This window comes from Tachypleus tridentatus, chromosome 13 (assembly GCF_004210375.1).
Source record: "Tachypleus tridentatus isolate NWPU-2018 chromosome 13, ASM421037v1, whole genome shotgun sequence".
Classification (NCBI taxonomy): domain Eukaryota; kingdom Metazoa; phylum Arthropoda; class Merostomata; order Xiphosura; family Limulidae; genus Tachypleus; species Tachypleus tridentatus.
Genome location: NC_134837.1, coordinates 36,767,830 through 36,839,918, shown reverse-complemented (window position 1 = coordinate 36,839,918; position 72,089 = coordinate 36,767,830). Strand labels below are relative to the sequence as shown.

Below are 72,089 nucleotides of genomic sequence, written 5' to 3'. Positions count from 1 at the left end.
TTAACTGTTCATGAGTAAATATTGTACATTGGTTCTGTTTAATATTCGCTTTAATGAAACAAGTTTAAAAAATAAGCTTTAATGAAAGTATCTAAATATGTTATTTGGAGTTCATTCAATTAAGAAACGTGATTATAGATTTGTGAAGTATATGCATTTAAGAGATTAAAAGCTTACTAGCTAGATAGACGTATAATGAATTTTCATATCTACAAACAATATTTGATACCTTATGATCTGTACAGGTACAAGTTGTGGAGATATATATGTATACGTATGACAATATACCTATGTTAATAAACGTATGTGCAAAGTCAGACACATTTACAGGACATTGTTCTGCAGTCGCAAGCTCAGATTTGTATATATATATATTCACTCATATGGAATATACTTATATTCATGAACATATGCGCGGTCCCACCACATTTATGAAACATTGACCTACAGTCACGATAATAGGAAATGGAATGGATATTGACTGAAAATATTTTGCATAAAAAGCAGTTTGGGGCATCTAAGGCCAAGTGAAGTGGTCTCTATAGGTCCCTTAGGGTTTTACCAAACAGAAAAAGAGGGAGAAGTGCCATTGATGGAAAAGTTTTATCAACTTTCTGGCTATTTCTTTAGAATATAAGATAGCATATATTTACCAAGATGACAGGTGACGTGGCATCATGTTGACCTGAGACCCAGAAACAAGGTGTATCTGGTGGACACTATTCTCCAACACGAACTCTTCTGTCAGCAAATGAGAAGGTGGATCCTTGTGCATGAAGTAGATGACTAGTTAGGTAGCAGAGAACTTCTCTGTGAAGATAACTCTGACAGGAGACAGAAGCAAGTTGGTGTTGATAGGCTGGCTTCAGTAACAGGAACCATTTTGCCAACGGTTGAAACAGTGGGAATTTGCAAGTGCTGAAAAGAAGGATGATAAGATATGGCGCGTGGAATTTCTCTGTTAAGAGATGTTATAACTGCTACGGGTAAATTTATTGAAATAGAAATAAGTTCAACATTTACTAAAACACAATAATAATAATAAATTTACGTAATTTTCTGCTACATTAATAGTATCTTGATGTCATCGCTAGTGAAGCTGGTGTAAGTTTCATCAAACATACATATTTACTCAAAATATTAATAATTAGCTAGAAGGTGAGTTAGCGTTGTAATGCAACTATAGGTAAAATAAATAATAGAAGGAATAATAAATGAACAATAAATAAAACCATAAGCATGAAAAAATAAAACATGCTATCTCGCAAGGTGAGAGTCAAGACTGGGAAGCTCTTGATGGATGACAGCTACTATCATGAGCTATATCAATGGTGGTTAATGAAATACGAAGAAGCCATTCTATGAAGAGAGTCACTTAGCTATTCCAAGATTCAAGAGTGAAGTACCATTGCTGCTGACCTCCACCAGCGTTTGTTGTATCACTGGTCATGCTGCTAGTGATCACGGAAGAGATGGATTAAATGAGGGCAGCACAAACAAACACTTGTCTTCTTTCTCAGATAGCGTGGGGTAAAACAATCATGATCTGTAGAGTTTGATGATTTAGTGACCCCAGTGTGAGGAACTGTCGGTTTCTATATCCTGTTTACTTAAATTCACCCTCATTATACCACCATGGAAAGATCTGCACCGAGATTACATTATATGTGTTGGGGATAAAGCAGAACATTATTTCAATGTTTAAAAAGGCCTGCCGAAGAGGATACGAATAATTTATTGGTGAGTTTGAAGCAATTAAATTCATGAAGTTGATGGTCTCCCGATGATACAATGCCTGATTCTAAGATTGGATAGTCTGTCTCTTTAGGCTGTAGATTATCTGATAGAGACACAGCTTGGAGATTGCAGCACAGCATAGCCAAGCTGTACCGGGTATTTGAATCTAGAAGGAAGTAGAATCAATAATCAATAAAGTTTTCGTTCTTCACTGTAATAATGGATGACCGGCTACCCACTGGAATAATAATAAGGGTGACAAGTAAAGTGGTGGCAATTGATGTTACCTCTAGTTATAGTGTTTCTCCTGTCATACTGAGTCTAAAAAGAATATTCTGCTACCAGTGTATTTAAAACTGATTTTTTGAGGATTGAAGCATCCATTTCATTTCGACACCAGAATAAATTACTGGCTGGATAAGTATGCTGATGTATTTGTTGGACTGGATATCTAACTGGGGAAAGTTATAATCAGTTACAATTAAATAGAAATATTTAAGTTTAGTAAAATACTTGCTACACAGGCTTCCCTAAACCACTGTTGACGAAGCCAATTCTGAAATAAAATAGTTATTAATGAATGGGATCATACAACCATCCAAGAGTGGTAACTTAAAAAAATGAAGAAGGTGATAATAGGTTTTGGGCTGATATATACCAGGCGAATGCCATAACGGGTATTGATGTCTTTCTGTTACCATGAGTAGATGAATTCCTAACTATGTTGAAAGTGTCTAATGGTTTAGCACTTCATACATGGCCCTTTGATGATCGTAAGTCAAACTGGATAACAAAATAGAACCAAAATTACTTGTAGCACAATGGACTATTTATTTGATTTGTAAGTCATGTCTTTTGTACTATGTAATGCTCTTGCCAGTTTTAAGAGACTAACAACTATTATGTTTGAAGGCTGTAATGCGGAAATTGTCTGGTATTTATGTATTATATCTTGTTATTTTGTCAAATATTCAAGTCTACTGTTTGTCCATGATTAACCAGAGGTAGGAATGACACGATTAAAGTTAAAATTTAGAAAGTGTGTGTTGTTGTGCACATAAGCTCAATTTCTTGGTTAAATCATGGATATAGAAAGTGTATTTATTGACTCAAGGTGATTTAAGATTGACTCCTAGCCTATGACATGGCAAAAGTTTGAAGTTCTTTGGGTACACATCATATTATTGATATTTTATGGTCAATTTATCTTGGATTATTTCACCAGTATTTTCTCTCACTAAATCTTATGTGCATTTCAAAAACATCAAACTGATCCTGTTCTTAAACCATGCTTTGGTGGATATACAGATAATGGTATATTGTCAGCATATTGTTATTTCTTGTTGAACACCAATGCCATTGATTGTGGAATCAGAGCAGAGATGAAGAAGTTTCAGGATGGGGCTGAACAGGACAGGGTGTATATAAGCTACACACTAATTCTGCAGAATTAAAAGAAAAGTGTGTGTAGTTATAGTCAGGAAAGAATACATACGAGCTACACACTCATGCTGAATTTTAAACTTGCAAATCAAGAGAAAAAGTCTATTGTTTTATAGTGTTGTCCGATTTGCTACATTTAAACTATAAATTACGGAATAAAGTTTCGTCATTTCAACATTGGTGTGTGTGTGTTGTAACAAAACCACATCGGTGTATCCGTTGTGTCCACTGTCGGAGATGGAACTGCTAATCTTAGAGTTGTAAATCCGTAGATTAGCGTTGACTCTCCATTACTTACAGTAAACTTATGAAATGATTATATTTACTTGAAACATTTGTTCTCTTAATCACTGTAGTCTTACATTTATTTATATTCTTAGTTATATACAGTTGTATGTACCTCTAACTAATATATGAATATTTGTACCTTGTATGTTAGAAACTATGACGTATATCTATGCAAGTATTTAATTGACGTAAATTGCCACTGTTATATGCTTTGTATTTACAGTAAACTGTTCTATTTTACAAAATGTTCTTCATTGTTGCATTTAACATAAGATTTACATCAAATTTAAATCACCCAACGAAATTTTTATAAAACGAACTTGAAAGCTTGCATTCAATAAATATGTTGGCAAGTAATTCCTGAAACGCAACTTATTTTGTATAATAATTTTGTGATAATCAAACAAAGCACACATGAACCTGTTAAGACAAAAGAAAATACATTTATTTGAAGAACTTAAAAACAAATATATATATACAATTGGGAAAAAAGACGTCACAAATATATTTAAAATAAACTTAAGGATTTCTTGGTATACATTTTTCAAACCTTTCACAATATGCATAAAGATTGGAAACTTTTAGTTTAATATATTGCAAGAATTATAACAAAATTCAAACTTAAGACTTTATATACGAGAAGACATCTTGAAGTTCTTCAATCGTTGTCCCTTCTGAATGTTGTTTCAATTCTTTTGATCCAGCTGTAATACCCCAGTTATCGGGTTTTGAAGAAGAAGGAGAATACTGGCGTCCAGAAGAAGGGTTAATCTTCTCCTAGTATGTACGACGAGGTCTGAAAACCAAAATGGGATAAATAGTAACCACAGTATTATTTCCTAATTAAGCATAAGAAAACCTTCCTTAAAAATCCACAGATTGTTAAATAGAACAAGTTTCTTTTGATGTTATCCATCTATACACTAAGGACATTACCTTGCTCTAACCCAATGTTTGGTATGCATCCTCAGCCCTTCACCCCACATGTCATGTTTCTCCGATGCTATGGGTTTCTTCCCCCCTTTCTTCTGGAATAGCACGGATGTGATACGGTTCAAAACCACAACATCCACCAGTGTAACGGACTCCAAGATTATAGGCTTCCCTAGCAAAACGGTGCATGCCCCATCTTGAACAAATCCTGGGTTCCAATGCTAAATATATAAGCCAACAGTAAATAACTGTTTATCTACTCTTTGTATTTCTTAACTATGTAAATTTAATTATGAAACCTTCTCACAGTCTTCCTTTTGGATAATAATTTACCATTTTAAAATCCATATTTTACGACAATAACTTTAGATACTGCATCACAATACTTTCTATAAACAAGAGCTTTGATTTGAAAATACGACGTAAAGTTGTAGATCATGAAGCTCCATGTCTTGGAATTAGGAATATCCGAATCATTGTCTATCAATGTGAATTTATGGCAAAAAAGTCTTAATAACTAAATCATGCAGCATTATTTTAACTAATGATATTACCGCAACCGTCTGCCATGTTGCAAGATATCCTATTAGAGTTTGTTTTAATACAATGTATTACATTTGAAGAAGCTACAAATTATATGCATTGCAGTCATTCTATAAAGAGAAATATAATAAGAAAAAAGTTTCAAAAGTTCCTGCTTTTAGTAAGTAAATAATTAAAATTGCACTTTAAAATATATGTTTCATTGTCATACTTTTGGTATTAATATTGCAAATTTTCATACTCTGAACACACTCAGTATATTTTAAGAATATAGAATTTCTCGAAGATATGTTTCGAGTTCAGGTACAATTAAATTACCAAAGGGAAACTCTGGAAGGTCAATAAAGCCCTGTTTACCTGCATCAGTAGTAAGAAATGCTATAGGCTGACACATAAGGTGGGCTCTGAGTCCTTCAACATCGAGAGCTTTCTTCATAAGTTTCATAGCTTCCAAGGATACAAATGGATCAAAGTGGCAATTCACTCCTATTGCATCAGCACCTTCGTGATAAAAACAAGAGATTCGAAGCACATTATAATTGTAGTAATACAAAAAACACACAAAACATTGTGGTGAAAAGTACAAGGACATGTTTGATAACTATCCAAAGATTAATCAAAGTACATTATTTAACAAAACCTATAATGCTTATGATTGTATAGAGCCAACTTAAGAAATGGGTTGAACATTATTTTACAAGACCAGACAAAAAAGAAAACAATTGACGAGTACCTGCTTTAACCATCTTTATTGCACACTCTCCACACGATGTATGATGAAGGTCACCTTCAGGACCAATACACATGTTTGCTGCCACAGGTAACTTTGTCTCCTTGCAGACTTCAATAGCCCACATTATCTCTTCAACATGTTCAAAATACTGTAAAAGAGACACTTGAGTAATTCTTTGCAAGAAAGAAGTTTTGAATTGAAACCAATCAAGGCCCTTCATTTGTGTAACTGAATTTGTTTAATCATATAGAACCAGTTTGTAAACACATTAAAATAGCAGTCGTGGAGGAAAATTTTCACATTCATCTGACCACAAAAGAACTACTCCAGAAACAAAACTAAAGATCTGGTAGCATTTACTTTTTGTACATATTTATCTAAACTTTAAAACAACACTTGTAACAATGTATTACTCATTTGGACACAGCATAGATAGGAAAAAGTTTGACATATTTATGCCTTAAATGAGATTTTATCAAAATGTTGTGTATGTATAGAACAATGTATCTAATATTATCCAATACGAAATATTAAGTTGGTTTTTTTATTTCGGTTACCTCATTCTCTGTATGCTTAGAAATTTGAAATGTTTCTGAATAACGCAACAGCTCAAGTTTTCTTATTAACGAAGTAATTCAGCACTAGAGAAATTCATAATTGGACTATATCTCACAGATAAGAAAATCGACTCCATTGTCAGTGAACACTTTGACCTGTTTTCGAAATTCTTCCTGCACCTTCTCTTTATTCCTGCCTGACAAATAGGTTGGAGTTTGAGAAAGACCACCAGCAACAAGGCAGTCCCACATCGCAAATTCTGGGGATGCAAAATTGTTACTCTCAAAAATAACCCTCGTATACATCTTCTATCTTATTCACTGCTAACAACTTTTGTCAGGACAAGATGTGATATACACAGGAAAACATTCCCTAGGAAAGGCAGAGGTGAGAAGATACTAAAAAGTCTTTAGTGAGTTTCGTTCCTTTTGGGCTACACCCCACATGAACCTATCCTTTAGAAACTTAAACCAGAAGAAGGAAGACAGAAAATCATTCACTGGAGAAATCAAGTACACTGTTTGTTCGCAAGTTCTTGCACCTTCTCACTCTGACATAATTAGAACTGCAAAGATGGCAATGTAAGTGAAAATTTTTTTCAAGCAACAAATGTAAAAATCATGACCACGCACTTACTGTGAATTTTGTTCCAGCTTCGTTTCCCGTGTTTTCTAGTTTATCATCACTGGCATAAAATGTGAAGGCTTGCATTACATCTGAACCAGCTCTTAAAAATTCTTTATGAAGTTGACGTACTACGAAAGAGGAAGAAAAAAATAAAAAAATATAAAAAAGGCATAAAAATCAGCATTTTAATGATAAGTATCCATGACGTTATAAACGTTCTCAAGATGCTCGTGGTTGAGAATAAGGCATCGTCGTTTCAATTTTTAATTTATAGAGTTTTAAAATATTAACGTTAAAATTCTGAAGTTAAAGTTATTGGTATTATTATGAATATCCCTAAATTTCCTTACCAGCTTCTGGATTCTCGACACATGCTTCCGGTGTCTAAGGTCCTGATTTCACAACCTCGTTTCTCCAAAGCAAACACAAATCCTCCATCACCTATGACCACTCCCTCTTCCAAACGTTGCAGTAATCCCTTCTTTATTAGTAAAAAAGAGGAGACTTGATTGAGTCGAAATTCATTAACTTTAATATAAAAGCTTTTTGTTGAAGTCAAATATATTAATTTCTGATCAAAGAAAGTTCCTTATTAATTACATGAGAATTATCAGTCATGTCAGTAATTTGATATTCCAATAATTTGGAAGATAAATCAAAAAGTTATATAATAGCTAATATTCACTGACTTACAAGTGTTGTCTATAAACAGTTTTGTTTGGCAATAGATAAGTTTCTAAACCACTGGAGAGATTTAAACAGTTTGGTAGGGATGGTAGTCTTGAGTGAAAGAGTATTTTGAGGCTAATTTTTCTAATATGTTAGTTTACTTTTTTTTAATTATCACAGTTGGTTTCAGCACAGATTAATTTCAAGTATTATTACCCACATGTTTTATTATGTTAATCCACAAATAATTCCGATTTTAAAATAAAATTTAAAATTAGATATAAGCAGCGGAGATAATTAGATAATTGGAACGGTAAAACAAAAAATTATAAATTCAGACTGTTTACCTATGTTAATATTCACTTGCGGAAACTTTGATCGAGGTTAAAACTTCACAAAACACGCCCCTGTATACCTATTTTCCCCTATAAGCGTACATCTCCTTATGATAAACAGTTATTTTGTCAAGTGTTATCTAACACTAACAGATCACATATTCCTGCTATTATTAACAAAAACTCGTGAATAAAGGAAGGAAACTGTATAATACGTTAACCACACTATTTCTCCAATAGTGCAGTTCTGTTTAAACTTAGATATTACAAGAATATAATAATTTACTCCAAACGATTTGCAATTTATAAATATTTTCTCTTTTTGAAACTTGGAAGCAGTACGTTTAACTATTCTTTCTCTTAGAATATGTTCGCGCACACTATACTGTTAGTGAAAATACATGCAATGTAGTATATATTAGCACTACAATAGAAACTGCAAACGAAGAACTGAATTCATTTATTACAGGCTGCTATTCTGACAGTTATAACTTATAATTGTGAAATACACATAAAACAAATGAAGTGAACATATGAATACATGTCATTTTATAACAGTTCTTAGTTTCGACAGTAAATATCCTCAATTGTTAATACCTTTATTAAAGTTCAAAGCTCTGCGATCTACTAAACTCGTTGTTTCTCTCCAAATTAATTTTTATTGATTATAAATAAGTTCTCAATAAACATTGGTGGTAACTTACTTTGTTATCTTGAACAGGTCCCATTATATAAAATTTCGGCGTCTTTCTTTTCTTCCTGTTCGTCTATTGGTTATTAATATTTCACACTCCAACTTCCTCCAACTTTGACGAGAGCGACATGGTGATGCTAAACGTTATTTATAACAGAGGAGGCAGTGATTGTCATGTGATTAACTATTCCCATTTTCAAGCATAGGTAAGGAATAATATTAGATAACCGTTCTTAGATAGGTAAAAGAAGTTAAAATACCATAAATTTCATCATTGTTTTATTTAGGTTCCTGATATCAAATATAATTTATCTGTACAATCATCTCCCATAACAGATACTAATTTCGGAATTATTTTTACGTATACCTCTTTACCTTAACAAAATGGACTCAACCAAAGGCGAAGCATCAGCAACACGACTGTGCTTACTGTGGAGCTTCCAATGTAGGTGCTGATCGCAGTCAAGGGAACTTTCAAGTTAATCATAATAGAATGAGTTTTAAATCATGTTCACTGATATATTTTGAAAAAATCTATAAAAAAAATTAAAGATAATGTTTTATTTTTTTTTAATCGTGTTTTGAAGGACTGTTCCAGCTCATTATTATATCGGTATCTTACACGGCTACTTTCTTTCCACGGAACGTAACGATATTTTAGCAAAGGCGCTCAAATTGGGTATGTTTTCTTTATTTTAGTTGTAAGTTAGTTTGTTTTTTGTTTTTTTTTAATTTCGAGAAACGTTACTCGAGGACTATATGCGCTAACCGTCCGTAATTTTGCAGTGTAAGACTAGAGGGAAGGCAGCTTGTCGTTAGCACCCACCGCCAATTCTTAGGCTGCTCTTTTACCAACGAATAGTGAGATTTATTGTTACATTATAGCGCCCCCACGGCTGAAAGAGAGAGCATGTTTGGTTTGACGAGGATTCGAACCCGCGACCCTCGGATTACGAGTCGCACGCTTTACGCGCTAGGCCATGCCGGTTCCTGTAAGTTAGAGTAGAGCGCTTAATAAATTTGTGTAAGCTTCCTGGTGGAATAAAGGAAATGGAGTATTAATCTCAAGTTTATGAAATGTATTAAAACAGTAATAACACACATGCAAATATAAAATATGAAAATAATTGCTACATAAAATTTTATAATATTAATAGTCTAAACTTGTACGTGGAAAGAAGTCATATTAAGTGGAAGAAAATTATATTTTAAAGTTTAAAATTATGGGTAGAAAATAAATTAAACAAAGTAGAAAACGACATGTTCATGTACACCACAATATAAAGTTTTTTATAACAAGGAGGCTGTAGTAGATTTGAAAAAAAAACAACGTTGTTCGCATAAGGGAGTTTAAAAGTAGGTCAGCTTATGAAACTTAGGCCACGTACGAGCATCTGTGTTTTTAGTTAATCAAACTATAAACTTATAACAATTGTTATCAAACACGTTTGTTTTAGCTTCCTTTTTTGTTTATTAAAGTTTCTTCAGCTAATGATGTTAATAAGGCGAGTCTTTATTTATAACCGAGGGCCAGGTGGTTAAGGCACTAGACTCGTAATCTGAGGGTCGCGTGTTCGAAGCCCCGTTGCACCAAACATGCTTGCCCTTTCAGCCGTGAGGGCGTTATTATGTGCGGTCGATCCCACTATTCGTTGGTAAAAGAGTAGCCAAAGAGTTGGCGGTAGGTGGTGATGACTAGCTGCATTCCTTCTAGTCTTACAATGCTAAATTAGTGACGGTTAACATAGATAGCCCTAGTGTAGCTTTGCGCGAATTCGACACACAGCAACAATTATCTTTATTTATAGTCCTATGAAAGTTTCTCACTTTTCTCTTATATCGCTCTAAAATTCAATTAATTTATGTTATTTTATGTTATTAATTTATCTATAAGATGTGTATGTGAAATTACTATGAAAATCAACTATGTAACTTTGAGCTGTGAGGTTAAAATTTTCTTAAACAAAATGATAATCCATATTTTTTCTAAAGTAAAAGAATCTTACATGATCAACACACCTTTGTGATAAAGAAGTGCAGACGTGGCAAAACGTTTCTTTGTATTTGAGTGAGAATGTTTATATTATTCTGTTCGTAACTTATAGACTAATCTCATATGGTATTATGAAACTTTTGATGTGCGATTTAAGCGCAACCCTATGATAAGCGATCGAGTTGTGATAAGTTTCAGTAACTATTATTCCCCTTATCGCCAAGACAAAATTCACGCTCCACACTTTAGGTCAATGTTTAGATTATAAGAGCAACAGTTAAATCCTACTATTAGATCAGATAAGAGTAGCTCCAGAGTTGACAGTGGGTAAGTTTTACCAGTTGTCTTCTGAGAAGTCATAAGCTTGAATTGCGGAATTACATTACCAATGACATGATAGTTTACATACGGGTTATTTGATGTCAATTTTCGTGAGCGTTTAAAGATACTTTCTTCGGTATTATAGGGCCTGGCATGGCCTAGCGCGTTAAGGCGTGCGCTTCGTAATCTAAGGGTCGCGGGTTCGCGCCCGAGTCGCGCCAAACATGCTCGCCCTTTCAGCCGTGGGGGCGTTATAATATTACGGTCAATCCCACTTTTCTTTGGTAAAAGAGTAGCCCAAGATTTGGCGGTGGGTGGTGATGACTAGCTGCCTTCCCTCTTGTCTTACACTGCTAAATTAGGGACGGCTAGCGCAGATAGCCCTCGAGTAGCTTTGTGCGAAATTCCAAAAACAAACAAACAAACAATCGGCATTATAACTGAAAATATCACGAACAGCGAGGTTACCTACCATATTACACAATGCATTCTACGTTTTATGAGTAGAGACGTTTAATTAATCATATTGAGTTCCATGTTGATTTTAAGTTTATCTCTAACTATATAGATTGCTGTAATAGGAAGAAAATATTAATTTCAATACTACTTCATCTGAAAGTGTGCATCTCTGAACACACTAAAGAGTTGATAAGGAACAATCGTATGTTTTGCTGTCACAACTGATTGTGAAACAGCTTAAGAAGCAGAAATTTCAAATAGTTTAAATTGAAAATCGGCTTAGAAAATAAAATAATCTCACAAAAAAACATCACAAGACCTACAACCTGCCCAAAAAATCATGTAAAAACATATAACTGTTAACAGCATAGAAATGAATTGGGATCTATTAATAGTGTTTACAATATTAGTTCCACTCTAATTGTCTTTAATTTCTTTACTTTAATAAAACAAGTGTAATGTAATTAAACATTAACAAATAACTTCCAAACTTTTTTTTTGCAGTTAATTAAAGAAGCACGTGATCATAGACTTGTGAATCATATTCGTTTATGAGAATAAATTTTATTAGCAAGACATAATTAATTTTAATGTTTACATAATTGAGTGTGTATTGCGAACATTTCAGATCTGTGATCGCCCTCCAGTGGCATAACGGTGTGTGTGCGGACTAACATCGCAAGAAACAGTGTTTCGATGTCCATGTTGGGCAGGGCACAGAGAACCCATTGTGTAGTTCTGTGCATAATGATAAACCAACCAAAATATACGAGATTTTTGATCCCAGCCATGTGAGGGTGGTGGGTGATGAACTTTCGGTTAATCCAGTTGGAAATGGTTAGACTTATAAGGAGATCAGTGGTTATGCAATCTTCTATACTGGGAATCATGTTCGAACTAATGTAAGCTAAGGCTTACAGAATAATAAAAATATAAAATAATTTTCAAGGCATAACTGCGCGTAAGTAAGAAGAGAAGAGGTAATTAGTAATTTACTGTTTACAATATATCCATATTATATAATGTAATAGAAATTGTCAGTGTGACCACTGTAATTTTGTGTTAGAGGAAACTATTTTATAAGGTTAATTGGGCTGCATGCAACATTTGTGAAACTATAATAATTCAATTCCTGTTCGGCCGGAATTAAGTGATCTGACAAATCTTTAATAACTATGCAAATTACGCATTAAGAAATGTTATTGTAACATTATATTTATTTGGATGTTTGCCAACTGCAGTCACGAGACTTCGGTTACAAAGCAAGAGGCAGCGAGAGATTTGAATAAGTTAAAATCCAGTTCCAACCAGATAAACCCAAGGCCACAACAAGTTGAAAATTTTTGTAATGAAGGTTCTTGTCGAACAGGCTTAACGACAAACATAAGAACTGAGAGAAGAAAGTTTGAATATGACCTTTGTTTAGCCTGAGATTAATAACTTCAGAAATATAAAACTTAAAATGTGTAAAGGTAAATTTGATGTATTTCCAACATATCTTAAAAATGTCCATTTAATAAAGTGCTACTTACAATTCGTTATACACGTGTATATTTAAATTTAAAGATTTAACGACAAATTTTAACTTTTTTTTCGTAAAAGTGATTGAAATGTATGTTTTCTTACGGCAAAGCCACAACGGGCTATTTGGTGAGTCCATCGAAGGAAATCGAACACCTAACGTTAGTGTTGTAAATCCATAGATTTATCGCTGTGTCAACGTGGGACGTCATTGGTTTGGTTTGTTTTGAATTTCGAGCTGAGCTACACGAGGGCTATCTGCGCGGGACGTAATTGAAATACCACTGATTAAATATAAATAAATACACAAAATAGTTCAACCTCAACTTTCAATATCTATTGCTATATTAAAACTATATTTAATGTTGATATCATGTGTATTGCCCAACCTTTGCTGTTTGTGTAATATTTATACGCTATTTTATTCGTTATGAGTACATAATAACACTTATTGTGTAAATAATAGCTAATGTTTCAAAAAAAGAATCGAAACGTTTGACGTATCTGTAACATATTTGAAGACAGCTTGTTTTGCTAGTTAAATCTAAACACAGGAAGGTCTTAATTTTTATATCCACCTTTCGATGTTAACGATTCACGTGTGTTTCGATGAAGATACCTTACAGATATTTGTATAGTAGGTCATAATGATCAATCATATCTTCATATTAATTTCAGTAAAAGTTATTATTCTATCCATACTAACAATCGGACCAAACATCTCGAGTAGTTGAGTTAATGTACAATAATTTTTGAAATAATGCGTTCATCTGTGTACCACAGAACGGCTAGTATGAATATTATTGTACTCTGCTTTAATAGTAAAAGTGCTGATACCCATACCGGCTGTTCTGAAATACATTTTTATTTCAAGTGAGTCTCTCGTTATCAAAAATGCGTTAATTTACTCGTCACAAACGTAACGTTCTTCGTGGGTTTCCTGCATTATCAATTTGCATCATGGGTTTATACAATGTCCTTCTATTTTTTCTAAAGTTGTGCATTAAATATGGGACAAATTGTAACACATTGGGTCACAAAAGCTATTTTATGAAAAAAAAACCGTTGAAGGAAATTTTTCTTTGTTTTCTTGGAGAAAACTCGTATCATTTCAAGAAAGATTGTACATGAGAATAAACGCAAATGCAAACGTTCTTGGCCGGGGTTCAGTTTAGAGAGAGAGAAGGCTCAAGACTTTTCTCCCTAACGGGGGTGATCAGAAACGTTGTGGTTCCTCTTCGTACCCTCACGTGAAAGATTATTTAACTGTGCTTGGAATTTTGCTTGGTTTAATTTTCACTTTTTTAAGGTGTGATGAAGTGTGATGAGGCATTAGAAAATTAACGGGTGAGAAAGGGGGAGCAAAACAAAGGCGGCACCAGAGAAGTGAGCCAGGCCAGAGCCCGACAAGCAGATATCAATGTAAAACGACCCAATTCAGGGATGGGCAATAGCGTTGCCTTGGCTAGGATCTAAAGATCCAATGCCTTAGATTTAGATGTAGGGGGAAACGGGAACGCCACGAGAAAACCCACTTTTACAGAACAGGAACCGAAAGTTTTAACTGTCTTGTGGTGCCCGAATCTGAAAAAGAAATACATATAAATATAAACTCGAATTTACTTTATCTGTGCTTGTGTATATTGTTGAGTGATTTGTGATTGATGAAATATGTTGTATGATGAAATGTATTTTGTAGGTGCACTGGCTAATTTACATAGTGATGCGGTTAGCTGGTTTCTATGTTCTACTTTTAAATAATATTTGTGTGATATTTCTGTGAGCCTGTTTCTAAGACTTGGTACGTTACTGATTTTGTGTACATAATTTACCGGTGTGTATGATGGTAGTCTGTTTGCTGCTCTTAATATTCTATTTTGTTGTATTTGGACATTCCGTAGTGTGTTGTTAGACATATTATATGTGACTTGACATCCATATTCTATTAACGGACGAATCTAAGGCTTGTATATTTGGATGGTGGTCTCTGGTGAGCAGTTTGAAAGTTTGCTAGATATGGTCATTAAATGTGAAATGCGTTTTTTTTTTATGGATAAGTGTAAGTTGTTAACATGTTTTTTCCACGTTGATCTTGAGTCAAATGTGATGCCAAGGAACGTGATGTGTTTGCTCTTGAAGATAGGCGTATTGCCAAGTGTGATGTTTACTTTTTCCAGAGTTTTTCTGTGTCTTTTTAATTTCCTATGAAAAGGTGATTGCTTGCGTTTTTGTTGGATTTAAAACCACTCTCCACTTATTGCTCCAGCTCTAGACATTATTTAGTGTTTCTTGAATGAGATACATGGCTATTAGTGGGTTTCTAGAGATACTCCAGATAGCAATGTCGCTGCGTATTGTGAGTTGTAAGTGTACGTTAAATTGGGAAAACTTATATCACTGACAAAAATAATGTACAGGAGTGGCGAGAGGACGGATCCTTGAACATAAGAGTTCGTTGATTTACGCACTTTATAATTGTATTCCTGTGATAGGTTTATGGTGTTGAATGTTTGTTGTTTATTTTAGCTATTACGCTTAGATCTGTAATTTAGGATATTAGATAAGAGGTTTCTGTTGCGGATTATTTTGTTTAGTTTCTACGGATGATAGTTAATTACATGCTCCTAAAAGTAGTACATGTCTCAAAAAACAAAAGTTGATAAATAGGCAAATTATAGAAAATGGTCGAGATTTATATTTACATTTTTCTTCTGGAACTGGTAGTTAGCTAACTTTGATGAAATTAAAGCTTTATTTTAAAACAATCAATTTGTTTACACACTCCACAACAGTTACTCACAGATCCATAAAGAACAAGACTAATTAAACAGTGCTTTTATTGTCATCTTGTAGCATGTTTAAAAATCAACCGGTTTTACACATTTTATCTCTGAAAAATATACAGTATTAGAGAGAGAGAAAGAAAGTTTCAGGTTCATCAGTTTTTGTATTTCCGCTGCTGGGCATAACGTCGTGTTCAGCGCTCTAAAATGTTGAGTTAGGTTTCCGTAGTTGGTGCTTCGTTGTACCCAAAAAAAATGATAATAGCGCTGTGTACTTTGGGGCAGTGAGTGCGTTGTAAGAGCGACAGTAAGAACCAACAATTAAATTTTACAAGAATAGTGCAATAGTTGACGGCGGGTGGTGTTAACTAGATAGCTGTCTTATCTATACTCTATCATCTCGAAATTAGGATTGGCTATCCCAGCTAGACACTTGTATAGGATTGCTTGACTTCAATAAAGCGGTATCATTTATACTTCTAACATTGTTCGATCGCATGTTGAAGCGCATGAATATAATTACACGTATTCTAGTTGTAGAGCGCTAGGAACTGTTCTCACTGCTGAAATTTCAAGGTGGTTGTTTGTATGAAACGACGTTTACATGAACTGGTCAAGTGGCTATTTTTTGTAAATCTACATGAATGCAGCTTTTAATACACAATATATATAATTTATATCTTAAAAACTTTTAAGAAAGAACTGACAATGTACCGAAATCAGGATAATAAATTTATAAAAGAAGAAAATTAGTTATCTGTTATTTTATTATTCCAAACATTGTTTATTATATATACAAATTAGTTTAACCATTATTGATTAATAATAAAAGCAAAGCAGTATTTGTTTATCTCATAATTTTTGTGAAAAAGCTACACATGTGACTAACTGCGTGTAGCTGTCCTTGATTTCTAATTTTTAGAATATAGGGAAGGCGGCCAGCCAACTACACCCACAAACAACTTTTGGGCTACTCTGATGTGACTGAATAGCGGGATTTGATGGGACCGTGTGTTTTTTGGCAATGCAATGAGACATGAACCTTCAGGTTTTCAATCCGAGCGCGCTAAGCATTAGTTAATATTCAGTCTTTATTTAACAATAACTAATTCATATACTATATTGTGCTTCCATATGGAAGTCAAAGTAAGGTTTAGTGATTGATTCAAACCAGTTCATGTTGGCAAATAAATTTTAAATTAATGAGTTATGTAAAAAGTATTTAGATCCGTAAACACACTGATAAGAAAGAAAATTAGAATGTTTACTAGAATGAAAGTTACGAAGATAGTTTGATAACTAAATGGAATATACATTAAAAGCAGGACAGGCTGTTCCTCACATTGGTTAGTGTCGAAACAGGAAAGGAAGCTAAGTATTACTGAGTCATACCAATATATAACATCAATGTATGAATATGTTATGCTGTTATTAGTTGACGATCTAGTGCAATGACCGAGCTTACGTAAAGCTTTCACTTAACATGCATGTAACTATTTCTTCCAATTAGAACTCTTGTGCTTTACGAATTTTGCTCAACAATTTGTCATGCTAATATTTAAAAATGCATACAAGGCAATCATAGTATTCACATGCCGAGCTAATAATTTGGAAATAGATCCAAACCAATCATTGCACCCACTGAAATATAAAACTAGTAACAGTAAAAACTGATTGATGCTAAAAAAAAACAGACAGATTGCCATTTCTCAAACTTATTGATAATCAGTATAGAATTGTTGTGTAATATTTGGTATTTTTTATTTAATAACAGTATGATCTATATTATAGGAGTATCATTTCTGTGAATTTGTACAAGTTTGAGTTGTTTTATATATTATCGTTCTTGTTTGTCTTGTTCTTTATGATAGATGTGAAGATTAAATATTATATAATAAAACTAAATTTGTGGTGCTCGAACTGAACGATTTTACCAAGATTTCTCAGTCGTGTATAGAGTAAATAAATGAAGAATAAAAAATCGAATTATTTTCTGATGTTTAGTTCAGCGATATGTGAAAACATATAAAACTTTACTCGCACAGAAAATTCTGTCCAGACATTTTGTTAGGAATATCACATTTCGAGATGGACTTCTAATATATATTCAGAATGTTTAATCAGTACGAATGAAAGGTATTGCCTAGAAATGCAACACTGATGGCAACCATGAGGTAAGTAAAATCAGTTCATGGTTTCTTCTTATCAATATTCGTGTATACCACTCTAAATATTAAAGCTCCTACGTAAAAAAATTATCACTTTATTTATACTGTATATAACTATGCAGGTAAAAATGCGATCTCTTCTGGATAATAAAATTGTCATGATTTATTATATCGGTTTATTTTTCCATATATAACATATTACTGGAAAGCTATCATACATACCTTTGAGTCCTTATTGGAAATCTCCCATTATTAAGTAACCTGGGAGAAGTTGCGGCTGCACTGTTTAATAGTTATGATTAAGAAGATGGCACAAATGTTCACATCCAAAAGTTGCAATGGTCGGAGAAGATGCAATTTCACATGTTTATAATGTTTGCCTTACAAGAAAATGTACCCAATGACACAGCAGCATATCCGCGGATTTACAACGCTAGAAATCATATAGCCAATACTGTAAATTTGTGCTTAAATTCAAGCAATAAACCTCATAAATGAAATTAATATTCACATTATTACAGTGAAAGATATTTATAAACTCGTTTTATAATGCATTTCTTTTGTATTTAGGAGTGGATTGAACCACCAGCTATTTGATGCATTATTGTTGAGCCAGTACACAATACGTGTAAAATTACTAAATCGTTAAGAATGATACTGACCGGACTGATCCTTTAAAATATCAATCCGTTCCTGTCTGTATTTCTTATATTGCATAACAAAAACTAAAATCAATCTAAATTTTATGTATATGAACATCGTATAAAATGTCGAAATGAACAGCGTTGATATAATTGTAATTCTGATCAAATGAACGAAAAACAAAATATTTATTAAAGTTTTATTTGCACTAAACTAAAGCCCCCTGTGGCTCATCGGCATGTATGCGGAGTTAGAACGCAAAAAACTGGGTTTTAATACCCGTGTTGGGCCGAGCACAGTTAGCCCATTGTGTAGCTTTGTGATTAACTCGAAACAACAATAACACAAAGCAAAACTTGTAGTTAGTAGAAATAAGCAAATATTCACAATTTGAAGGTTGATTCTCAATATAGATGCATAAAAAAACTCACACGCAATACCAAATATACCTTTATATCTCAAATACAAAACATACATGTATTTTATAAACCTTTGAAATTTATGGTCAGCGGGTGACCATCTGTCGGCTGTCATTTCTTTACGAGAGCGTTTCTCAGTGGAGTTCCGGTTCCAACTTACAACGCTTAAAATTAATGGTTCGCATCCCCTTGGTAGACACAGCAGATAGCCCGATGTGGCTTTACTATAAAAAAAAACACACACTTCACGAAAGATGACATTCTGGATAGTGGCGTATTTAGGTAGGAGCAAGAGGGAGCTCAGCCCCATAGCCCATTGATAATTTTATTCTATGTAAAACTACATGGGATGTAGGGCCCTCACCAGTTATTATTCCCTCAGCCCACACAATTTTAAATCCAAACTTGTTCGACCTTTGAGCCGTGGGGGCATTATAATATAATGGTCAATCCCACTATTCAATGGCAAAAGAGTAGCCCAAGAGTTGGCGGTGGGTGGTGATGACTAGCTGCTTTCCCTCTAGTCTTACACTGCTAAATAAGGTACGGCTAGCATGGATAGCCCTCGAGTAGCTTTGTGCGAAAATCAAAAACAAACAAACTGTTACGTATTATTATTTTATTTCATACGAGTCTCCAATTTATTACGTTGTGTTCGTTACGTATGACTATCTCAAATAAAGTGGAATTAAATTGAAGCTTTGTAGTTAATTACATGTTAATATGTATTAAATTTATGTTATTTTCCAAAAAGAGTGATACATATAATTCTCGTTTTAGCACAAATATATTTTAATACACAAATTAAAAAATAATACAGTTTATAATAACGGTTATTAGTAATAGTTATTACAAATGATGGTTTACATACAAGAGTTTTACAATTGTAAATCTAAACCATAGATGTGGTAAGACTTTCGAATAATTCCTCTTTTCACCCTGCTCATGGTTTAAATAATACTTGGGGGAAGGTGGGGCAGGATGTTAAAAATAACTGTGAAAAAAATAATCAACAAACTCGTGCAGAGGGTGTGCAGAGTGGCAGGGGTACAGCTGAGGTTGTGTCACAGAAAGCGGAGGACGGAAAGTTATTCACTTCGTAAAAACGAAAAACATAGTGGGCCGGGATTTGTAAATCTTAATACCCAAGATTTGGATGTGAGAGGAAAACAGGATAACCCTTCAAAAACCCACTTTCACTAACCAGTCTCCGAGAAACCTATCTCGTTAGTGCCTGAGATGAAAGCAAAAAAGATAAATTAGACAACAAATGTGTCAATTCAGTTCATCAAAAATTCAGGTTCAATGAAGTATATGGGTACAGATGAGAGCACCACGGCATACAAAAACATGATAATCCATGATGTCTTTACAATTCAGCAATTTTAACTATTGGATCAAGTTGCACCTCGTATTCTAAGACTTTGATAGATATTTTGCATTTTCTATGTTTTACTATCAGTGTTGTGCAGTATCATAGTGTAGTTTCTGACCACGTGGTTTGCACATTTGATCTTCACAACAGGTCAACCGTAACGTGGTACTCTTTCCAATTTTTATAGACACATCAATCGCCATCACCTGTTACTATTTTACAACTTATGTTGTGCATGGATTTACTCTTAAGAAACTGTATACATTAATATCAGGTTCCGCAGCAGGAGACGATTGGTTCCAGTTTTAGTAGCATTTGTGCTCAGCTGTTGTTCCCCTTTTCTCATTCGTGACACACCTGGAACAATATTTATTACTTAAGAGAATATTAAGTTAGCTGTATAAAAAGTAACTTCTAATGGTTACATAAAATCATATTTGAGCTGTGAACATTTTGTCTCAAGGGTTATATTAATCAACTTTATTACCATGAACATTTGTGGAAAGTTATGTTACCTGACACATATATGTGAAAATAGAAACTTTTAGAATGTTTTAAGTAATTTTGAAGAGTTGAAAATCATCGAACTTAAAAGTATATAATTTATTATCATATTTAAAGTTTTATAGTAAAATGTAATAAAATATATATGTATTTAATATATAATGCTCAATAAATTTATCAGAAATAAAAATGTATTGAAAATCACAGGAATAAGGATGTTAAGTTATAATAATATTTGCTCGGCATGCCCGGGTGGGTAAGGCATTGGATACGTAATCTGAGGGTGAAGGGTTCAAATCCCTGTCACACCAAACATGCTTGTCCTTTTGGTTGATCTGGCATTATAATGTAACAGTGAATCCCACTATTCGTTGGTAAACTTCTCGGTGTGGATTTCTGTACGTAGTGAGGGGACATCCAAGAGAAGGTTCTCTGGGATCTAAACATCCACCCATGTGTTTGCCGTGGACAATAATCCATGAGTCAGTGATCATTTTCCTGAGAGACACTGGCCATAGTCGATTTCACCCGACCCGTGTGCCCCGGTGGAAGCTCGATCAGGCAAACTGGCCATCTTTCACTGCTCTAGCAAAACTTGATCCTGCCATCGCCTTTAAGCCATCAAGGAACGACTATGTGTGTGGCATTAGTAACTGACTGCATTATATAAGCAGCTGCTCATTGTATTCCTAAAACCTCGACAAGTTTTCCACTATATCCTCTTCCATAGTGAAATCCTGTGTGTCAAAGAGTAAGGAAGGCTCAAAAACGGGCCTGAAATACTTTCTATAGATATCCCACACTTTCGAACTGCATGATAGGTGGGTAAGACGTCAAAGCCAGAAGGATTCTTAGATTAAGTTTACAACCAACATATATTCTACCACCAGGTCATTTGGGACAAGATTGAAAAGGTCAATGAGCAGTATAAATGTTTTCGCTCTCGATCTCGCTTTCTGATAACCAGGAACAAGCTGATATCCAAAGTATCATCAATACTCTAGGTGAAAGCTTTTGCCAGGTATCTAGCACCTCTGCCTCTTCTTCCACCTTCTCAGTCGTCAAGACTCGAGCAGAGCATTCAACTCTTTCCTTTTGAGCTAATTGTCTCTATGACTATAATCATCCCTTTACACTAGTGGAACACAAACTGGCCCTTCATCAGTCTGGCAGTACATCAGTTGGACCTGATGATATACACTATGAGAAGCTGCGCCATCTATTTCCTTCTTCTCTTGCTATTCTGAGCCTGTGTGGGTTCGACATTTTCCCGTTCTTTTCTACAGGAACTTGGAGTCCCTCAGGGCTGTGTTCTGAGTGTCACACTTTTCAGTATAAAAATTAATGCCATCACTAATCAACTCCCATATCTCTCTCTTAAACCGTTCGCATGCACTTTTGCCGCCACCGGGGTATTCACCCCAATCCTGAACTCCGTATCGGTGAAGTTGTGCTGCCTGTGGTCACTGAGACAAAGTTCATGGGACTTATCTTTGACCATAAGCTGCCCTTTATACCATCATCAAGCAGCTAGTGGTCAAATATATAAGAACACTGAACATCCTCCGTGTCCTCTCTTCTACCCCTTATGAAGCGGATCGACGTTCTATGCTAAAGATATATCATGAAACTCGACTATGGATCACTGGTCTATGGCTCTTCCGGATCGTCGGCCTAAAAGATTCTAGACCCTATTCATCATCAAGGACTTCTGCTCTGCACTGGGGCCTTCCACACTTATACATAGAGTCTCGTGAACCTTCTTTGCACCTCTGTCGTTTGCAATTGTCTTTACTATATGCTTCAAAACTTTGTTCTTTACCAAAGCAACTCACCTGGGGTTGTGTTTTCCTTCCTCAGTGGGCCATGATTTTTCAGACTAGATGGTCTACTATTGATTTTTTGGCCTTCATATCCAGGTACAGTTAGATGAATTGGGTCTCTTCTTTGATAATACTGCTGTATCTACTGGTCACCCCATCTCTACATGGCTTCTTACAGTCTCCAATTGTGACCTATCTTTAAGTCGTCTGAGAAAAGTAGACACTCCTGATTAGAAATACTGTCTACTATTTTCCGAACACCTTTCAAACTGTCTTTCTATTCCTATTTATACAGATGGCTTAAAATCAGGTTACTGTGTGGGCTTTGCCATGGTTTGTTATGCTTCTGTGGTTTCATGTAGAATCACCTCTACAGCTTCTGTGTTCATTTTTTCATCCAGTTTTTTTTCTGGATACTCGGCCACATTGATATTCGCGGGAACGAGCTCGCCGACACCAGCTAAGTCTATCTGTTCTGGCACTATCACCACTGTGCCTGTCCCATACATGGACTATGGTCCTTTAGTTAAGGCTCTGCTACATTCCAGCTGGCAGTCGACTTGGAGTGAGCAACGCGAAAACAAGCTTTTCGAAATAAAACCCTATATTGGACTTTGACCATCTTTCTTGTGTAAGGATCAGAAAGAAGAAGTTGTTCCAACTAGACTACGCGTTGGTCACAAAGGACATTAATCTTTTTAATGCCATTTAAGTACTTTTAATTTATACATTACACTTTTATTGTGGCTCTTTTTTAAAAATCACAGTTCTTCTAGCTCGATTTTAAATTATAAACTGGTCGTAACATTAAACACCGAGAATCTAGGACTGGAAAGGCCAACTTAAGTGTCTTTTTTATGTGTTTTTTTTAAACTTTGTTTTGTTTTACCTTAATTACCTTCTATGAATGTTACTAAATTTACTTTTAACTCTTTACTGGATATTTGGCGCAGATAGCCTAGCTGCTTTGTGCCATGAGACGCTAAATTAACCAACCAATCGTTGGTAAAGGAGTAGCCCCAGAGTTGGCGGTGGGTGTTGATGACCAGCTGCCTTCCCTTTGGTCTTACACTGTTAAATTACGGAAAGCTAGCGCAGATAGCCCTCATGTAGCTTTATGGGAAATTCAAAAACAAACAAACATAATAATATTAAGGAGTTGTGAAGAAAAATACTTGTTAATTATTAATACTTTTTTCACATGAAAGATGGTGCTGTTTTAATTCAAAAGTTACAGATATTTGTATTGAAGTTTCTTCCCGTAAAATTTAATAAATGTGTATTATTATTGTTTCTTTATCCATAAATATATTTGAATCGAATGAATAAAATTTAAATTATGATTACTGTTTCTTCATCCCTAAATGAAATTGAATGGATACTATAATTCTTTCTTTTTTAATTTCCATAAATGAAAATTTTAACATATTTACTCAAATATTTAAGTGGGATTATATCACAGATAGGCAATCAAATCAGGAATTAACCCATTTTTTTATATTGAGACTAAGTTTTCACAGCACAATATCCTACAATTCTTGAGTAACGTAGTTTAACCACTTTTCTACACACATGAGCGATGTCAGTTTGTTCGTGTATATGTATTATCTTTTTCAACAGGCTGCTTTTCTAAAAGTTGTCGTGTGTATCCTTCACTGTGTAAGAGAATTAATACATATTTACAAGCTTGCAACATCTATTCAAGGTATTTGTAATGACAAAAATTACACCATGACATCAATTCATTTTTTCACAAAAAAAATTAATGATAAAAAATTAGTAAACTAAACTCCAAGCAGAAGTATTATTTTAATGGTTAATATTAATAGAATGTTCTAAACTGATTAAGGCACTTTAACACACAACTTAGAATAATGACAATTTTTCTTAGACATGTAATTTGTTTTTCTGTTCCAAAAGCAATGATAATTGAACTCCCAAAATTCTTTACGGTTGTCAGTTATGCTTTTGATATGTTATTCATTGGATAAACTTTTATATATAACTACATGACAATCTTATAGAGCAACAAAGTAAAATGTAACTTTTTCATTGAAGAATAGACAAAATAAAAGATATGTAGTACATTCATATTAGATTGCTTTGATTGTTCCTTTTCAGGCCTTTTTTTGTGTTGAGAAAAATTTTAACATCTTGCAATTCACTACAATTTGTAAAAATTAAATAATTAATATAATAAATGCTGATAAAAAGATATAGGAATTTACATTACTTTGGGATATGAAGCCTTTTCAAGAGGAAACAACAATTCCAAAGTGAGTTAAACCTATACAAAAGCGTTATGTATTACAGTGTTTAATAGAATTTTTATTTAGGTTACGTTGTTATAGTAAAGCAATGCTTTATTCCATTGTTATGTGTTCAATACATAGAATATTTTCATAATGATAAGAAAATTTTATGAGTACTTATGTAATAATTTGAGTTATAAAAATGTCTGACTAGCAAGTTGTAGGAGACTAATTCTTTACTTCATTTGTAGAGCACTTTTGTAACAAGCAGTTCTCAGGTTTAAATCTGAGGTGAGGGAAAAATATATTGTGAAAAAATAAAAATACCACTCTTCTTGTATTCCTTCTTTTGTTAATCTATTTGTTATATGTATGAAAGGTTATTTACTACCTAAATAATGTAAAGAACATACATTAAATATCTATTTTCATATAATGCACATAATGACTTACAGATCCAATATTGTGGTTGTTTATGTTTTGGGCTGTAATTAAAGTACCTCGACATAGGGATTGCTGCCATGTTTCCTGATTATTGTTAAATTAGTTGAAATAAACATTAATTACAGTCTGTCATTAGCAACAAAACTGGAATGTAATATCATGAGAGTATAAGAGTGTTTTTCTCAAATGAATTTTGTTTTAAAGTCATTCCAAGTTAGATTTTTGATTTTGTATCACAGTTAGTTTTTACTTCACAGTTTTTATGGTTATTTTACAGTATTTGGTCTTTTCTGTGGAGTTATTTTTCATTGTTTATTTTACGTTTAACTATCATATGTTTACTGATCATCAAAAAAGATGTTTAATCTCTTTTTGTACTTGAGTTATGAGCAAGAGCAATATACTTCAAAACAAAGATTTTAGTAGACCCAAAACAATGTTGCACAATAATGATTGACAGTCTTGTTAAACAAGCAACATATTTTTACAGATGTGCATCAGTGTAAGAAATCAAGTGTTTCATATTTGTTCTTTTAACACATGGTCAAGAGAACATTTCAAGTAACTGTATTTTGTTCTTCTAATAAGTGATGGTAAACATTATGTCTCAATAGATGGATGTTTGTAAAAATATGGATAACAGAGTGAAATCCATCATGTAATTTTTATTCAGACTCAAACAGAAATGTTGGTAACAGATTCAACAAAATGACCTCCTCGTGCTTGCTATTCATATTTTTTTCAAGTTGCACTTTTCAAGAAGTCAATGAAATAAAACTTTCTACACTAGTAGAAAGTTCTTAATTGTAAATGCTTAATATAAACATAAGACTTGCATGTTTTGAAACATGACAGAACTGATAGGATTAACTTTACACATTGCAGCATCTATTGACTGACTCTCATATTGGGCAGTATTAAACAATTTTTATCATTGCATATATTTTGGGCTGTAAGTAATCTGTTGGGCTCTAGGTTTGAAAGGCACATCTTACAGAAGAATGAAGCATGTGCAAGCTGGAAATATGCACTCTGTAATTTACGAGTTACAGCCGATGGATAGACTGAAAGAAAATAACAAAAATTGATATTTTTGCAGCCTTTTTCTAGACATCAAGGAAGATTAGCTGATCTTTAGATGCAGTTTTGTAATAATTGATTAGTTCTGAGTTTTTCAATTTCCTAGCATGAGCACTGTAGTGTTTTAAATGTAAAGGCTTCTAATTTCAGTTGAACTCATCTCTACATAATGATCATTACTGCACATCGTAGTGCCAATAACAGCTTAATACACAAGTATGAGCTGTCCTTGCTTCAGTAACTGGACACTTTAAGCAACTATGGTGTTTATGTATTAACTGCAAGATGAAATAAGTGTTTTTTGGTATACAGTTTTTATTTGACACTTTTTGTCCTTTTTATCTGTCTATTTTAAAATGTAGTGTGCTATTGCATTTTTTCTAGGAAAAGTGAAACATAATTATGTGCTTAAAATGACAAACTGATTTATCGTATAATAAAAGTGGTATATGCTGTTGTATATGGAAATAGAAAGATAAAGAACTATGTAATTGAATTGTGATTTTGGTAGTTTGTTTGTCATAAAACATAACTACTTTTAGGTAAAATTAATAAGATTTTTAGATACCATAGGAATCAGGTTGTTAGTAAGATGATTTTAAAAAAATATTTTAACAGTAATTGTGTTTGCTTGTCAGTTTAAACCATTTGAATCTTTAACATATTATAGGGCCAGATGAAATATTTGAAATGTTTCCTTTGTTAAATATGAATGGTGTAAGTATTTTATGACAAGAAAAAAATTACCATATAGCTTTTATTTTAGATTTGTGCATATTTTTAAATCTTAATATATTTACTCAGTTTGTTTAAACACATTTATTTAAATTGTTGAACTATTTAAACAGTTATTTGCAAACTAGGCAAATACAGTAATTGTGCTTTACATTCAGGTATGTGGGATAATGTCTACCGAAATCAAAATCATATGCACAAACTAATTTTCTTAAGAATGTTAAATCTGAGAGGTTTGATAACATATAATGTTTTGTCTTAACTCAGAAGGATTTCTTATTTTGGAGTGTGTTCTCTGTTTCTGGCCCACATTAAGATTTTTAAAGATATCACAGTTTTGAGTTTCTCTTCCTATTTTCAGGTGCCTGTTTAGGGATACAGACTGTAAACTGTGCCATAACCGTGGAGAATGTTGATGAAATTAAATTTGGATTCATAGAAGAAACATTAGAAAATGAGTCATTGGTTTTTGCATTTACTAAGGTGCTGTATAAAAAACCTGGTGTCAGTATCTTGAAGTATACAGTTCAGTTATTTTGTTATGTGTTGTTTCACTGAGATAGAATGGAGGATGGCTAAATCTTCTCATTTTTTAAAAGCTGATGGAAGATTGCAGAATAAAGTATTATACAGTAGATTATTTTAGAGAAAGGTTCTGTGCAATAAGTAGATTTTAATTTTTCAACTTAAGAATCTGGATAGTTTTTGTGAGTATGGCATGATTAGTTATTTGTATATATATATTTTTTTTAGATTCTTGGAGGGATCTTCAACCCTGCTGATGGTCACATAGATCTTTATTATTTTACAAGGCCATGGCAGGAGCTGCCCAGAAACATGGAGCTAATATCATAGAAGGGGTACCAGTCACAGGACTGAAACTTAACAATGGCAGATGGGACGTTGAAACACCAAAAGGTATCATAAATACTAAATATGTAGTAAATGCAACAGGTGTGGAAACTTGACATAAAATAGTTTTACAGAATCAAAGCCATGTGTTGCTAAGTGGTAATCAGCCTTTGAAGTCTATCTTGTTATACTCATTTTACTTAAAGTTGTTTAACACTTATAGAAAACACCTCAAAAAATTATTGACTGGCATGTTTTATCAAAATTGCCCTTAGTAGTGCTTTAGCAACCGAATAAGAAGTTAGAATGGGCGTTTTCTGAATTCACATTCTGAAGAGTTTCGAAATAAAGATTCTAATACAGTGCTTAGCTAAACTTCTAAGATTAGTTATTTTCATTTGGTACTTCCCTCTAACTGTGAATTTCTTTAATAATGCATGCCACAGCCTAATCCTTTCCGTTTTGGAATTGGAAGATTCCAGTATGTCTCTCTTCCAAATCATCATACATCACTTGTATTACAATAAGAACATGACATAGTGCATGTAGCTCTCTCTGCACTCCTCTACTTAAACTTCAGTTCTTGTTTGGCAGGTATAGAGTGTAGACGCCTTTCTTTATTTCCAGTTTGGGCTTGAAATGATTTCTCTCCTTTACACTTTACTTTGTTCAATTTCACTTTAATTTTGAAAGCATTTCTTTATCCGTGTTTTGTCACCAAATCGTTTACTTGTTTGACAAAATTCAAGCATGCATTCTGAAGTTGGCATTATTTACTTTTAGTCTGCCTTTTTCTTCTGTAACCATACTTGAGGCCATAGGTACTGGTGATTCGTTGGGGAATTTATTGGTCTTTGTTTACCATCTGTGCCCTTTGTATCTAGCCTAGTTAATGAAGATCTCAACAGCTTCCCCTCATCCAAGCATAAGACGTACCTTTCTTCAACCCTGCCTGTTGATTTTGTTTGGCCTTTGTTGGTTTCTGACGAATGTATTTCTCAGATATGTGATTTTTTTGTCAATTGCTCTTTAAAGTTTAATTTTATTACCTTCATCCTTTCCTTTATCATTAGAAATGAAAAGAAAAGAAAACAATTCACTCTTCACATCTTTAATTTCTTGCTATGATTATTTCAGTTTATCTCATTCTGTTTGAGATTCATCTGGAAGTTACAGAAAGATTTCCCAGATTTCCACGTACTACCACTCTTTCTCTACTAGACCTTTCCTTTTATGTTCTTGCTTTTCCTTATCTTGCTGTACTAGAGTTCATTGTTTTACCAATGGTGTAAGGCACACCAATATCAGTTCTATAGTCTGCCTTATGGGTCTTGGTCCAGTTGGATCTCATGTGTTAACCTTGTTCACAAGTGCACCTCTTCTATACCTCAATCAGGTCTTGGTTATTTCTCATATAGTATCTTTATCCCTTTCTTCCTTCTCCCAGGTCCAGCTTGCCTATATTGTTCTTTCTTCTCAGGACCTCTGGTCATGCCGACATCTTTCTTTGTCAGTTGCTTCATCATCACCTAACAGGCTTTTAGACCTCTGCTGTTTGGGGTGGAGGTATTTTAATCTGTTTGGAGTTCCAAAATGGACCAAAAACTGATAATAATAATTTCATTAAAATACATTTATAACAATTTTTTCCTTTCCTTATTGTTAAGTTTACCACATTTATAATAAAGTCATTTAATTAAATTTTTAATATTACTAAGTAACGTGTACAGAAGGAGGTTTAAAAATGGTATTGATGATGTGGGGTTAATGGAATCTTGCTTGGGATTCTTTGGATTCTCCCATTTCCCTTCTTTACTATTATATTGACTATCTCTTTTGGTGGTGAGTCCTGGCTCGTACTTCTACAGAACATACTCCATACTCCATGAACAGCTTTTGTTCTTTTTGCAGAAGGTGCTCTTCATGGCTGTAATGCATGTATTGACCACACACTGACTTTGGGCTGTTGGTCTAAGGTTGTACATTCTCTTCTTATCTCCAGTTTACAGCTCCTTGCTCTTTGCTGGCCTTGGGATTCTTGTTTCCTATTTATAGGGGTCATTTAGTCATGTTTTAATCTGATCACGTAACTTGTGGGTCATTCCGTGTCAAATGATCCAGGGAGCTGCAGGTGACCTCCATAGAATGCCTTGAAAAAATTCACATGTGCTCATCTACCCATATAATGAAAAATTGCCAAAGATTAGATAAATATATCTAATAGTTTCCGATTTACAGCCCTGTAAAATTTGGTTAATTTTCTTTTATTTTTGGCAAATTCATTTTTAGGCAAGATTGGCTGCATGAAACCACAAGAGTATTGTTGGTAGAAAGCTGAAATATGCTACACTGACTGAATTAATCTCAGATAATTCAAAAATAGTTTCAAACCAAGTTTATCTCTCTTAGGATTTGCATAGTGAGGCAGTAAAATCACCTGAAAACCCAAAATTGTAAAAAACGTTGGTTTATGTAATAAGCCATAGATCTAAGACTTAATATGATACAAAGCTGAATTTTCCTTTCTAATTTCCTATAACATATCAGTTGATAAATCAGTAATTGTTGTAATTAAAAGTCTGTTAGATCTCCTGTAAAAAAAATTTAGCTGCATTCAACTTTTTATGATTTAGCTAAAAATAGCCCTACTTCAGGTCACAGTTTGACCATGTCACCAATTATTCAGCCTTTTCAGATTTTTTCATATATTCATATGCCCCTGAATATGATCTACAAAAAACATCAGGATGGTTTTCAACCTACTTTTTAAGCTATAATTCTTAAACTATCCTCTGACCATACATTTTTATTTTAAAAAAAATCAGTTCAGGTGTGTTACTGTGTGCAAATATATCCATACAATTTTGAAAAATACCTTTCAGAATTGTATGTATTCCACTGAAATATTCTAACCAGCCTTTCACAATGTTAAATAATGAAGTTGTAAGAAACAAGAAAGAATTAATTCATTTCTGAACAAGTTTATGGGCATAACTAGTTAGATCACATTACAATGCAAATATATTGTGTATGCATTACAGTTATGCAGATATGGCTGAGTTTAAGATACATAATATAATAAATACAAAGAAAAATCAGACACAAAAAGCACAGTGCTACAACAGGGGATAACTGAGAAAGATTATAGTCACACCAAACTTAAATAATCGTCACAATGAAATGTTTCAAAAACTGCTTTGGCGATAAATTAGCGTTAACAACATCAAATAAATATTGCTTTGTTCAGACAGCTTGAATAAATTTCTAAAATTCGAGTTTGATTATGTTAAGATCACTTTGACTTAGAACATAGCGGTGAACACTACTGCTTTGCATGGTAGGTGCACTTATCAGAAAGGAATCCAGCTTTTATCTTTACGTGACCTTGCAGGCCATGAGAAGAGTTTGTTTCTTGATTTCTTCATGAATGATACCAACACATTGGAATGTTCATCTGATCTATCTTTTATGTTTCCCACATACCATTCAGGATTGTATGTCACATATTTCCCTGGCTGATAATTCTCATTGCTATCATTAGACCCTATTTGAGCTGCTGCAGCATCACTTTCACTGCTACTACCAACAGTTACAACTCTGTACACATCATCATCTGATAGCCTTCTCATATATAATTTGTTGGTAGAGTGGGGAATAAAGCTATGATGTGACCTAATACCTGCCACAGTTTTGCATTTTTCATAGCACTCAAGTAGATCAAACTTTACACAATTCTGCAGGACTAATTCCTCATTGACAAGAAAGAACTGAATGCCCTGAATGTGGTCCTTTGTCCAATGGTACATATCACAGACTCTTAAAATTTGATAATTTATTATTTTTCACAACCTTGATCTTTTTGAAGATCATGTTCAGAGATGTAAGAATATATGGTAAAGGCTGATTAGAATATTTCAATGGGATTCATAAATTATTTCAAAGTTGTATGGATATATTTGCACACAATAACACACCTCAATTGAAGTGTTTTTTTTCAAGTAAACAACATATAGCCAGAGGATACTTTAAAAAATAATAACTCAAAAAGTAGGTTGAAAACCATTCTGATTTCTTTTTTGTAGATTATATTCAGAGATGTAAGAATATATGGTACACATCTGAAAAGGCTGAATAATTGGTAACGTGGTCAAGCTGTGGCCTGAAGTAGGGCTATTTTTAGCTACATCATAAAAAATGGCATGCAACTAAATTTTTTTACAGGAGATCTAATAGACTTTTAATTACAACAATTGCTGATTTATCAACTGATATTTTAAAGGAATTTTGAAAAGAAAATTCAGCTTTGTATCATATTAAGTCTTAGATCTATGGCTTATTACATAAACCAACGTTTTTTTACAATTTTGGGTTTTCAGGTGATTTTACTGCCTCACTATGAAAATCCTAAGAGAGATAAACTGGGTTTGATACCATTTTTGATTTCCGTGAGATTAATTCAGTCAGTGTAGCAAATTTCAGCCTTCTACCACCTTTACTCTTGCAGCTTTAAGCAGCCAAATTTGCCCTAAAATGAATTTGCCAAAAATAAAAAAAAAATTAATTAAATTTTACAGGGTTGTAAATTAGAAACTATTAGAGATATTGATCTAATATTTGCCAATTATTCATTATATGGGTAGATGAGCCCATGTGAATTTCTTCAAGGCATTCTGAGGGTGTCACCTGGAACATTTTCTAAAATCTTGATAATTTGACATCGAATCACCCTTGTAGCTCATATTTTTTTGATATGCCTATTCATGATTCTGTGTTTTTCCACTTCAGTTTAGTTTTATCATGTCATGTACAGGGTGTCTTCAGATTTCTGGCAGATCATTTTCCCAGCTGGAATGGTGTCTTCATTTCTTGTTTTCACTGACTTGGCATTTTGTAGTTTGTTCCTCATATTGACACATTTATCTTCTCCATCTTTCACCAGTTGAATTGGGCTCCTGTTCCATATTATTGGATTTTGGCCATGGATGCCTTCACCTGGATTTGGTTGAATATTTTTTTCTTTCGTTTATCCTTCTCTCCAATTACTTTTGTCAGTTTGTCTTCCTTCTCTCTAACATCCCATTCTTGGTGCTTTGAATTACTCATCCATAGCTTTCTCTTGCTCCATTTTCAGTTGTATCTCCCTTACCTGTCCCCTTCTTTTCTTCTTTAGTCACTATCACTGATTCTACATCCAAACCATTTCATCCTTTATTTTCATGCCACACTACTACCCAGTCTTTGACAGTGTAGTGCTATTTTCCCATGAGGTGTCATTTATTTTTCCTTACTTCACACTTCAGTGCAGCATGGATGCTGGGTAAGTCTTTTGTAATGCATTCTTCTCTTACAGGGTATCTTGCTTTGCCCTTGAATCCCTTTCTTTAACTATTAAATCTGCATTATACATTACAATAACTGTGCCTTCTTGTCCATGGCTTTGCATAGTCATCATATAGATGGGATGTTCCACAATTTCACATGTACTTGAATGACCTTGTGATATTTTCTTCATAAATGTGCTTATTCTGGGTCATACCACCCATGGACAACACGAATAAAACAAATGGGATAGCTGCTCATCCCAATCATGCCCTCAGTGGTGCTTAGTGTAGTCTGCTTTTCAAAATAAGAGTTTCATGGTCATGCATTGCACTGTCTCTGGTGATTACAGTCTTCTGACTCCCTAGCACATTATTTCCTCTCTTTTTCAAGTGGAGTATGGGAGTCTTTGCTACTTTCCAGTTCCAAGCCTCTGAGGTAGAGGACCATGGAGGATCCCTTTTGGATGGGTTCCACATAGATGGCTATAACCATTCAGTTGAGAGTAGGGCAGTAGTGTTCTGCTGCTGTAAAATAAAAGAAGATGTGGCCTCCACTAGTATTGAATGTACAGAATGGGTGTCCTCATTTTCCCTCACAAATATTGGATACCTCTAAAAGAAGTTTGGGATTGAGTGAACCAATCCTCACACTTCTTTACATCAGTTGCTTCTATATTTCATTTGCACATACAGAGTAGGCCCTTATCCTACCCTTGCAGGATGTTGGTTTCCTGCACAGGAGATTTTGAATTTGAGTCAACCAATACACCATATATGCAGTTCACTCTCTTGATTGGATGTCCTCGTTCTAACCTTGTTGGTTGTCATTTCCTGCAAGTGAGTAGAAATATCCTGGTATTTGTGCAGATCTTAATCCTAATTCCTGTGTCAGAGGTGAAATAAACATGGTCCTTATCCTTTCCTTGCATGAAGTTGGTTCCCCATATAGAAGGTATTGGATGCTGGGTATGTGCCCTTGTGTTTAGTGAATTATATATATAAAAGCAAAGTGTATACCTGGTTCAGAAGTGGTGTGGTGCTCTCCATTTTTTCTCTTGACCAGAGGTATTGTACAGATGATTTTAGGGATATTTCTATTTTTCTTTTGCACTGGTCCCTCATCGATTTCAGTATGGGATTCTAGCTAATCTTCTGAAGGTATTCAAGTAGCGTAATGGAAGCTAGTCTTTTCCTACATTGAAAATGTATTTTCGATAAGTACGTACCTCTTCTCCTACCTCCCAATTTCCCTCATTCTGCTAAACTTAGAAGTAAGGGTAGGGACCAAATGAATATTCATGTTCCTATTGGTTAACAAATGACACAGGACGATTTGCACAAGAGACATGTTGGGATCTTCCACAGGGGGAGAGTGTAAGTTGTATGGCATACATTAGTAAAAACGTTCACTGTAAGAGGGCAGCATTAAAAAAAAAAAGCTAATCTTGTGAGAGGAGATAAGTACCTTTCAGAAAAACATTTTCAGTGTAAGAAAATTGCAACATCCAAAGACAACGTAGATAAAGGAATGGCCAATAAATTGTTTTGAGTGGTGGTAGTTATGAAGAAAATGCTTCTGTTTTACAAAAGAATTTGGATCATTTATTGATGTGGGCACATAAAAAGCAGATGGGTTTTAATTATAATACATTTAAGATAATGCATGTGGGATTTTATAATTAGAAGTACAAGTATAAAATCCAGTCTCTAAAACCATCTAACAAGTGTGTCTTTATTAGTGACAGGTAAATATAATTTTATCTACAGAAATAATGAATACCAATAAAAATATGTAAAAGGTAAAGTTTCATTGTTGTTGTCACTGGTTAGGTCATATTTGTGTATTATGTTCAGTCTTGAGGTCCTCACCTAAGGAAGGACATTGAATTATTGGAAAGGGTTTAGAGAAGGGATACCAGAATGGTACCCAGGATTGAGGGGTTGTTATATGAGGAGAGGTTAAAACTTGTGAAGTTATTTTATTTTGAAAAAAAAGAGAAGAGTTAGAAGGGATCTAATTTAGGTGTTTAAGATTGTAAAGGGAATGAATAGTTTCGATACATAAATTTTTTTTCATATTTAATGGCAAAACAAGTAGGACTATGGGACATAAATTTTAATTTTGGCAAAATAGGAGTCATCTTCAGCAAAGACAGTTGTATTTTTCTAACAGGAAGGTTGGCTTTTGGAATGGTTTGCCCTAGGATGCTGTGGAGAGAATAAATTTAAATGAGTTTAAGAAACCGCTTGATAAGTATATGAGTGATAGGGGCTGATTTTAAGATTTTTGAAAAATTTATTTATTAATAGGTTTAGTTCAGTTCACACATAGGGACAACTAAGATAGACCAGTAGATCACTTGCTGTCCCTAAGTATTATGTTATTTTTAAATGTTAGAGAAAATATCTCATCTTGAAATTCAAATTTACAAAAGTATACTTTATCAAAGATAAATTTGTAAGGTTATTGTGCATTAAAGAGTATAAACGTCCATATCAACATGAACACATAACATGACAAGTTTATTCATCACATTTATAATTAACACATACCTAGTTACAAAATATTTTATTTCAATATCTATTGGAGACTGCTTACAACAGAAGTAATTCAATGTAATACCACACAACATTGCAGAGTTTGTTGTATTTATTCTTTCATGAGTTACAGAAGCTTTATGTTGAGCATGCTATAGCTATGGTCCAGGCACCAGAAGAGCATTTCTTCCCTGCCCAAATAGATTTGTGTAGAGGAAGAAATTAGAGTGGCAGTAGTCACTTTTGAATAGAGGAATTGTTATGAGGACCAAAACAAAAAGAATTTTAATTTAATATGTCATTAAAATTTGCAAAAAAATGTGTTTATTGATAATGGTTAATAGTTATTCAGTAACAATACCCTTAATGTGTAATTAAGCCCCCTAGTGGCACGGTGGTATCTCTGTGGATCCACACCACTAGAAACAAGGATTTGATACCCATGGTAAGCAGAGCACAGATAGCCCATTGTTCAGCATTGTGCTTAATTTAAATCAATCAATCAATGTGTAATTAAATAATATTTGATGACAATAATATAATTCAAAAATACACGTTTGTTATAAGTCTTTCCCCCCACCAAAAATAAAGAAAAAAGATTCTATACCATTATGGTATAATGTAATTGTCATTAATCTAGGTTTTTGGGCTAATGAAATAGGATGAATGGTTGGTGTAGAATTTCTGCTTGTTCCAATTCATCATCAGTATTTAATGACATCAACTATACCGGAAGTAAAGGAACTAAAGGTCTGTTCTCTTTGGTAATCTTACACAATGTGTGCATTTGTACCTTGTTTTTAGTATTAGTTTTAGTATGATTAATATTTAATAGTTACAGAATCGTATTTTATGAGCAACATCCCAAAGGACTTTATTCCTTTATTACGTACTGCTAATATCCAGACTACAGTGGTAGGACCAATAACATATGCTCGAGACCCACTGCCTCTTATTGGCCTTACCATGGATTACCCAACTTCTGGACGGCTGCTGGTTTTGGGTAACTTCTGAAAGGTTATTTACTATTTCTATTTGTATATAAAATACACAAAATTTTGGTGATTTATGTACTTTTTAAAATAATACAAGGAAAATGTGATTTTAATATGAATTTAAAATTTGCATTTATATATGTATTTTTATTCATGAAGTTCAATCTTTTTTATATCCATTAAACAATTAATTTCTGTTATGTATGATTTAAACTCATTGGATAAACAAATATTTCATAGACATTATATACATGTTTCACAAATACATCATTTATTTCATTTATGATGTCACTAGCAAAGGCATCATCAGGTGCAGTTGTTTTGGTTTTCCTTAATTCTGAAAATAGGATTGAAAGAAAAAGTAGAAATAACTAAATTACTAAATTGCTGCAGATCGTTATGAACACAACATAACACTGGATGCATCACAGTGGACAACTGCAACAACAGTTTATACTGAAAGAAATCCTACAACTTATCCTTCTTTGTGGCAACTTATTAGTAATGAGCAACATTCTTGTTAGGTTATTAATGATCCTCCATTCTGTAAGAGTCATTACTGTGATTTCAAGAATTCCAAATTCACATATAAAGCCCAGAAAAGTTTTTTTTAGATTCTGCTTTTAAAGTTGAATTGCATAGTTGTGAATGTGTTCATCGTGAATGGTTATTATACTCACCATCAATTGTTTTAATCTACTGCTTTTTGTGTGGGGGTTAATTTCTAATACAAACTCAACTTTTTCTGCAACAAGTTTTGAAAATGGGATGCATGTGGACAGTAAAATTTCTAAACATGAAATTGGCTTCAAACATTAAAATTGTATGCTCTTTTACTACAGTTTCAAAACGAGACTTGGTCAAATGGACTCGGCCTCAATAAACTGGTTCAACGAAAAGTAACTTTTTTGGCAAAATGTTCTAAAAAGAGTTGTTGTTCTTGTGAAATTCTTTGCAACAAGAGGTTTGGCACCTGTGGAAATAATAAAACTGTAGGTTCACAGTACAATGGCAATTATTTGGGAGCATTAGGGTTGCTGATCAAGTTTGATTCATTTTTCAAAGAGCTCATTGAAAAACGTGGGAATGCTGGTAAGGGAAAGTCCTCACACCTTTCTGCAAATATCTGTGAAGAATTTCTGAACCTGATTTGTGATAAAGTGTGAGTTGAAATTATTTTGGATGTAAAAAAGAGTGAATTAGCATTCACTATGTATTGATCCAATTCTTTATGTATCCCATGTTGATCATTTAACCTTTACATGTTCGTTAACATGCTTCGAAAAAATCAAAAAATTAAAAATTGTCTTGTGATGTTTTTCAATAGTGTATTGAAAGAAGTTTCATGTTTTACTGTACATTGGTATCGTATTTGTCGAAATTTAAACTACAAAGCTAAGCTAGGGTAAATTATTTTTATATTAGTTTTAACTCAAAGTAAATCACTTATTTACTCTTGTTTTGTAATGAAGTACAATATCAATCTAGGATTTACAAGGTGTATTAAAACGAACGAATGTAACATAATAATAAATCTCAGTTCTTTGATAGATTGGCAAATAAAAGACAAATTGATACTAATGACAAGATATGTAGAAATCTAACACAGAGAGATTACTATTTTAAACTTAATTCTGAGCATCCTACATAGGATCACTTCTACTTCTCATGATCATACCGTTTTGTAATCTTAAAATCTCTCGACAGTCACCCTATATTTCACATTGTTTTTTTACCACTACCCAGTTTTATTTGATTTTATACTTTCAATACATAGACTAACAACAACATCAAACAACATGATATGTAAGCTATCTAGTAAGGAATCTAGTGTCACCAAAACACATTGTCCTTTCTGTATATTAGAAGTTGTTAATCTAAACGATATTTACCAATACGTATTCTCTGAATTCGCCAAAAATTCATTTTATCTTAGCTTACTGAAATTTGATGGGCTCAGAAATGAATCTACAGAAGTTTGAGTGGCTAGACTACATTTTTTTTCTACTTTGTTGGTGAAGCTTGATTTCACAATATTTATTTCAATTAGCTATAAAATATGAGATTAGGACAATGGTCCCCAAATTTTGCGCCGCTGCGCCCTGGGGTGAATCCGAATATTTAAAATTTTTTAAGGGAAACACAGCGATATCAACACCTGTCGGACATCGAGGTTTGTTTTTGTTTTCTTGTATTTTCGGCTACGCCAGTAACTTCTCAAACTTTCTCGTTTCTTAGATTTTGTATATAAGTAATTGTCGACTGTTCGGGTCCATCAGTGATTGAAATAAGTGAAGGGTGTTGTGATCAAGTGTCTGCGAAGTTCAGTGAATTATTTTGTTGATTTTTAGTCCTTGTGCATAAAAATGAAAAAAAAAACCGTTTTGAACATTAGTAAGAAGTGTGGGAGTGAAGAAAAGGACGGCGAGCCACATACCAATGGCAGAGTTGTGAATGAACAGAAATATCGGAAGTATGACGTTAGTTATCTAGATTATGATTTTATTTCGGTAGATGTCAATCATGAAGATTGACCACAGTGTGTATTATGTCTAAAAGTTTCGGCTCCAGAGTACATGATTCCAAGTAAACTAAAACGCCACTTGGAGACTAGTCATCCTCACATGGCTAGTAAATCTCGTGATTATTTTTCCAGAAAGTTAAAAGAATTGAACGAGCAAAAAAGGTACATTATTGAAACAAGCATCAATACCAAGCAATGCATTGCTAGTATTCCACATGGTGGTGTATAGAGTCGCGCAATATAAAAAGTTTCACCCATCGCAGAAGAACTGATTTTACCAGTTGCAGTGGATATGGTAAATATTATGGTTGGTGAAACTGTGGGAAGACGAAAACTGCTTTCAAAGGTGACTTTGTCCACCAATACTATTAGTCGCAGACTTCAACACATGTCTGGAGATCTCAACGATCAACTAATTGATAAAACTAGATAGAAGGAATTCGGGTTACAGCTAGATGAGGCGACGGATAGTAACAAGGATGTTCATTTGATTTTCTATGCACAGTTTGTGGATGGTGACAAAATTGTGGAAGACCTTCTCTTTTGTAAAAGTATGACTGCAGGTACAAAAGCTCGAGATTTGTTAGAGATCCTTGACCCTTTTATGTGTGAAAACAATTTAGATTGGAGTAAGTGCGTTGGCGTCTGTACCGATGTTGGTCACTCGATATCCTGCTGTTATGGATGATTGCAGGCATTCATTCGAAGCATAAACTCAGTTTCTCAGAAAACCATTTAGTTTTTCTTGCTTTTTTTATGTTGTATTAATGTTCTATTTAATAGATATTATCTACTTTGTTCTCCAGGACCGAAATGTGTCTTACAGACTTGAGAGCAACTGATGATCTTTTGAAAATTTCAAGCTTATATGATGGGTCATTCCATGTGTGTCGTTGTTCTGTCACCTGGGTGACATTTAAAACATTTTCACTTTGCATACGTCAGGATCCAGTAAGGGAGAAACTTGTGAGTGAAATCAAACTGATCACACCACAATTTTCAAGAAGACTTACCTTACACCAATTCTTGAAATATTTCAGCGGTATCACTGCTAAGATGAGGTGGACATAGGAACAGGCTGTTTGATGTTACTTTCTGAGATAAGATGATCATGCTCTAAATTCTAATGACCATCTGGGCAAGTAGCAGAAGGACGATAGAAAATTGTGTTGCTGAGTAGATCCAGAGGAAAATTGTGCTGATTCCAAATGTATTAAAAGACTGCCTAATAAATTTGCAGAACAGCACTTGGAATTGAGAGATATCTATGATTTCAAAATCTGTATCTGTCATGACAAGATTTTATGTAGTTCCTCAGAACTGGCCATTGAAGAGGAATAAACCTAGAACAACAGAAGTAGTACCAATTTTGCCAATGAATGTTGCTACCCAGCTGCCTCCAGCATATTGGGGAAGACCCAAATAAAAGACTTTAAACCATTTATCCATAACTCCCAGCACATTGATGAACTACACTGGTTTTACTGATTATATAAGGCTATTAATGTTTTCCACAGAAAGATTTATATATGAGACAAACACCTCAGGAAATGCTGATGTCTCTGCTTGAGTATCCCATAGGACTGGATGAGCAAAGTAACTGCTTTGCTAATGGACCTGTTAGGAAACAGAATAGGAATAACCTATATGATTCTAAACATGAAGGAAGACACGTCTAGGGTAACTTGTTTCAGCCTACAGCTTTGGAGATGAAAGCTAACATACAAAATGAGCATTTTGTTCAACAGTGAGGTATAAAAGGTCATCCATTATGGTCTCTGGATCAGTATGTCCATAATGACTAGAAATGAGTGTTGGATGCTGTGGAAAGTTTTTCAAAAACTGATTGATCACAAGTTGGTTTGTTTGTTTTTGAATTTCGCGCTAAGCTACTCGAATGCTATTTGCGCTAACCATCCCTCATTTAGCAGTGTAAGACAACAGAGAAATCAGCGACTCATCATCACCCACCGCCAACTCTTGGGCTGCTCTTTTACCAAAGAATAGTTGGATTGACCGTCACTTTTTCACGCCTCCACGATGGAAAGGGCGAGCATATCTGGTGTGACGGGGATTCGAACCCGAGACCCTCGAATTAGTAGTAAGGTGTCTTAACAACCTGGCCATGCTGGGTCCTCAAATAAAATACTATACACCATTTATCGACAAATTCCAGTGCATTGATAAACCACACTGCGTTTTACTTCAGGTTGTCTGCCACAGGAAGATTTATCGATGAGATATACACCTCAGCAAATGCTGATGTTTCTGTTTGGTATCATTGAGGACTGGATGAGTAAAGTAACTGCTTTGCTAGTGGACTGGTTACGCCTAGAATAGGAGTAGCTTATATGATTCTGAATAGGAAGGAAGGGAGACCCAGGGTAACTTGTTTCAGCCTACAGCTTAGCAGATGAAAGGCAACAAAAAAATGACCATTTCGTCCAACAGCGAGGTATCAAAGGCCATCTATAATGGTCTCTTGATCAGGAGGCCCGTAATGACCAGTAATGAGTTTTTGATGCTGTGGATGATTTATCATCCAGCTGAATGCTGGTGGGTTTATAGTCGTTGTGAGCTAATTCGAAGTATCTATTCCTATCAGTAATTCTAAGGTTGAGTTCATTATTCCATCGACAAAAGCAACAGTTGTCAAAACATCTCAGGTAATTGGCTTTATTATTCACCATGTAATTCATTGGTCAACATAACTCTGTCATACTGGGTGAAGCATAATATTTTGAAGAGGGCACAAAGGTGAGAGTTTGAGTTCCGGGTAGACACAAGAATGGTGAGAACCCTAATGGATCTTATGATCGCTGAAGTACTCCAAATGATGCTACTGATGCAGATAGTGGTTATAACTTAATTTCACGAATTGAAATAAAATAATAGAATAAATAGTTGCGAGAAGTCATACATGAAATTACTTGTTTTCATTCCAGAAAAACATATTAGCTCAGATAATAATCTGTTCAACAAGAAATGTAGTCATTTAGTTGCGAGAAGTCATACATGAAATTACTTGTTTTCATTCCAGAAAAAACGTATTAGGTCAGATAATAATCTGTTCAACAAGAAATGTAGTCATTTTGTTGCTTTGGAAATGTGGATGATTTACTCTCCAGCTGAATGCTAGACGGGTTATAGTCATGGTGAGCTAAATCGAAGTAACCATTTTTAGCAGTAATTCCAGGGTTAGATTCACTATACCATGGCCAAATGCAATGGTTTTCAACACATTTCACGCCATTGACTGAAGTTTGTACTAACAACCTAGAACCAACACAGTGAAGATATCTGAACGAATTGTGGGGTGAATATGTTATAATATTTTTGAGGGCAGATAGTTGATTTGGTGAATGAGTGGTGATGCAGTATCATGTAGGCATATACAATTCGTGTATGACGAAGCAACCAATTGGATCAATTTCTAGAAAAATACAAAAAATCGAATTACCAAATGGAAACTCTGGAAGATCAATATAGGCTCCTCTTCCTGCATCAGGCATGTGAAATAGTGTAGGTGAGCTTTGAGTCCTTCAACATCCAGACCTTTCTTCATAAGGCTCATAGCTTCCAAAGATTCAAATGGGCCAAAACGGCAATTTACACCTATTACATCAGCAACTTCAAGAGATAAATAAATGGTGATTAGAAACCAATGATAGATTTCTAGTTTTGTTTGAAATGAAACTTATTAGTCTATGATATTAAATATATTAGAACGTGAACCTTTGTTATGAACACTTGATCATCACATATAACAATTCTCAGGAATAAGGAGGACACATAATCCTTCTGTAATTATTTTAGATAAGTACACATTGTAAACTTTTCCTTTCCAAAAATAAATGAATGTTTCCATGCATTAGAAAGTTCTCATTCATTCAGTACCACAGATGTGGCATCTGGATATTGACAGATCGAAGTGAATGACAAAAAGAAGTCCAAAGCTGCTTTTAGCTCAAGCGATAGCTTTTTATACACTCTACGTCATGTTATTTGATTTCTCACCTGGAGATTTGCGAACATGCAGAAATAAGTCTCGTCACTGAATAACACCTTCCTCCATTGTTCTTTGTCCATTTCTTGCATTTCAGACCCCATTGATACCGTTTTTTTTCATTGTGTTGGTAAGAAGTTGTTTTTTGACTGGTCTTCTTGCCCTTTTAACGCAATCAATTTTGAATGACGTAATATTCCTCAAAATTTCGTCGTATATCCCAAAAATAGATCGACCGTACTGCAAAACACAGCTAATGACACCGTCTGTGTGAAAAAATGACATTTAAAGGAAATCAGCGGGTCCAGCGAGCTACACCGGCCGCCATATTGAAAATATTGTAAAATGACCATTTGTTTGAATAAATTTGCACAAGGGTGTATGTTATTTTCTATTAATTTAATATTGTTTGTCTTAAGGCAACATCAATTTGCGCTATCCTACTGTTTTCACTATGAGGAATGGAACCCCAGATTCTAGTTACTGTATAGCTGGAGAACAGTGCGATAAGTATCTGAACAACAATCGCTTTGCCGTGTTTTAAAATAAATACTTTATCACAAGAAATACTAAGCTACAAAAAATACTGTTGGTGGTTTAAGTTGTTATTCATAAAATATTCTAAAATATGCTTTTTCAGAAGGTCTTTAACATGGCCAAGCGTGTAAAGGCGTGCGAGTCGTAATTTGAGGGTCGCGGTTTCGCATCCTCGTCGCTCCAAACATGCTCGCCCTCTCAGCCGTTGGGGCGTTATAATGTGACGATCAATCCCACTATTTGTTGGTAAAAGAGTAGTCCAAGAGTTGGCGGTGGGTGGTGATGACTAGGTGCCTTCCCTCTAGTCTACACTGCTAAATTAGGGACGGCTACCGCAGATAGCCCTCGTGTAGCTTTGCGCGAAATACACAAACAAAAAATTTTACGAACCTTTGATTTTGAATCCAAAATACACAAATTTAAAGAAATGTGTTAAGGAAACCTATCTTCAGCTTATATGATTCTTGTTACAAATTTCAGGCTCCCTTATTGATTTCTAACGATTTACTTGTTTTCGTTGTTTAAAGTTTAAACCTGAAATAAAAGTATTGACTTAGTATGAGGCCAAGCTTATTTACAAACATTGCTTGTATCAGTTTGTTAATTCAAACGTTTTATGCTTACGTTTATATCTCTCTTTTTTATATTCGTTACTATTGTATACACGACAAAGTAATGTATAAAAAGCATTTATTTGAAGTATTTCAGAAGCAAAATATCGCTTATTATACCACATGTATACACTAGTAGAAAATATTAATATGAGAACTAATACAAAAATCAATTATTTGTTAATAAAATGTTCATATAAGTACTCTTAAGAGTAAGTTTTTATATATTACTGAGCATGCATACATATAGTGTAACATAAAATTTAAGTTTTCAAATTTGAGAAAATTTCTTTTAAGTCTTTTGTCGCTGTCTCTCCTCAATGTCGCTTCACCTGTATGACTCATCTTTGATTCGTTAATTGTCGGGTTTTGAAAAAGAAGCAGAATACGGACGTCCAGATGAAGGGTTGATCTTCTCCCAGTGACTACGACAAGCTCTGGAATAGTAAAGACAGAAATAAAAGTAAAATACAATTATGTGGTTAAAGATATAAGAAGAAAATGAAAGTCACTTAAAAAGCTGTAGTAGGTTAAAGAGAACAACTGTTCCCTTATGTTATTTATCCATTACTTAAATATATACAAAATATAATACCTTGCTCTAACCCAAGGTTTGGTATGCATTCGCAGCCCTCCACCCCACATTTCGTGTTTCTCCGATGCTTTGGGTTTCTTTCCCCTTTCTTCTGCAAGCTCTTCTGCAATAGCACGGATGTGATATGGTTCAAAACCACAACATCCACCAATGTAACGGACTCCAAGATCATAGGCTTCCCTAGCAAAACGGTGTATGTCCCATCTTGAACAAATCCTAGGTTCCAATGCTATATATAGAATCCAACAACAAATATTTTTTTATTTCTATCAGCTATGACTTGTTTACTTATTGTAGTTGGTAACGTGTTGGTTTTAATAATTAAATCTTATCTTATATTGTAGTTACCTTTTGTAAACTAATTTACAATTCAAAAAATTGTATTATACAACAATAAATTAATAAAAAGCTGCATTACGGATAATTCTACGTTAACAAGAGTTTTACAGAAATATCAAAATTTGTCAATGAGGTACAGCACTGTATGATGTGCAGGCGTATCATATCTTGTACCTGCTTTCTGATTACATAGAAATTTAAAAATTTTCCTTTACCATGTTCGTAAGTCGTTTTAAGAAAACAGTCATTATCCATAAAACAATTGGATTTTGATTTGTTCTAGTCGATTTTGTGATAATGTTCTATTTAACAAATGAAATCCTTTCTGTTATTCAGTGTGGTTGTAGTTACTTTACTTAAATGCTATAATGGTTGACAACCACAACGACTTTTGCTAATTTAATGGTTTCTGTTTATACATTACAGACGGTGAATGCATTGAGAGAATATAACAAGGAAATGTTCTCATTGGACAAAGAAATCAAGTTGACCTGGTGAATCCAAGATTGTTTTCTTCATTTAGTTAGAGTAGAAGTTTAGAAGATATTCAAATAAAAACATCAGACGATATCATCATGTTTATATATACAGAAAGCAAATTCGAGAAACTGAAAAAGTCTTGGGACAGAACACCACCTGGATTACCGATGTTGATTTTATCTGTGGAAATACAAACACTATTTCATCCTTTATTTTTGATATAATGGAAACTGTGTTTGTTTTTTTGAAAAGAGGTTTCATTTTTAAAAAATGGAAACAGATCTTTTGTCAGTTACTTGATAAATTTCATGCTGTTAAAGTATCCAATCTGCACTTTTGAAAAAAACAATTTTACCTAAGAATACCACAAACAGGTAGGAAAGAGAAATACAGGTGCTGTGAACACAGAATGTATTATGGAATTTCTACTTTCACAGCGTGCTGACTGGTCTTCCTCAATTTTTTTACTTTAATTGAATTAGAGATAACACTTTTATCTTTATAATGTTTTATTTTTGATGTAGAAATAAATATTCAAAACCAAGAAGTGCGTGAAAGATAAATAGAGATAATTAATGGTAAAGATATCGAGTCTAGGATAAATACTGAAACAAAAATAATAATTTTCAACCTCATATTTGAATGAACATACTAGAGAATGTGTCCATCAGTTCTGCCTGTGTAGCTTGTGAACAGATGTTCTGCAGAAAGATCATTCATTATACAGTTCTATGTATCAATGATAGTACAAAGACGTACACATGATATGTTTAGTGCTTTAATACAGATAGTCTAATGTTGTGTAACAGAGTTATACAAGTGAAATTACCCATCTTTTGTTTGGAATGCAGATAACATTAGCTCAGATGAGGGCTTACCTAAGAAGAGATTAATTCCTCGTTTTGCCTTGTAATAATAAATGAATGGCTAACTAAATGAATAATACAATTATTGTAGGCGTGGTAAGCAAAGTAGGAGTAACAACTGGTAAACAAATCAGAGGTTTCTAACACATCTGAAGTCGTAGGTTGAGGACAATGTTAATAATCTAAAACCAATACAGAAAATGTAACTCAATATATATGTCAAGGTATTTGTGGGACCTGATGACAAAGTTGGACAAACAACAGTGAATCAGCAATTTTAGACATAAAAAATGTGTGTTTAACAAAGCAAACACAGATCTCTAAGTTCGTTGCTGCACTAAGAAGTTTAGGAATACTGAGATACATCATATGGTGCGGAACAAATGCATACGACCTCTATAGAACACTTGATCATCACATATAACAATTCTCAGGAATAAGGAGGACACATAATCCTTCTGTAATTTTTTTAGATAAGTACACATTCTAAACTTTCCCATTCCAAAAATTAATTAATGTTTCCATGCATTAGAAAGTTCTCATTGATTCAGTTCCACAAATCTAGTATCTGAATGTTGGCAAGTTGAGGTGAATGAGGAAAACATGTCTAAAGCTGCTTTTAGCTCAAGAGATAGCTTTTTGTAAACTCTATACCATGTTATTCGATTTGTGTGATGCACTTAAGAGTGGTTAATAGAACTTATACTAAAGAGATTGTAATGGGAGAGACGTTTGGTTTATGTCAACTATATTTTGGTTTGTGTCTGAGAGCCTGAAGATGGTATTTCACCATTAATAGTAAACAAGCTATTAACTTTAACTAAAGACATTTGAAACGGTGAAAAGTCTCGGTCACAGTATGTGAAGAAACAAGCCTTAGACCAATAGTAAGATGTTTCCAATTTTCTTCATTTTATGTCATATTACTGATGATTTATAGCAAAATTCTTGAAGATAACCGCCATATGGTGAGTTGTCATGTAAGCGAACTTTCAAGGGAGTGTGAAATGTAACAAAATATTTCAATCTCTACAGTTTTATTTAGTGGATGTCCCTATTATTCTATAATATTCTATATTATTCTATAAGCAACTGTTATAATATGACGGTCAATCTATTCGTTTGTAAAAGAGTAGCCCAAGTGGTAAGTGATGATAATTAGCTCTGTTTCTTCTAGTCTTACATTGCTAATTCAAGGACGGCTAGCGAAAAAAGCCTTCTTATAACTTTGCGCGAAATTCAAAAATAAACAAACTAAAATTTTGTCCAATCTCATATCTCTTAGGAAACCTAATTAGAGATAAAGGTGTACTTATGTAATTTTCTAATAATTTCATATTGTTTATCTTAAGGAAAAATCAATTTGCGTTATCCTACTGTTTTCACTATGGGGAATCGAACCCCAGATTCTTGCTACTGTACAGGTGGGGAACAGTGGGATAAATATTTGAACAACAATTGCTTTGCCGGGTTTTGAAATAAATACTTTATCACAAGAAATACTAAACTACAAAAAATAATGTTGGTGGTTTAAGACATTATTCATAAAATATTCTAAAATACGCTTTGTCAAAAGATCTTCATTTAACCCCACCAGTAATACAGTGGTATGTGTACGGACTTACGCTGCAAGAAATCAGGTTTTGATACTCGTGATGGGTAGAGCACAAAAAGTAATATCATATAGACATACTTTTCTTACGCCCAAAGCATACTCTTTAGGATTCATAATTTTAGAACTTCTATAAGTTATAAATATTTGTAAGAAAAATACAGAAAATCAAATTACCAAAAGGGAATTCCGGAAGATGAAAAAGGCCCAGTTTTCCTGCATCAGGAGTAAAAAATGCTAAAGGTTGACACATAAGATGAGCTTTGAGTCCTTCAGCATCCAGAGCTTTCTTCATAAGTCTCACAGCTTCCAAAGATACGAAGGGGTCAAAACGGCAATTCACACCTACTACATCAGCACCTTCACGAGATAAAAAGGAAGACACTAAGACTCTAGTTCTATAGAGAATTGAATCTATTATCCTCCTACATTGAAGAAATTGTAATGTGTACCGTTATTATGAAAAGTACTTGGTCACGTTTCATAACAATAACGACCAATAAACAAAATCAATGAAAGAGACCTTGAGAATATTTACAAAGTTTTAATTTCCTTGGTCGTAAGTACAACAGTTCACCAATAGTTTAAATATTTAATAAGCATTACCATGCTTAGTATCATGTAGAGTCAACTTAACAGAGGAGAAATAAGGCATTAGCGTGTAAAGTTTAAAAGTACAGACGAAAGATAAAATTGACGAGTACCTGCTTTAACCATCTTTACTGCACACTCTCCACATGATATGTGGTTTACGTCACCCTCGGGACCAATACACATGTTGGCTGCCACAGGTAACTTTGTCTCTTTGCAGACTTCAATAGCCCATATTATCTCCTCAATATTTTCAAAATACTGCGAGAAAGAGATTTTCTGACTAATTCTTATAAAGATAAAAGATTAAAGTTGAAACTGCCAGTTCTTCGTGTAAAACTCTGCGTTTGTTTAAATCATTAAACACATTAAAATAATAATGAAATACGACATATATCATCCCTAGATATAAAATATAGTAACATTTTTTTATTGTTAAAATATATAAAGTGATTAAGCGAAAAATTGCAATATAAACTCAGATTTACATATTGTTTAATAATTACTCACAATCTAATGAATAAGAATTTATTACTCAAAGGAAACGGCAAATACATTTAGTAGGAGTGTTCTTCGTAGTTCGTCTCAATAACTTATTCTTAAAATAAACCTAGGAAGTTTACCTCCACTCCACAATATATCAACAATTCGATTCTAAGCATTTTAACAATCCAAGTCTCACAAAACAGTTCAGTAAGAAATACAGTAGTAAATAAATGTACAATATTATACCTCACAAATTAGAAAATCCACCCCGTTTTCAACGAAGACGTCAACCTGTTTTCTAAAGTCTTCTTGCACTTTCTTTTTGTTTGTACCTGGCTGGTAATTTGGATGTTGTGCAAATCCACCAGCAACAAGACAGTCACCTTCTTCTGATACCTCTCGAGCTAGTTTGCACGCTTCATTGTTTATTTCATCTTCCTGAAAACCAGTACCATAATAATGTGATTAGTCGTCTTCTATTCTCATAATCACATTGAAAATCTTTATTCATTCTTTATTTTTTTACTTATCCCATATTGCAGATTCCTGGGATGAAAATTGTTACCCACCAAACATAACCCTAGTATACATCTTCTCTATTATTCTCTGCTAACAACTTTTGTCAGGATTACCTGTGATACACACAGGAAGGCATAAGTGGGAAGAACTAAAAGTCCTTATTGAGGGTAATTTCTTTTGGATCACATCAACATGTCCGTTAGAAACTTAAACCTAAAGGAGAAGGACAAATAAAATAACCATCCACTGAAGAATGAGATACATAGGTAAATATGAAAAGCATGAAAGACTTAGAAACATAAAATATAAAATCACAATGTATATACTTACGGAAAAGTTTTCTCCAGCTTCATTTCCCCTGTATTTTAGGTTACTCTCGCTGGCATAAAATGTAAAGGCTTGCATCACATCTGAACCAGCTCTGAGAAATTCTCTATGAAGTTGACGTACTAATAACAAATAAAAATACTAAAATATGTATTGGAAAAGACCATCAAAGCAAAATTTTTCTCATCCAGTTTAATAACACATGTCAACTGAATATAAGTGATTTGAAAAAGCTACTGATTAAGAACTAGGACTTATGGTAAACATCTTAAATAAGAAATAGTATTTACTTGATGTTTAACATAAAATTAAGCGATTTTTTAAAAAATGTTATTAACATTTAATAAATTAATTGTGAGAAAAGCAAATTTGCCTACACTTTCTTACCAGCTTCTGGGTTCTCGACACATGCTTCCGGTGTCCAAGGTCCTGCTTTCACATAACCTCGTTTCTCCAAAGCAATCAAAAATCCTCCATCACCAATGACCACCCCCTCGTCCAAACGTTGGAGTAAACCCTTCTTATTAACATAAGAAAAAAAATCTTTCTTCAATAAATGATATTAATTTCTAATGAAAGCGAGCTAATCATGTAGAGTTAAATATAACCTCGGTAATTTAATATACTAATATATAATGGTTTAAATTCACAAGATTATCAGTTTGATACTCTTTGTAATCAGCAACTGCTGAAAACTTTAATAAGGTGTGCGAATTTTGCATTGCAATGTTATTATGTTTTGTTTTTCCGTTTATTAACTGTTTTCATAAATTCTGGAATTATTTATACATGTGTAAACCACCAAATTTCACTTTTATTTTTAGTTGCTTTCTCAGAAAGATAAGTTGCAAATTCTAGTAATTTAGAATATTTATATTTGTGTAAAGGGCGTTTTTATTAGACAATTTATAATTCATAAAATATAACAACAACAATATAATAAAAGCTTACTGAAAAATGTGAGCATACAGAACTAAAGTTAATAATAGACACAATGTGATTTTATGAAACGGGTCTGATTTAGAGAGTAGATTTTTTTGTTTCCTTAAAAGGGATTTAATATTGAACACATACACATTGTTAACGTTTTTGAAACCAAACGTCTCTTTACCTCATTACCAGAAGCATACAATAAATTGAAACTTTTCCATGCTGTAAAGTACCAAGAACTGCTGGAGAGATATTTGTACTTTGTGGGGATTAATAATCTTTACATAAACTGTAAGACATTTCATTGTTTTAGTATTATTTTTCTGAGATATCAGCATCTAGTGCAATCTATTAAAATAAATGGTAGGTTTCTTACAAAGTCATTCAACTAATATTCAATATATATTATTTAACTAACCTTGTTATCTTTAGCAAACTCCATTATTTAAATATTACGAAATATCTTCCTTCTTCACTAATTGTAGAGATTTCTCTTCGACTTCTCTTCCACAAAATTGATCGAGGCAGAGACTTGATTTTGAACCATATTTATACTATTGCCTGCAACCGTTGTCACGTGATTTTTTATTCAAGAATAGGTAAGTAATAGTGGATAAAACGTTGTAAGCCCTAAATTTTTAATTAAAAATTCCACAAATATAAGCTATTTATATTTCAGTTTGAGTTGTTTGTCTGTTGGAAAGTATTGTGATATATCACATTGACCTTAACAAGGTGGACTCGTCCAAAGGCAGAGCTTTAACCGTGTGATATGTGTTTACCACGTGCTGCTAGCAAAAGTGCTGACTACAGTGAAAAGAAATATCTTTCAAACATAGTTATACATAATACAGTAAATAAAATTATATTCATCAATGTACTTTGATTTTTTTCAAAAATTTAAATTACTATCGAGTGTGTTTCAAGTCAGTCCGTCATTAGTCCGTACTTTATATATATATACCCACTTTTTTCCCATGAAACTTATCGATATATAAGAAAAAAAACTTATTTGATTGAGTTATATATATGTGTAATTTATATAATTATATTACTTGTAAGTTAAAGTAAATCACTTAAAGAATTTATATAACTTTTTATTTTAAAACGTTTCAAGATTTAGAAGTTGTATTAAAATATTAAATCAGTATCTGTATGTCTGTATATGTGAATAGATATAAAATATACATACAAACAACAAAGCTAACCCTATTTGAGTTTAAAGACTTGCTATAGAGATAATAACAATCCATATTTTTGTTAATGTCAAAAGCTCACGCGTTCAACAACTGAGGCATCGCTATATATTTAGATGCTTCGTATAATTATTGTAATAAACAGGAAATAATGAGGTTCGTTTCTTTGTTGTTTTTTTAATTTCGCACAAAGTTACTCGAGGGCTATCTGTGCTAGCCGTCCCTAATTTAGCAGTGTAAGACAAGTGGGGAAGGTACCTAGTCATCACCACCCACTGCCAACTCTTGGGCTACTCTTTTACCAAGGAATAGTGGGATTGACCGTAACATTATAACGCCCCACGACTGAAAGGGCGAGCATGTTTGGCGCGACAGGGATGCAAACTCGCGACCCTCAGATTACGAGTCGCACGCCTTAACACGCTTAGCCATGCCGGACGTAAATAATTAGGTATAAGAAAGTATGTTTTTTAAATAATGATGTTTATAGAACAACGACAGCTCAAGGAAGCATGCCGAGAAACTTGTCGCGTATGATCAATCGATATATAGTTTAAGAAGAAGTGACACTATCAAGTACAACAGAAGAATTATTTAAGACAGAGATTCAGAGAAAGCCGCTGAAAAAAACCCGCTATTAGTTTAGATTGGAAGAAATAGACAATATCAAGGTTAAAAGTGGTTATTCAAGCTATAAACTAAAGATGAGAAACTGTCCGTTGTATATTTTAGTTCTAATGACTTGATGCTTTCGAAGTTAAAAGGAGTTAAGTAAACTTGGGTGTTGAAACTAAGAATCTTGGATAGTGGGATGACGTGACAGTATGAAGTGTGGTGATTGATTAATAAATGTAACTCGCGAGTATTGGAGTTCATAAATAAGAAGAAACTCTGAATGTGTAACGACATGTTAGTATAAGTTACTATTAAGAAATGAGCTTAAGAATTCACAAACAGTAAGTCAGCTGACACCATGGTATTATGAATAGAATGATAATTTTCCCCTTCAGCTAGTATAAAAAGTCCTAGAAAAGACGCCAGAATATTCAAATTCCAATAAGCAATTTGACATGATGAAGATCATCATTTAAAAGGTTTTCATCTCAGCTCCTATCTTCATCAGTAGAATAAAGGAGATTAGTCAAGAAGGAATCGAGGAACAAGTGTAGAAAGTGTCTCTAGCTATTAGTGAAAACCAGGCCACTTCACGCCCAAGCTCTTAGTAAGTAATTCTAATGATATTATTCCGTGACATCAGTCATCATGTTAATAGAATTAAATGGATTATCTATGATAAACGTAAATAAAACAACTGTATATGTGTGTGTGTGTAAATACTAATTGTTTGAAAGCTTGAATAAAAGTGTTATTGGACGTCTTTATGTCTAGTCTCTTTGTTTTAACCATAAACTCTCGAGTTAGTGTCTGTGTGCTCCGTTCGCTCACTACCTTCTGACTTGAAATAAACATTTCATGTAACAGCAGGTAGTATTAGTCGACCTCCAGTGGCTACACCGAGAGAATCTACTCGGTCTGCCTGAAACGTCAGCCAACGATTACGTTATACAGCAAAATGTATAAATGTTTGTTTTTTAATTTCATAATGCTGAAGCCGGGGCAGATCCATGCGTACAAATAGGTCCCCGAGGCGCTACACACTTAAAGTACGCAATACCACTATATCACTGTGAACGCAATGTCGCCGTAGATTGTTCTATAGACTCATTAAATGAATCTGCTAGGATATCGGGATGGACTAATATTTTGAGACGGAGGACTGCAGGAGAAGCAAAACGTGTCATTAGGGCTCATGACATATTGCAAGAAACTGTACATTTCCAGTTTTTAACACGTAGATTAACGAAAGAATACGGTAATCGAGAAACACTCAGAAAAATAATGTTATGATTAAGAAATATGAACCAGAAGAAAGGTGAATCTGTTCGAGTGTTTGGACATAAGCTGCAAGAGTTATGTGATAGATTGCGCTGAGCTTATCAACATTCAGATGAGATGATGATTCATGATATACTACACTCCGAGTATGAGCAAGGTTTCATCAGTGATAGAGCTCACAGTAATGTTAACGAGGCTAATACCCCTCGAGGAATTCACATTATTAGATCTGACTGAAGTAGCAACTAGGGAGGAGATAAGAGAACAACAGTCCTACAGGTACCATCAGTCTGTTATAAGAACAGTAACTGAGGACGAAAAGGACAAAGCAATCAGACAAAACATATAAAGTAATCGTGTTGGGCTTACAACGGTTTGAGTGGGGTAAGGATGGCCACACAGCAAAAAATTGCTTCACAAAGCGAAATTAAAGAAAAGCCTGTAGCTTGTTTTAATTATGGTACTAAAGACCCCATAGCTCGAAACTGTAAACCTCTCAAGCAGGTTGAATACAGAAAAGCTCCAAAGCCTGGGAATTTTAAAGAAAATTTTCCAAAAAAGAATAATACTTCTGAAGTAGGAAAAAAAAAAGTGACCCCTTTCGGGATTGCCGAGCGAAAATTGAAATAGTTTCGGAAATATGTGTAAAAGATTGAGTTTCTATAATATTAACGAAGTGTCACCAGTAGTTGTAGTAGAAGTAGATGGTATAGCATGTCGGTTATTGTTGACCCAGGCGCTCGATCTTCTTTGTTAAATGTACAATTTGTGCACAAAAATCCGACATTGTTGAATAATGCTTGGAAGGAAGTTTCCAAAATTTATTTTGAAGTCCATAACAGAACATCCTATTAAAACGCTCGGTAAATATAGTGTTCAATTAAGAATAGGAGATTTAGAGTTACAACACTTGTTTTACATCTGTAAGCAAATAGATCTGGATACAGATGGTGTTATAGGAGAAGACTTTTTTAAGGTCTTATTACACTCAAATATCTCTTCAGGTAAGACATGCATAGAAACGGAAATATTACATTTTGAAGGGCTTGAGCCTCCAAAGTTATATGCTAAAGTTAAGACAAATGATATCTTCCCGCTGGCTAAAGCTAATTGTAAGACGCCTGATGCTAATACTAGCAAAGTTAAGAATCATCCGTCCAAATGCGAAAGCGCTGAGTTCCCAAAGCATAACGATACACGACAAAGCGGAGAGATAAGAACAAAAAGTGTTTTAACAGAAATCCATCAGATAAGAATGTAAACCTAACAGAAGAAATAGTGACGATAGTAATAAGATAACAACAAGTAATAACGAAGTAAGACAGAGTAAATTAGAAAATAAAGTCTTTTAAAACAGGGAAATAATAATTTAAACCCCTCAGATGACTTTACACTTATGACTATTGTGATTCGTGCATAAAATGTCAACAGCGAAAAATAAGTCCGCATTTTCAAAATGCTCCCTTACAACGAATGCCAAGTTTAAACACACCATTTCAGTTTGTAGCTATGGATGTTTCAGGTTCATTATCTGCTTCATACACAAGAAACAAACATGTGTTAGTAGTCGCAGGCTACTAAACTAGATATTTAGAAGCTATATGCTTGCCTCATCAAAAACAGAAACGGTGGCAAAGGAATTTGTAAATAACATAATACTTAGACACGGTTTACCCCAGTACTTACTAACAGATACTATCATTGATACATAGAACTGTATAATAAATGATCTTTCTGCAGAACATCTGTTCACAAGCTACACAGGCAGAACTGATGGACACATTCTCTAGTATGTTCATTCAAATATGAGGTTGGAAATTATTATTTTTGTTTCAGTATTTATCCTAGACTCGATATCTTTACCATTAATTATCTCTATTTATCTATCACGCACTTCTTCTTGGTTTTGAATATTTATTTCTACATCAAAAATAAAACATTATAAAGATAAAAGTGTTATCTCTAATTCAATTAAAGTAAAAAATTGAGGAAGACCAGTAAGCACGCTGTAAAAGTAGAAATTCCATAATACATTCTGTGTTCACAGCACCTGTATTTCTCTTTCCTACCTGTTTGTGGTATTCTTAGGTAAAATTGTTTTTTTCAAAAGTGCAGATTGGATACTTTAACATCATGAAATTTGTCAAGTAACTGACAAAAAATCTGTTCCATTTTTTTAAAAATGAAACCTCTTTTCAAAAAAACAAACACAGTTTCCATTATATCAAAAATAAAGGATGAAATAGTGTTCGTATTTCCACAGATAAAATCAACATCAGTAATCCAGGTGGTGTTTTGTCCCAAGACTTTTTCAGTTTCTCGAATTTGCTTTCTGTATATATAAACATGATGATATCGTCTGATGTTTTTTATTTGAATATCTTCTAAACTTCTACTCTAACTAAATGAAGAAAACAATCTTGGATTCACCAGGTCAACTTGATTTCTTTGTCCAATGAGAACATTTCCTTGTTATATTTTCTCAATGCATTCACCGTCTGTAATGTATAAACAGAAACCATTAAATTAGCAAAAGTCGTTGTGGTTGTCAACCATTATAGCATTTAAGTAAAGTAACTACAACCACACTGAATAACAGAAAGGATTTCATTTGTTAAATAGAACATTATCACAAAATCGACTAGAACAAATCAAAATCCAATTGTTTTATGCATAATGACTGTTTTCTTAAAACGACTTACGAACATGGTAAAGGAAAATTTTTAAATTTCTGTGTAATCAGAAAGCAGGTACAAGATATGATACGCCTGCACATCATACAATGCTGTACCTCATTGACAAATTTTGATATTTCTGTAAAACTCTTGTTAACGTAGAATTATCCGTAATGCAGCTTTTTATTAATTTATTGTTGTATAATACAATTTTTTGAATTGTAAATTAGTTTACAAAAGGTAACTACAATATAAGATAAGATTTAATTATTAAAACCAACACGTTACCAACTACAATAAGTAAACAAGTCATAGCTGATAGAAATAAAAAAATATTTGTTGTTGGATTCTATATATAGCATTGGAACCTAGGATTTGTTCAAGATGGGACATACACCGTTTTGCTAGGGAAGCCTATGACCTTGGAGTCCGTTACATTGGTGGATGTTGTGGTTTTGAACCATATCACATCCGTGCTATTGCAGAAGAGCTTGCAGAAGAAAGGGGAAAGAAACCCAAAGCATCGGAGAAACACGAAATGTGGGGTGGAGGGCTGCGAATGCATACCAAACCTTGGGTTAGAGCAAGGTAATATATTTTGTATATATTTAAGTAATGGATAAATAACATAAGGGAACAGTTGTTCTCTTTAACCTACTACAGCTTTTTAAGTGACTTTCATTTTCTTCTTATATCTTTAACCACATAATTGTATTTTACTTTTATTTCTGTCTTTACTATTCCAGAGCTTGTCGTAGTCACTGGGAGAAGATCAACCCTTCATCTGGACGTCCGTATTCTGCTTCTTTTTCAAAACCCGAGAATAAACGAATCAAAGATGAGTCATACATGTGAAGCGACATTGAGGAAGGACAGCGACAAAAGAGTTAAAAGAAATTTTCTCAAATTTGAAAACTTAAATTTTATGTTACACTATATGTATGCATGCTCAGTAATATATAAAAACTTACTCTTAGGAGTACTTATATGAACATTTTATTAACAAATAATTGATTTTTGTATTAGTTGTCATATTAATATTTTCTAATAGTGTATACATGTGGTATAATAAGCGATATTTTGCTTCTGAAATACTTCAAATAAATGCTTTTTATACATTACTTTGTCGTGTATACAATAGTAACGAATATAAAAAAAGAGAGATATAAACGTAAGCATAAAACGTTTGAATTAACAAACTGATACAAGCAATGTTTGTAAATAAGCTTGGCCTCATACTAATTCAATACTTTTATTTCAGGTTTAAACTTTAAACAACGAAAACAAGTAAATCGTTAGAAATCAATAAGGGAGCCTGAAATTTGTAACAAGAATCATATAAGCTGAAGATAGGTTTCCTTAACACATTTCTTTAAATTTGTGTATTTTGGATTCAAAATCAAAGGTTCGTAAATTTTTTTTGTTTGTGTATTTCGCGCAAAGCTACACGAGGGCTATCTGCGGTAGCCGTCCCTAATTTAGCAGAGTAAGACTAGAGGGAAGGCACCTAGTCATCACCACCCACCGCCAACTCTTGGACTACTCTTTTACCAACAAATAGTGGGATTGATCGTCACATTATAACGCCCCAACGGCTGAGAGGGCGAGCATGTTTGGAGCGACGAGGATGCGAAACCGCGACCCTCAAATTACGACTCGCACGCCTTGACACGTTTGGCCATGTTAAAGACCTTCTGAAAAAGCATATTTTAGAATATTTTATGAATAACAACTTAAACCACCAACAGTATTTTTTGTAGCTTAGTATTTCTTGTGATAAAGTATTTATTTTAAAACACGGCAAAGCGATTGTTGTTCAGATACTTATCGCACTGTTCTCCAGCTATACAGTAACTAGAATCTGGGGTTCCATTCCTCATAGTGAAAACAGTAGTATAGCGCAAATTGATGTTGCGTTAAGACAAACAATATTAAATTAATAGAAAATAACATACACCCTTGTGCAAATTTATTCAAACAAATGGTCATTTTACAATATTTTCAATATGGCGGCCGGTGTAGCTCGCTGGACCCGCTGATTTCCTTTAAATGTCATTTTTTCACACAGACGGTGTCATTAGCTGTGTTTTGCAGTACGGTCGATCTATTTTTGGGATATACGACGAAATTTTGAGGAATATTACGTCATTCAAAATTGATTGCGTTAAAAGGGCAAGAAGACCAGTCAAAAAACAACTTCTTACCAACACAATGAAAAAAAACGGTATCAATAGGGTCTGAAATGCAAGAAATGGACAAAGAACAATGGAGGAAGGTGTTATTCAGTGACGAGACTTATTTCTTTCTACAGGAACAAAGAAGTCTGCATGTTCGCAAATCTCCAGGTGAGAAATCAAATAACATGACGTAGAGTGTATAAAAAGCTATCGCTTGAGCTAAAAGCAGCTTTGGACTTCTTTTTGTCATTCACTTCGATCTGTCAATATCCAGATGCCACATCTGTGGTACTGAATGAATGAGAACTTTCTAATGCATGGAAACATTCATTTATTTTTGGAAAGGAAAAGTTTACAATGTGTACTTATTTAAAATAATTACAGAAGGATTATGTGTCCTTATTTCTGAGAATTGTTATATGTGATGATCAAGTGTTCTTAACAAAGGTTCACGTTCTAATATATTTAATATCATAGACTATTAAGTTTCATTTCAAACAAAACTAGAAATCTATCATTGGTTTCTAATCACCATTTATTTATCTCTTGAAGTTGCTGATGTAATAGGTGTAAATTGCCGTTTTGGCCCATTTGAATCTTTGGAAGCTATGAGCCTTATGAAGAAAGGTCTGGATGTTGAAGGACTCAAAGCTCACCTACACTATTTCACATGCCTGATGCAGGAAGAGGAGCCTATATTGATCTTCCAGAGTTTCCATTTGGTAATTCGATTTTTTGTATTTTTCTAGAAATTGATCCAATTGGTTGCTTCGTCATACACGAATTGTATATGCCTACATGATACTGCATCACCACTCATTCACCAAATCAACTATCTGCCCTCAAAAATATTATAACATATTCACCCCACAATTCGTTCAGATATCTTCACTGTGTTGGTTCTAGGTTGTTAGTACAAACTTCAGTCAATGGCGTGAAATGTGTTGAAAACCATTGCATTTGGCCATGGTATAGTGAATCTAACCCTGGAATTACTGCTAAAAATGGTTACTTCGATTTAGCTCACCATGACTATAACCCGTCTAGCATTCAGCTGGAGAGTAAATCATCCACATTTCCAAAGCAACAAAATGACTACATTTCTTGTTGAACAGATTATTATCTGAGCTAATACGTTTTTTCTGGAATGAAAACAAGTAATTTCATGTATGACTTCTCGCAACAAAATGACTACATTTCTTGTTGAACAGATTATTATCTGAGCTAATACGTTTTTCTGGAATGAAAACAAGTAATTTCATGTATGACTTCTCTCAACTATTTATTCTATTATTTTATTTCAATTCGTGAAATTAAGTTATAACCACTATCTGCATCAGTAGCATCATTTGGAGTACTTCAGCGATCATAAGATCCATTAGGGTTCTCACCATTCTTGTGTCTACCCGGAACTCAAACTCTCACCTTTGTGCCCTCTTCAAAATATTATGCTTCACCCAGTATGACAGAGTTATGTTGACCAATGAATTACATGGTGAATAATAAAGCCAATTACCTGAGATGTTTTGACAACTGTTGCTTTTGTCCATGGTATAATGAACTCAACCTTAGAATTACTGCTAGGAATAGATACTTCGAATTAGCTCACAACGACTATAAACCCACCAGCATTCAGCTGGATGATAACTCATCCACAGCATCAAAAACTCATTGCTGGTCATTACGGACCTCCTGATCAAGAGACCATTATAGATGGCCTTTGATACTACGCTGTTGAAGAAAATGCTCATTTTGTATGTTAGCTTTCATCTCCAAAACTGTAGGCTGAGACAAGTTACCCTAGACGTGTCTTCCTTCATGTTTAGAATCATATAGGTTATTCCTATTCTGCTTCCTAACAGGTCCATTAGCAAAGCAGTTACTTTGCTCATCCAGTCCTATGGGATACTCAAGCAGAGACATCAGCATTTGCTGAGGTGTATATCTCAGCGATAAATCTTCCTGTGGCAGACAACCTGAAGAGCCTTGCATAATCAGTAAAACGCAGTGTGGTTTATCAATGCACTGGAATTTGTCGATAAATGGTGTATAGTATTTTATTTGAGGACCCAGCATGGCCAGGTTGTTAAGACACCTTACTACTAATTCGAGGGTCTCGGGTTCGAATCCCCGTCACACCAGATATGCTCGCCCTTTCAATCGTGGAGGCGTGAAAAAGTGACGGTCAATCCAACTATTCTTTGGTAAAAGAGCAGCCCAAGAGTTGGCGGTGGGTGATGATGAGTCGCTGATTTCTCTGTTGTCTTACACTGCTAAATGAGGGATGGTTAGCGCAAATAGCATTCGAGTAGCTTAGCGCGAAATTCAAAACAAACAAACCAACTTGTGATCAATCAGTTTTTGAAAAACTTTCACAGCATCCAACACTCATTTCTAGTCATTATGGACATACTGATCCAGAGACCATTATGGATGACCTTTTATACCTCACTGTTGAAGAAAATGCTCATTTTGTATGTTAGCTTTCATCTCCAAAACTGTAGGCTGAAACAAGTTACCCTAGACGTGTCTTCCTTCATGTTTAGAATCATATAGGTTATTCCTATTCTGTTTCCTAACAGGTCCATTAGCAAAGCAGTTACTTTGCTCATCCAGTCCTATGGGATACTCAAGCAGAGACATCAGCATTTGCTGAGGTGTTTGTCTCGTATATAAATCTTTCTGTGGAAAACATTAATAGCCTTATATAATCAGTAAAACCAGTGTAGTTCATCAATGTGTTGGGACTTATGGATAAATGGTTTAAAGTCTTTTATTTGGGTCTTCCCCAATATGCTGGAGGCAGCTGGGTAGCAACATTCATTGGCAAAATTGGTACTACTTCTGTTGTTCTAGGTTTATTCCTCTTCAATGGCCAGTTCTGAGGAACTACATAAAATCTTGTCATGACAGATACAGATTTTGAAATCATAGATATCTCTCAATTCCAAGTGCTGTTCTGCAAATTTATTAGGCAGTCTTTTAATACATTTGGAATCAGCACAATTTAGCATGATTTTCCTCTGGATCTACTCAGCAACACAATTTTCTATCGTCCTTCTGCTACTTGCCCAGATGGTCATTAGAATTTAGAGCATGATCATCTAATCTCAGAAAGAAACATCAAACAGCCTGTTCCTATGTCCACCTCATCTTAGCAGTGATACCTCTGAAATATTTCAAGAATTGGTGTAAGGTAAGTCTTCTTGAAAATTGTGGTGTGATCAGTTTGATTTCACTCACAAGTTTCTCCCTTACTGGATCCTGACGTATGCAAAGTGAAAATGTTTTAAATGTCACTCAGGTGACAGAACAACGACACACATGGAATGACCCATCATATAAGCTTGAAATTTTCAAAAGATCATCAGTTGCTCTCAAGTCTGTAAGACACATTTCGGTCCTGGAGAACAAAGTAGATAATATCTATTAAATAGAACATTAATACAACACCAAAAAAAGCAAGAAAAACTAAATGGTTTTCTGAGAAACTGAGTTTATGTTTCGAATGAATGCCTGCAATCATCCATAACAGCAGGATATCGAGTGACCAACATCGGTACAGACGCCAACGCACTTACTCCAATCTAAATTGTTTTCACACATAAAAGGTTCAAGGATCTCTAACAAATCTCGAGCTTTTGTACCTGCAGTCATACTTTTACAAAAGAGAAGGTCTTCCACAATTTTGTCACCATCCACAAACTGTGCATAGAAAATCAAATGAACACCCTTGTTACTATCCGTCGCCTCATCTAGCTGTAACCCGAATTCCTTCTATCTAGTTTTATCAATTAGTTGATCGTTGAGATCTCCAGACATGTGTTGAAGTCTGCGACTAATAGTATTGGTGGACAAAGGCACCTTTGAAAGCAGTTTTCGTCTTCTCACAGTTTCACCAACCATAATGTTTACCATATCCACTGCAACTGGTAAAATCAGTTCTTCTGCGATAGGTGAAACTTTTTATATTGCGCGACTCTATACACCACCTTGTGAAATGCTAGCAAAGCATTGCTTGGTATTGATGCTTGTTTCAATAATGTACCTTTTTTGCTCGTTCAATTCTTTTAACTTTCTGGAAAAATAATCACGAGATTTACTAGCCATGTGAGGATGACTAGTCTCCAAGTGGCGTTTTAGTTTACTTGGAATCATGTACTCTGGAGCCGAAACTTGTAGACATAATACACACTGTGGACAATCTTCATGATTGACATCTACCGAAATAAAATCATAATCTAGATAACTAACGTCATACTTCAGGTATTTCTGTTCATTCACAACTCTGCCATTGGTCTGTGGCTCGCCGTCCTTTTCTTCACTCCCACACTTCTTACTAATGTTCAAAACGGTTTTTTTTTCATTTTTATGCACAAGGACTAAAAATCAACAAAATAATTCACTGAACTTCGCAGATACTTGATCACAACACCCTTCACTTATTTCAATCACTGATGGACCCGAACAGTCGACAATTATTTATATACAAAATCTAAGAAACGAGAAAGTTTGAGAAGTTACTGGCGTAGCCGAAAATACAAGAAAACAAAAACAAACCTCGATGTCCGACAGGTGTTGATATCGCTGTGTTTCCCTTAAAAATTTTTAAATATTCGGATTCACCCCAGGGCGCAGCGGCGCAAAATTTGGGGACCATTGTCCTAATCTCATATTTTATAGCTAATTGAAATAAATATTGTGAAATCAAGCTTCACCAAGAAAGTAGAAACAAAAATGTAGTCTAACCACTCAAACTTCTGTAGATTCATTTCTGAGCCCATCAAATTTCAGTAAGCTAAGATAAAGTGAATTTTTGGCGAATTCAGAGAATACGTATTGGTAAATATCGTTTAGATTAACAACTTCTAATATACAGAAAGGACAATGTGTTTTGGTAACACTAGATTCCTTACTAGATAGCTTACATATCATGTTGTTTGATGTTGTTGTTAGTCTATGTACTGAAAGTATAAAATCAAATAAAACTGGGTAGTGGTAAAAAAAATGTGAAATATAGCGTGACTGTCGAGAGATTTTAAGATTACAAAAACGGTATGATCATGAGAAGTAGAAGTGATCCTATGTAGGATGCTCAGAATTAAGTTTAAAATAGTAATCTCTCTGTGTTAGATTTCTACATATCTTGTCATTAGTATCAATTTGTCTTTTATTTGCCAATCTATCAAAGAACTGAGATTTATTATTATGTTACATTCGTTCGTTTTAATACACCTTGTAAATCCTAGATTGATATTGTACTTCATTACAAAACAAGAGTAAATAAGTGATTTACTTTGAGTTAAAACTAATATAAAAATAATTTACCCTAGCTTAGCTTTGTAGTTTAAATTTCGACAAATACGATACCAATGTACAGTAAAACATGAAACTTCTTTCAATACACTATTGAAAAAACATCACAAGACAATTTTTAATTTTTTGATTTTTTTCGAAGCATGTTAACCAACATGTAAAGGTTAAATGATCAACATGGGATACATAAGGAATTGGATCAATATATAGTGAATGCTAATTCACTCTTTTTAACATCCAAAATAATTTCAACTCACACTTCATCACAAATGAGGTTCAGAAATCCTTCACAGATATTTGCAGAAAGGTGTGAGGACTTTCCCTTACCAGCATTCCCACGTTTTTCAATGAGCTCTTTGAAAAATGAATCAAACTTGATCAGCAACCCTAATGCTCCCAAATAATTGCCATTGTACTGTGAACCTACAGTTTTATTATTTCCACAGGTGCCAAACCTCTTGTTGCAAAGAATTTCACAAGAACAACAACTCTTTTTAGAACATTTTGCCAAAAAAGTTACTTTTCGTTGAACCAGTTTATTGAGGCTGAGTCCATTTGATCAAGTCTCGTTTTGAAACTGTAGTAAAAGAGCATACAATTTTAATGTTTGAAGCCAATTTCATGTTTAGAAATTTTACTGTCCACATGCATCCCATTTTCAAAACTTGTTGCAGAAAAAGTTGAGTTTGTATTAGAAATTAACCCCCACACAAAAAAGCAGTAGATTAAAACAATTGATGGTGAGTATAATAACCATTCACGATGAACACATTCACAACTATGCAATTCAACTTTAAAAGCAGAATCTAAAAAAAACTTTTCTGGGCTTTATATGTGAATTTGGAATTCTTGAAATCACAGTAATGACTCTTACAGAATGGAGGATCATTAATAACCTAACAAGAATGTTGCTCATTACTAATAAGTTGCCACAAAGAAGGATAAGTTGTAGGATTTCTTTCAGTATAAACTGTTGTTGCAGTTGTCCACTGTGATGCATCCAGTGTTATGTTGTGTTCATAACGATCTGCAGCAATTTAGTAATTTAGTTATTTCTACTTTTTTCTTTCAATCCTATTTTCAGAATTAAGGAAAACCAAAACAACTGCACCTGATGATGCCTTTGCTAGTGACATCATAAATGAAATAAATGATGTATTTGTGAAACATGTATATAATGTCTATGAAATATTTGTTTATCCAATGAGTTTAAATCATACATAACAGAAATTAATTGTTTAATGGATATAAAAAAGATTGAACTTCATGAATAAAAATACATATATAAATGCAAATTTTAAATTCATATTAAAATCACATTTTCCTTGTATTATTTTAAAAAGTACATAAATCACCAAAATTTTGTGTATTTTATATACAAATAGAAATAGTAAATAACCTTTCAGAAGTTACCCAAAACTAGAAGTTGGGTAATCCATGGTAAGGCCAATAAGAGGCAGTGGGTCTCGAGCATATGTTATTGGTCCTACCACTGTAGTCTGGATATTAGCAGTACGTAATAAAGGAATAAAGTCCTTTGGGATGTTGCTCATAAAATACGATTCTGTAACTATTAAATATTAATCATACTAAAACTAATACTAAAAACAAGGTACAAATGCACACATTGTGTAAGATTACCAAAGAGAACAGACCTTTAGTTCCTTTACTTCCGGTATAGTTGATGTCATTAAATACTGATGATGAATTGGAACAAGCGGAAATTCTACACCAACCATTCATCCTATTTCATTAGCCCAAAAACCTAGATTAATGACAATTACATTATACCATAATGGTATAGAATCTTTTTTCTTTATTTTTGGTGGGGGGAAAGACTTATAACAAACGTGTATTTTTGAATTATATTATTGTCATCAAATATTATTTAATTACACATTGATTGATTGATTTAAATTAAGCACAATGCTGAACAATGGGCTATCTGTGCTCTGCTTACCATGGGTATCAAATCCTTGTTTCTAGTGGTGTGGATCCACAGAGATACCACCGTGCCACTAGGGGGCATAATTACACATTAAGGGTATTGTTACTGAATAACTATTAACCATTATCAATACACACATTTTCTTGCAAATTCTGATGACATAATAAATTAAAATCCTTGTTGTTTTGGTCCTAATAACAATTCCTCTATTGAAAAGTGACTACTGCCACTCTAATTTCTTCCTCTACACAAATCTATTGAAGGTGGTGAGGAGAAATGCTCTTCTGGTTCCTGGACCATAGCTATAGCATGCTCAACATAAAGCTTCTGTAACTCATGAAAGAATAAATACAACAAACTCTGCAATGTTGTATGGTATTACATTGAATTACTTCTGTTGTAAGCAGTCTCCAATAGATATTGAAATAAAATATTTTGTAACTAGGTATGTGTTAATTATAAATGTGATGAATAAACTTGTCATGTTATGTGTTCATGTTGATATGGACGTTTATACTCTTTAATGCACAATAACCTTACAAATTTATCTTTGATAAAGTATACTTTTGTAAATTTGAATTTCAAGATGAGATATTTTCTCTAACATTTAAAAATAACATAATACTTAGGGACAGCAAGTGATCTACTGGTCTATCTTAGTTGTCCCTATGTGTGAACTGAACTAAACCTATTAATAAATAAATTTTTCAAAAATCTTAAAATCAGCCCCTATCACTCATATACTTATCAAGCGGTTTCTTAAACTCATTTAAATTTATTCTCTCCACAGCATCCTAGGGCAAACCATTCCAAAAGCCAACCTTCCTGTTAGAAAAATACAACTGTCTTTGCTGAAGATGACTCCTATTTTGCCAAAATTAAAATTTATGTCCCATAGTCCTACTTGTTTTGCCATTAAATATGAAAAAAAAAGTTATGTATCGAAACTATTCATTCCCTTTACAATCTTAAACACCTAAATTAGATCCCTTCTAACTCTTCTTTTTTTTCAAAATAAAATAACTTCACAAGTTTTAACCTCTCCTCATATAACAACCCCTCAATCCTGGGTACCATTCTGGTATCCCTTCTCTAAACCCTTTCCAATAATTCAATGTCCTTCCTTAGGTGAGGACCTCAAGACTGAACATAATACACAAATATGACCTAACCAGTGACAACAACAATGAAACTTTACCTTTTACATATTTTTATTGGTATTCATTATTTCTGTAGATAAAATTATATTTACCTGTCACTAATAAAGACACACTTGTTAGATGGTTTTAGAGACTGGATTTTATACTTGTACTTCTAATTATAAAATCCCACATGCATTATCTTAAATGTATTATAATTAAAACCCATCTGCTTTTTATGTGCCCACATCAATAAATGATCCAAATTCTTTTGTAAAACAGAAGCATTTTCTTCATAACTACCACCACTCAAAACAATTTATTGGCCATTCCTTTATCTACGTTGTCTTTGGATGTTGTAATTTTCTTACACTGAAAATGTTTTTCTGAAAGGTACTTATCTCCTCTCACAAGATTAGCTTTTTTTTTAATGCTGCCCTCTTACAGTGAACGTTTTTACTAATGTATGCCATACAACTTACACTCTCCCCCTGTGGAAGATCCCAACATGTCTCTTGTGCAAATCGTCCTGTGTCATTTGTTAACCAATAGGAACATGAATATTCATTTGGTCCCTACCCTTACTTCTAAGTTTAGCAGAATGAGGGAAATTGGGAGGTAGGAGAAGAGGTACGTACTTATCGAAAATACATTTTCAATGTAGGAAAAGACTAGCTTCCATTACGCTACTTGAATACCTTCAGAAGATTAGCTAGAATCCCATACTGAAATCGATGAGGGACCAGTGCAAAAGAAAAATAGAAATATCCCTAAAATCATCTGTACAATACCTCTGGTCAAGAGAAAAAATGGAGGGCACCACACCACTTCTGAACCAGGTATACACTTTGCTTTTATATATATAATTCAGGAAACACAAGGGCACATACCCAGCATCCAATACCTTCTATATGGGGAACCAACTTCATGCAAGGAAAGGATAAGGACCATGTTTATTTCACCTCTGACACAGGAATTAGGATTAAGATCTGCACAAATACCAGGATATTTCTACTCACTTGCAGGAAATGACAACCAACAAGGTTAGAACGAGGACATCCAATCAAGAGAGTGAACTGCATATATGGTGTATTGGTTGACTCAAATTCAAAATCTCCTGTGCAGGAAACCAACATCCTGCAAGGGTAGGATAAGGGCCTACTCTGTATGTGCAAATGAAATATAGAAGCAACTGATGTAAAGAAGTGTGAGGATTGGTTCACTCAATCCCAAACTTCTTTTAGAGGTATCCAATATTTGTGAGGGAAAATGAGGACACCCATTCTGTACATTCAATACTAGTGGAGGCCACATCTTCTTTTATTTTACAGCAGCAGAACACTACTGCCCTACTCTCAACTGAATGGTTATAGCCATCTATGTGGAACCCATCCAAAAGGGATCCTCCATGGTCCTCTACCTCAGAGGCTTGGAACTGGAAAGTAGCAAAGACTCCCATACTCCACTTGAAAAAGAGAGGAAATAATGTGCTAGGGAGTCAGAAGACTGTAATCACCAGAGACAGTGCAATGCATGACCATGAAACTCTTATTTTGAAAAGCAGACTACACTAAGCACCACTGAGGGCATGATTGGGATGAGCAGCTATCCCATTTGTTTTATTCGTGTTGTCCATGGGTGGTATGACCCAGAATAAGCACATTTATGAAGAAAATATCACAAGGTCATTCAAGTACATGTGAAATTGTGGAACATCCCATCTATATGATGACTATGCAAAGCCATGGACAAGAAGGCACAGTTATTGTAATGTATAATGCAGATTTAATAGTTAAAGAAAGGGATTCAAGGGCAAAGCAAGATACCCTGTAAGAGAAGAAATCATTACAAAAGACTTACCCAGCATCCATGCTGCACTGAAGTGTGAAGTAAGGAAAAATAAATGACACCTCATGGGAAAATAGCACTACACTGTCAAAGACTGGGTAGTAGTGTTGCATGAAAATAAAGGATGAAATGGTTTGGATGTAGAATCAGTGATAGTGACTAAAGAAGAAAAGAAGGGGACAGGTAAGGGAGATACAACTGAAAATGGAGCAAGAGAAAGCTATGGATGAGTAATTCAAAGCACCAAGAATGGGATGTTAGAGAGAAGGAAGACAAACTGACAAAAGTAATTGGAGAGAAGGATAAACGAAAGAAAAAATATTCAACCAAATCCAGGTGAAGGCATCCATGGCCAAAATCCAATAATATGGAACAGGAGCCCAATTCAACTGGTGAAAGATGGAGAAGATAAATGTGTCAATATGAGGAACAAACTACAAAATGCCAAGTCAGTGAAAACAAGAAATGAAGACACCATTCCAGCTGGGAAAATGATCTGCCAGAAATCTGAAGACACCCTGTACATGACATGATAAAACTAAACTGAAGTGGAAAAACACAGAATCATGAATAGGCATATCAAAAAAATATGAGCTACAAGGGTGATTCGATGTCAAATTATCAAGATTTTAGAAAATGTTCCAGGTGACACCCTCAGAATGCCTTGAAGAAATTCACATGGGCTCATCTACCCATATAATGAATAATTGGCAAATATTAGATCAATATCTCTATTGATATATAGTTTCTAATATACAACCCTGTAAAATTTAATTAATTTTTTTTTTATTTTTGGCAAATTCATTTTAGGGCAAATTTGGCTGCTTAAAGCTGCAAGAGTAAAGGTGGTAGAAGGCTGAAATTTGCTACACTGACTGAATTAATCTCACGGAAATCAAAAATGGTATCAAACCCAGTTTATCTCTCTTAGGATTTTCATAGTGAGGCAGTAAAATCACCTGAAAACCCAAAATTGTAAAAAACGTTGGTTTATGTAATAAGCCATAGATCTAAGACTTAATATGATACAAAGCTGAATTTTCTTTTCAAAATTCCTTTAAAATATCAGTTGATAAATCAGCAATTGTTGTAATTAAAAGTCTATTAGATCTCCTGTAAAAAAATTTAGTTGCATGCCATTTTTTATGATGTAGCTAAAAATAGCCCTACTTCAGGCCACAGCTTGACCACGTTACCAATTATTCAGCCTTTTCAGATGTGTACCATATATTCTTACATCTCTGAATATAATCTACAAAAAAGAAATCAGAATGGTTTTCAACCTACTTTTTGAGTTATTATTTTTTAAAGTATCCTCTGGCTATATGTTGTTTACTTGAAAAAAAACACTTCAATTGAGGTGTGTTATTGTGTGCAAATATATCCATACAACTTTGAAATAATTTATGAATCCCATTGAAATATTCTAATCAGCCTTTACCATATATTCTTACATCTCTGAACATGATCTTCAAAAAGATCAAGGTTGTGAAAAATAATAAATTATCAAATTTTAAGAGTCTGTGATATGTACCATTGGACAAAGGACCACATTCAGGGCATTCAGTTCTTTCTTGTCAATCAGGAATTTGTCCTGCAGAATTGTGTAAAGTTTGATCTACTTGAGTGCTATGAAAAATGCAAAACTGTGGCAGGTATTAGGTCACATCATAGCTTTATTCTACCAACAAATTGTATATGAGAAGGCTATCAGATGATGATGTGTACACAGTTGTAACTGTTGGTAGTAGCAGTGAAAGTGATGCTGCAGCAGCTCAAATAGGGTCTAATGATAGCAATGAGAATTATCAGCCAGGGAAATATGTGGCATACAATCCTGAATGGTATGTGGGAAACATAAAAGATAGATAAGATGAACATTCCAATGTGTTGGTATCATTCATGAAGAAATCTAGAAAGAAACTCTTCTCATGGCCTGCAAGGTCACGAAAGATAAAAGCTGGATTCCTTTCTGATAAGTGTACCTACCATGCAAAGCAGTAGTGTTCACCGCTATGTTCTAAGTCAAAGTGATCTTAACATAATCAAACTCGAATTTTAGAAATTTATTCAAGCTGTCTGAACAAAGCAATATTTATTTGATGTTGTTAACGCTAATTTATCGCCAAAGCAGTTTTTGAAACATTTCATTGTGACGATTATTTAAGTTTGGTGTGACTATAATCTTTCTCAGTTATCCCCTGTTGTAGCACTGTGCTTTTTGTGTCTGATTTTCCTTTGTATTTATTATATTATGTATCTTAAACTCAGCCATATCTGCATAACTGTAATGCATACACAATATATTTGCATTGTAATGTGATCTAACTAGTTATGCCCATAAACTTGTTCAGAAATGAATTAATTCTTTCTTGTTTCTTACAACTTCATTATTTAACATTGTGAAAGGCTGGTTAGAATATTTCAGTGGAATACATACAATTCTGAAAGGTATTTTTCAAAATTGTATGGATATATTTGCACACAGTAACACACCTGAACTGATTTTTTTTAAATAAAAAAATGTATGGTCAGAGGATAGTTTAAGAATTATAACTTAAAAAGTAGGTTGAAAACCATCCTGATGTTTTTTTGTAGATCATATTCAGGGGCGTATGAATATAAGAAAAAATCTGAAAAGGCTGAATAATTGGTGACATGGTCAAACTGTGGCCTGAAGTAGGGC

General features: G+C 33.9%; 2 protein-coding genes and 1 pseudogene across 8 annotated transcripts; 1 reads left to right on the top strand and 2 right to left on the bottom strand.

Moving 5' to 3' along the window:
* Positions 1–3,894: 3,894 nt before the first annotated feature.
* On the bottom strand, positions 3,895–8,594 carry LOC143236110 (betaine--homocysteine S-methyltransferase 1-like; annotated as a pseudogene). The gene is made up of 7 exons (XR_013019490.1): positions 8,571–8,594; positions 7,213–7,343; positions 6,872–6,990; positions 5,678–5,825; positions 5,263–5,445; positions 4,405–4,622; positions 3,895–4,264 (listed from the first exon to the last, which is right to left on the bottom strand). The product of XR_013019490.1 is annotated as a betaine--homocysteine S-methyltransferase 1-like (transcript).
* Positions 8,595–20,294: 11,700 nt separating this feature from the next.
* On the top strand, positions 20,295–46,424 carry LOC143237246 (uncharacterized). 5 transcript variants are annotated; one of them, XM_076476295.1, is made up of 5 exons: positions 20,295–24,273; positions 27,441–27,583; positions 27,833–27,997; positions 36,697–36,807; positions 45,824–46,424. In XM_076476295.1, the coding sequence occupies exons 1-3, from the start codon at positions 24,141–24,143 to the stop codon at positions 27,932–27,934; spliced, it is 378 nt and encodes a 125-aa protein (XP_076332410.1). In that variant the 5' UTR covers positions 20,295–24,140; the 3' UTR covers positions 27,935–27,997; positions 36,697–36,807; positions 45,824–46,424. The 5 variants fall into 5 exon arrangements, with proteins under 5 accessions (XP_076332410.1, XP_076332409.1, XP_076332412.1 ...); XM_076476294.1 differs by having other exon boundaries at positions 36,626–36,807; XM_076476297.1 differs by lacking the exon at positions 36,697–36,807 and adding an exon at positions 36,431–36,540.
* LOC143237243 (betaine--homocysteine S-methyltransferase 1-like) lies at positions 44,665–51,781 on the bottom strand. Of its 2 annotated transcripts, none has more exons than XM_076476288.1 (8): positions 51,627–51,781; positions 50,666–50,798; positions 50,282–50,400; positions 49,679–49,870; positions 49,060–49,207; positions 48,533–48,715; positions 45,059–45,287; positions 44,665–44,900 (listed from the first exon to the last, which is right to left on the bottom strand). In XM_076476288.1, exons 1-8 carry the CDS (start codon positions 51,648–51,650, stop codon positions 44,819–44,821), a joined length of 1,110 nt encoding a protein of 369 aa, XP_076332403.1. In that variant the 5' UTR covers positions 51,651–51,781; the 3' UTR covers positions 44,665–44,818. The 2 variants fall into 2 exon arrangements, with proteins under 2 accessions (XP_076332403.1, XP_076332405.1); XM_076476290.1 differs by having other exon boundaries at positions 50,666–50,795; positions 51,627–51,769.
* Positions 51,782–72,089: the final 20,308 nt, after the last annotated feature.

Coding starts and splice junctions, on each gene's coding strand:
- LOC143237246 (XM_076476296.1), top strand. CDS start 24,141: ATGAGCGATGTCAGTTTGTTCGTGTATATGTATTATCTTTTTCAACAG. Junction 24,274..27,440: donor GCTTGCAACATCTATTCAAG/GTATTTGTAATG, acceptor TCCTATTTTCAG/GTGCCTGTTTAGGGATACAG. Junction 27,584..27,832: donor TGCTGTATAAAAAACCTGGT/GTCAGTATCTTG, acceptor TATTTTTTTTAG/ATTCTTGGAGGGATCTTCAA.
- LOC143237243 (XM_076476288.1), bottom strand. CDS start 51,650: ATGGAGTTTGCTAAAGATAACAAG. Junction 50,401..50,665: donor TGTCGAGAACCCAGAAGCTG/GTAAGAAAGTGT, acceptor ATTTGTTATTAG/TACGTCAACTTCATAGAGAA. Junction 45,288..48,532: donor TCTTCCGGAATTCCCTTTTG/GTAATTTGATTT, acceptor TTCTATATATAG/CATTGGAACCTAGGATTTGT.